Here is a 72,089-nt window from a genome sequence, read left to right on the forward strand (position 1 = left end):
GAAAGAGGTAAAGGAAAGAGAAAAGTATAACTTGGTGAAAACAAGATGGCATGAAATACATAGTTGGTAATTTTAACTGTGAATATGAATGGAATGAACTGCCCTATAAAATGGAAGTGGATAGCAGACTGGATTAAAGGCCAGACTCGTAGAATATGTGTTGGGAAATACAGGAGCCACTACCAGTGGCAGCTGAGGTCTAAGATAAGTCAGATCTATCATGTGAGCAGATGATGATGATACAAGGAGATTGAGAGGCAGCTGCTGTTCTCTGACCTCCCCACTGAGAGGCAGTTGTGTTGTCTGACCTCTCTCCTCTTCCCTCTGCATCCAATTTATTTCATTTCCAGTCCACAAGCAACACCTGTGTCAGTAAAGACTGCTTTGCAACTTCTTCAGATGTTATGATCCACAGCTATAGAGGCTCTGGGAGAATTGGCCTGCCCCTTAACAAAAATATTGTTTACAAGAAACACATTTAAAGTAGAGTGATACATTCAAAGTAAAGGTAAAAGGCTAGAGCAGAATCTATTAAGCTTCAGGTGAAGTAAAAAACAAAAATAAAAACAAGCAAAAATTCCTAGAGGAAAAGTTAAGTGATCTGCAAGAATTAGACAACAAAGCTACACTTGTGGGGAATCTCAAGCTTGCTCTCTCAGAACTAGATAAGAAAGAAGTTAAGGAGGTAAATAAAATTATAGAAAAATTAGGTATGATACATGTTTGGAGAAAGTTGAATTGAGACAGAAAGGAATATTTTTTTTTCTCAGCAGTACATGGGACTGATATAAAAATTGACCATGTATTTGAGCATAAAAATATCAAAATCAAATGCAGAAACACAAAAATAATAAATGCATTTTTTTCAGATCATAATGTAATACATGCAATAGAAGGCCAGAAGAAAATAGAACAAGAATTAATTGGAAACTAAAGAATGAGTGGGTGAAATAAAAAATCATAGGCACAATTGATAATTTCAACCAAGATAATGACAATAATGAGACAATATACCAATATTTATGGTAAAGCAGTTGTTAGGGCTAGTTTTATATCTGTAGATACTTACTTGCATAAAATAGAGAAAGAGAAGATCAATGAATTGGGCATGCAGCTAAAAAAAGCTAGAAAAATAACAAATTAACAATCCCCAATTAAATATCATATTTGAAATTCTGAAAATAAAAGGGGAGGATAATAAAATTGAAATAAGAAAACTACTGAACTAATAAACAAAATTAAGAATTGGTTTAATGAAAAAACAACAAAATAGATAAATCTTTTGTTAATTTAATTAGAAATGGAAAGAAAACTCAAATTGTTAGTATCAAAAATGAAAAGGGAGAACTTTCCTCCAATGAAGAGGAAATTAGGAGTTATTTTGCTCAACTATATGTCATTAAATCAGATAATCTAAATGGAATGGATACATATTTACAAAAATATAGATTATTCAGATTAACATAAAAGGGAATAAATTACTCAAATCATCCCAGTTTAGAAAAAAAAAAAAATGAATGAGCTATTAATCAACTTCCTAAGGACAAATCTCCAGGGCCAGATGGATTTACATGTGAATTCTAACAAACATTTGAAGAATTCCAGTAGTATACAAACTATTTGGAAAAATAGAGAAAGAAGTAGTCCTACCAAATTAATTTGATGACCCAGATATGATATTGATACCTAAACCAGGTAGGATCACAACAAAGAAAGAAAATTATAGACCAATTTCCCTAATGAATATTCATGCAAAAATCCTAAATAAAATATTAGCAAAGAGATAACAGCAAGTTATCCCCGGATAATAAATCCTGATCAAGTAGGATTTATACCAGAAATGCAGTTAGCTCATTATTAGGAAAACTATTAGCATAATTGACTATATCAATAACCAACTTAACAAAAAGTATATGTTTATCTCAATAGATGCAGGAAAAGCATTTGACAAAATCAAACAATTCACAACTTTAGCAAAGTTGAAGGATAAAAATTAATCTCCATTAACCATCAGTATTTTTATATATTACCAACAAAGTCCAGAAGCAAGAGATACAAAGACAAATTCCATTTAAAATAATTGTACATAATATAAAACAATTGGGAGTCTACTTGGCAAGGCAAAGTCAGTAACTATATGAACACAATTACAAGAACACTTTCCACACAAATAAAGTCAGATTTAATCAGTTGGAAAAAATATCAAATGCTCATGGGTAGGGTGAGTTAATATAACAAAAATGACAATACTGCCTAAATTAATCTACTTATTCAGTGCCATACCAATTACACTCCCAAGAAATTATTTTACACAGCTAGAAAAAATAATAGAAGTTCATCTGGAAGAATAAGAGGTCAAGAATTTCAAGGGAATTAATTAAAAAATATAAATGAAGGTGGCTTAGCTATACCAGATCTAAAACTATATTATAAAGCAGTAGTCATCAAAAACATTTGATATTGGCTAAGAAATAGAGTAGTTGATCAGTACAATAGGTTAAGTTCATAGGACAAAATAGTCAAAGTGTATAATAATTTAGTGTTTGACAAACCCAAAGACCCCAGCTTTGGGGATAAGAACTCACTATTTGACAAAAACTGCTGGAAAAATTGGAAATTGGTGTGTCAGAAACTAATCATTGATCCACACTTAACACCCTGTAGCTAGACAAGATGGAAATGGGTTCATGATTTTGACATAAATAGTGATTATTAGCAACTTAGAAGAACATAGGATAGTTTACTTCTCAGATCTGTGGAGAAAGAAGGAATTTGTAACCAAAGAAGTACATTATTGAATACAAAATAGGTACTTTTGAATATATTAACTTAGGAAGTTTTTTGTAAAAATAAAACCAATGCAGACAAGATTAGAAGGGAGCAATAAAATGGAAAAACATTTTTACATTTAAGGGTGCTGATAAAGCTTCATTTCTAAAATATATAGACAATTGACTCAAATTTATAAGATTTCAAGTCATTGGCCAAAGATATGAACAGACAATTTTCAAATGAAGAAATTAAAATCCTTTCTAGTCATATGAAAAGGTGCTCCAAATCACTATCGATCAGAGAAATGCAAATTAAGACAACTCTGAGATGCCACTACATACTTCTCATTGGCTAAGATGACAGGAAAAGATGATGATGAATATTGGAGGGCATGTGGGAAAACTGGGACACTAATACATTGTTGGTAGAATTGTGAATGGATCCAGCCTTTCTAGAGAGCAATTTGGAACTGTGCTCAAAAAGTTATCAAAATTGTCCATACCCTTTGATCCAGCAGTGTTTCTACTAGGTTTATAATCCCAAAGAGATCTTAAAGGAGGGAAAGGGACTCACATGTGCAAAAATGTTTGTGGCAACTTTTTTTTTTTTTTTTTTTTTTTTTTTTTTGTAGTGGCAAGAAACTAGAAACTGAGTGGATGCCTATTAACTGGAGAATGGCTGAATAAATTATGGCATATGAATGTTATGGAATATTATTGTTCTCTATAGGAAATGATCATCAAAATGATTTTAGATAGGCATGGAGAGACTTACATGAGAAGTTTAGAGAGCTGCAAGAAGAAATAGACAGCAAAACTATAATAGTGGGAAGTCTTAACCTTGCATTCTCAGAACTAGATAAATCAAACCACAAAATAAAAAAGAAAGAAGTTAAAGAAGTAAATAGAACACTAGAAAAGTTAGGTATGATAGATCTTTGGAGAAAATTAAACTGAATGGAGACAGAAAGGAGTACAGTTTCTTCTTGGAAGTTTATGGAACATATACAAAAATTGATTATATATATTAGGACATAAGGACCTCAAATTCAAATGCAGAAAAGCAGAAATAGTAAATTCATTCTTTTCAGATCATGATGCAATAAAAAACTACATTCAATAAAAAGCCAGGGGAAAATAGATCAAAAAGTAATTGGAAATTAAATAATCTCATCCTAAAGAATAAATGGGTGAAACAGCAAATCATAGACACAATTACTAATTTAACCCAAGAGAATGACAACAATGAGAAGACATACCAAAATTTGTGGGATGCAGCCAAAGTGGTAATAAGGGGAAATTCTATATCTCTAGAGGCTTACTTGAACACTCACATTTTAGAAAAGAGAAATAGAACCAGCTATTAATCAATTCCCTAAGAAAAAGTCCTCTGGACTAGATGGATTTATATGTGAATTTTACCAAACATTGAAAGAACAATTAACTCCAATGCTATATAAACTATTTGAAAAAGATAGGAAATGAAGGAGTCCTACCAATTTCTTTTTATGACACAGATATGGTACTGATACCTAAACTAGGTAGGATGAAAACAGAGATTATAAACCAATTTCCCTAATGAATATTGATGTAAAAATCTTAAATAAAATATTAGCAAAAAGATTACAGAAAATCATCCCCAGGATAATACACCATCACCATGTAGGACACATACCAGGAATGCAGGGCTAGTTCAATATTAGGAAAACTATTAGCATAAATGATTATATCAATAACTAAATTAATGAAAGCCATATGATCATCCCAATAGATGCAGAAAAAGCATTTGATAAATTTAGCACCCATTCCTATTAAAATATTAGAGAGTATAGAAATAAATGGATTTTTCCTTAAAATAATCAGTAACATCTATTTAAAACCATCACTAAGCATCATATATAATGGGGATAAACTGGAACCATTCCCAATAAGATTAGGAGTGAAACAATGAAAGTCACTATCACCATTACTATTCAATATTGTATTAGAAATGGTAGCATTGGCAATAAAAGATGAAAAAAGAGATTAAAGGAATTAGAGTGGGTAATGAGGAAACTAAATTATCACTCTTTGCAGATGGTATACTTAAAGAAGCTCAGAGAATCTACTTAAAAGCTATTAGAAATACTCCATAACTTTAGGAAAGTTGCAGGATACAAAATAAATCCACCTAAATCATTAGCATTTTTATACATTACTAACAAAATTCAATAGCAAGAGATGCAAAGAGAAAATTCATTAAAAATAACTGTGGATAGTATAAAATATTTGGGAATCTAAATGCCAAAGGAAATTCAGGGACTATATGATCAAAACTACAAAACATTTTCCACACAAAGTTGGATCTAAACAATTGGAAAATATTAAGTGCTCCTGGATGGGTCTACTGAATATAATAGAGATGACAATACTACCTAAGCTAATCTATTTATTTTGTGCTATACCAATCAGACTCCTAAGAAACTATTTTAATGACCTAGAAAAAAATAACAACACAATTCATCTGGAAGAACAAAAGTTCAAGTATATCAAGGGAACTAATGGGAAAAAAAATCAAATGAAGGTGGCCTAGCTATACCTGATCTAAAACTATATTACAAAGTAGCAGTCACCAAAGCATTTGATATTGGCTAAGAAATATATTAGTTGATCAGTGGAATAGGTTAGGGTTAGAGAACAAAATTATCAATAACTATAATAATCTAGTGTTTGACAAACTCAAAGACCCCAGCTTTCGGGATAAGAACTTACTGTTTAACAGAAACTGTTGGAAAAATTGGAAACGAGTATGGCAAAAACTAGCCATCGATCCACATTTAACACTATACATCAAAATAAGGTCAAAATGAGTCCATGATCTAGGTATAAAGAATGAGATTATAAAATAAATTAGTAGAACATAGGTTAGTTTACCTCTCAGACCTGTGGAGAAGGAAGGAATTTATGACCAAAGAAGAACTAGTATCATTATTGATCACAAAATATTAAATTTTGATTATATCAAGTTAAAAAGTTTTTGTACAAACAAACTAATGCAGACAAGATTAGGAGGGAAGCAATAAACTGGGAAAGCATTTTTACAGTCAAAGGTTCTAATAAATGCCTCATTTCCAAAATATATAGAAAATGAACCCAAATTTATAAAAAAAAAAAAATCAAGCCATTCTCCAATTGGTAAATGGTCAAAGGATATGAACAGACAATTTTCAGATGAAGAAATTGAAAGTATTTCTAGTCATATGAAAAGGTGCTCCAAATCATTATTGATCAGAGAAATGCGAATTAAAGACAACTCTGAGATACCACTACACACCTCTCAGATTGGCTAAGATGACAAGAAAAGATAATGATGAATATTGGAGAGCATATGGGAAAACTGGGACACTGATACGTTGTTGGTGGAATTGTGAACAGATCCAACTATTCTGGAGAGCAATTTGGAACTATGCTCAAAAAGTTATCAAATTGTGCATACCCTTTGATCCAGTAGTGTTACTACTAGGCTTATATCCCAAAGAGATCTTAAAGAAGGAAAAGGGGCCCATATGTGCAAAACTGTTTGTGGCAGCCCTTTTTATAGTGGCTAGAAACTGGAAATTGATTTTATTTATTTATTTATTTTATTCATTTTTCCAAGTTATCCCCTCCCTCCCTCCACTCCCTCCCCCCCGATGACAAGTAATCCCATACATTTTACATGTGTTACAATATAACCTAGATACAATATATGTGTGTAAAATACCATTTTCTTGTTGCACATTAATTATTAGCTTCCGAAGGTATAAGTAACCTGGGTAGATAGACAGTAGTGCTAACAATTTACATTCACTTCCCAGTGTTCCTTGTCTGGGTGTAGTTATTTCTGTCCATCATTGATCAACTGGAAGTGAGTTGGATCTTCTTTATGTTGAAGATTTCCACTTCCATCAGAATACATCCTCATACAGTATTGTTGTTGAAGTGTATAGTGATCTTCTGGTTCTGCTCATTTCACTCAGCAACAGTTGATGTAAGTCTCTCCAAGCCTCTCTGTATTCCTCCTGCTGGTAATTTCTTACAGAGCAATAATATTCCATAACCTTCATATACCATAATTTACCCAACCATTCTCCAATTGATGGACATCCATTCAACTTAGAAACTGGAAATTGAATGCATTCCCATCAACTGGAAAATGGCTGAATAAGTTGTGGTATTTAAATGTTATGGAATATTATTGTTCAGTAAGAAATTATCAGCAGGATGATTTCAGAAAGGCCTAGAGAGACTTATATGAACTGATGTTAAGTGAAATGAACAGAACTAGGAGAGATCATTATACACTTCAACAACAATATAATATGATGATCAGTTCTGATAGATGGGTCTCTCTTCAACAATGAGATAATCCAAACCAATTCCAATTGTTCAGTAATGAAGAGAATCAGCTACACCCAGAGAGAGAACTATGGGAAATGAGTGTGGACCACAGCATAGCATTTATATCTTTCTATTATTGTTTGCTTGCATTTTTGCTTTCCTTCTTGGGTTTATTTTAACCTTCTTTCTAGATCTGATTTTTCTTGTGCAGCAAGATAAGTATAAATATATATATATATATACATATATTGTATTTAACATATATTTTAACATATTTAACATGTAATGTACTACCTGCCATTAGGGGAAGGGATGGAGGGAAGGAGGGGAAAAATTGAAACAGAAGGTTTTGTATGGGTCAATGTCGAAAAAATTACCGATGCATATATTTTCTAAATAAAAAGCTATAATAAAAATAAAAATAAACACATGGTAATTTCAAGATTGAGTCATTAGCATATGCTGAGCGATGTGGAGAAAACCCTGGATAGGTTAGGAATCAAGAGATCTTTCTGGTTTCCTTTTACTTTCTGGGCTTTATTTACTTCTTCTCAACAAAGATGTTAATTGCCATGATAATTTCACAGTGTGGGAAATCACCAAATGCTTTTTGAATGCCAATTATGCTTAGTGCTAGGGAAATAAAATATAATCCACTATTCATGGAATAAAATAATTAGTTATGGATGATGCATCATTTAAAATTCTGTCATGGAATCCCTGTTCAAGTTGTCTCTAACAAATCAGTTTAAAATATCTGAACAATATCCAAATTAATAATAATTCTCACCAATTTTGTTATGTTTTTTGTTTAGTTAGAGAACTATCCTATGTTAAGTTCATTTTTTATTTGGTCATATGTAATGGGCAATCCTACAACAAAGTGTTAACGCAATGGAATTGATAAGACAATGGCTATCTAGTTTAGCATGTGAGTTCTCTAGTTCAGTAATCCATTCCTGCTCCCAAAATCAAGGGAAATGAAGGGAATGATAGGAGCAAAGGATATTATGTTCAGGATATAATATCAGATACAGAACAGAATGAACAGTTAAATATACTTTTTAAAAAATCCTCAAATGACAAAACTAAAATTATTTTTTTTTAAATCTTGTATAAAGAACTTTGTTGAAATCTAGAATTTCTGTGGTTACAATTGACCATAGCATAAATGGACTAAGAAATGACCTACAGATTAACTAAAAGAGTTATTTATAGAAACCTATTAGGGAAACCTGTGTTGAAGGGAAATCTTCCAAATTGTAAGCTTTCTGACATAGGAATTATCCATAAAAGTTCTGTGATGAATTTTAGTATTTTCTATTATAAATAGATGTTTTATCTATTGGACTGAATAGACCCATGAGTAAGTGTCTCTTTGATTACAGCTATATAATTCACTGGATGACTTTCCTGATTTTTTGCTTCCAACTTCTTCTCTTAGGAAATTAACCTAAAATCTCTAATCCTTTTATTCTAGTACTCTATAGCTTATTACTTTCAAAAGAACAATTTCTCTCTCAAAATTCTGAATGAGATTTAACAGTAAATGCTTCTCTCAGAACTATAGGTACAGCTGTGACCCAGACAATAGAATGGTCAAGACCTATTAGTTCTCAGCAACTGGTTTTCTCAGGAATAGCTATGCCCCCAGAAAACGATTCGATTCCCTTAAAGGAATAACTTCATCAAATATGTTCGATGATTATTATGTTAAATATAATGGCAGTAATGAATCATTGTTACTATTATTTATTTTTTTTTAATAAGGCAAATAGTTCTCATTTGACATTAATAAGTTAATTGAGAATGTTTTAGTAATAGATAAGTGACTTCTGGGATGCCTTCCAAATGTGAAATATTATGATTCCAAGGTTTTTATTTCACTTCTTATTGAATGTTTATGCTATGTTGTACTATGATCACATTAAATTACTTTATTCCAGTTTAAATTTTCTTCCATTATCCGTTCTGATAAACATAAGACCTATTACTGCTTTTCCTGCCCAATGATTCAGAGTGTGGAGTAGGACCCAGGTGGTAAAAGGCCAAAGAAACAATTCTTGCTCAACTAAAGGGAACTCAGCCCTCTTGAGCCTAGTAGCCAATAGCCAGATTCAATCTTTACTTCAAACTGAGTATAAATTCCAAACGATTATCCATATAGCATTTTGAAAGGTAACAGTTTGATATTTTAGACTGTTAATTATATCATAGGAATTCAAACATGTTGTCTATCCCCAGAGATTGACCTATAGGTAAAAAATAAACCTATCATATGATTTCTTCCACAAGACTGCTTATTCTACTAAATGAAACCCTCCTCAGTTATGTCAGTAGCCTTGTAAAATACAGTGTGACCTCCCTCATGTGTTCCATTAGCCATCTCAGGACTCAGCAAAAGAAGCTGAATTCTGTCTGTAGGATATGCAGAGGACTACAGGAGTGTGAATAGGTTAGTTAAGGGATTAGAACAGCTGATAGAAGTAGTTGTTAGGATGGAGAAGAAGATGGGTTATATTAAAGTATCTCAAGAGCCATCTAGTGGAAGAATGATTTTCTTTATTCTTGTCAAAAGAGGGGAGAATGAGAAGCAAGGTGTAGAAACTATAGAAGCAGTTTTTATCTCCGCATAAGGAAAAAAATAGCTTCACAATGCTAGAATGACTGCATTAGTGCATTATAGGGTCTCCTTAAACAAAATATTCAAGCAGAATTGACCTGATCACTTTCTGTTTTCAGGGAACATAGGCACTTCAGAAGTCCCATCAAATTCTGAGATTTTTTTTTCAATGTCAATGGTTTAATTTTGCCTCAGTTGTCTGAAGAAGACACAACTTAGGGATATTATTTACAGGCAAACTTGGGAACTTGGAATTCCTTGCTAGGATTAGAAATAAAGAAATCCCTTGCCATACTTCTTCCTTGCTAGATCTCAAGGTCTCATAGATACCTCCCTCCTTCCATGATTATTTCCTGATCTATTCCTTGAAGGGCCTATGTCATTGTGGAGCCTGGGGATTCCCTAGTCATTCCTATAAAGCTTAGGGCACTCAGAGCTAACAATCTAGAGGAGTATTGGCTTGAACAATTGCAAACTGTCTATCCCTTGCCATAGTGGTGCCAATGAAGTAGGTAAGTCCTGGGTCCTCAATCCCCCAACCAACCCCTCACCCCCAGAATAATTAACCCCTATCTGGAGATCCTCAGGCTCCTCTTGCCAGATTGACAAAAGAGTCTTGTAGATTACTAGGAATACCTTCCCCTGCCTCATCACTGAATGGCATAATAAAAGTTCAAAAGGCCCTTAATGGTCATTAATTAGTACTTAACAATGCAGCCTTCTCTCCTCCCCCTCCCCCACTGCAGCACCTCTTATCCAACCTGTACTCATAGTGATTGAAGTAACTAGTTCCATTCCTTAGCAACACTAATAGCTACAAGGTTACTCTTATGTTACACCCCCCCCCAAATTCTATAATGTGGACCCAGCTATTTGTAACATCTAGAACCTCACAAATGGTATCCTTCCTTTCACATGAAAGTCCTTCACATATTTGAAGGAAAGTATCATGGACTACTATGGGTTGATTTCTAGATAAAAGTATTTTAGCTCTTCAATATTGTCCTCCCATGACAGTATTTTCACTCACCTCTGCCCCTTATTGCCCTTCTTTGTCAAATTAGTTTGTCACTATCTTTCTTAATCAAATAGAACGAAAAAGAGTACTCCTCAGAGTTCTGACCAGTACCAAGTACAGTGGGGTCATGGACCTCTCTGAATCGGTATCCTATGAATGTGAGTCTAGCCTGCTCTTCGTGCTTAATCTTTCAACAGATCCCTCCCTATTATAAGGTCTCTGTTAGTGTAGTGAGTATCCTATGTATCTAGATGCCAATGACAGAATCGAGCATTTGAACCAATGGATCAAAGGATCCTTCTATTACAATTAATCATCAATAAACAATTATTAATTTTCTACTATGTGCCAGGTACAGTCTCAGGATTATCTTTTATAGTCTTCCACCCTCAGCTTTCATCAACTCAGCTATACTAATTTCCAGTATTCCCATTTGTTTTCCCTTCTACATCTTCATTGTCACCAGCTTAGTTTAAATTGTTCACAGTCACTAATCTAAGCGATTGGAATGGCTTCCTAACAAGTATCTTTGGTGCCATTCAGTCTTTCTTTCACTGCTCTAATTCACACTGTATAAGCTATCACACTGTGCTCCCAAAGGACAGGCTTGCTTATCCTGGCACCTGAAGGAAAAGTCTTAACATTGTGGATAAATTGTTCATTGAGACAGAGATGATACTTCTGCTGTTCCTACTATGAAAAAGGATTTGGGAATTCTAACATGCTATATAAAAGTAACTAATTATGATGTCCCTATGCTATAAAAAACTTCTTCATAGTTATCAGGAAAACTTTTTGTGAATCTTAAAGCATTATAGAAATGTGAATTATATTAAAAAGAGCATTATATTACTCACTCTTTTGCTCAAAAGTTCCCTACTCAGTTCACTACATACACTATCCTTTTTTGGGGGCACTAAGAAAGATTTGAAAATGAACAAGAAATGATCTCTGTCCACATGGTGCTTATATTTTAATGGATGGGAGAAAACAGGAATAGATTTGAGGAGAAAACAGGGAAAGATGTAGTAAGAAGTCACAATTAATGGAAAGAGTAAGTTGGGAGAACATAGGAGGATAAAAATACTTCTGGCTAGAAAGTCATGGGAGGTTTCAGAGGTAAAAGAGCATTTGAACTAAACCTTAAATAAATCATATTTTGACAGGTAATGAAATGGGTGGGCAATGACTGTATTGAACTAGTAAGGATTAGCTGATATAAAAGCCAAGGAAAGGACAAATATAGACTATTTCACAGAATTTAGAAGTCTCCAGTTTGACTAGTATGAAAAATGAAAAGCTGTTTTCCCAGTAAAGAAACCATATAAAAGTTTGGCTCTAATTCTCCAAAGTAAAGTTGTTATTTATGTTCATGTTAACCAGACAGACACAATACTGAAAGAATACCTAAAGGAAAAGAAGTCTGAGTGGTACTAAAAAAAGAAGATGAAACATTATCTACATTCTTTGAGCATAGGAAAATACTTCTGACCCAGACTTAATGAAAAAAAAAATACTGTGGGAGTGAGATTTTGAAGATACAGTGAAATAGCAGTAAAAGAAGTAAAAAATCTACATGTTTAGATGAAGGGAAATATTTTCATTTGAGCACCATATTTATGGAAGGACATTGAAAATATAAAGCATATTCAAATGGGGAAGATATATAGGATAATGAGGGCATTAGTAATCATGATATATTAGCATTCATTAAAGTAAATTGGGATTGTGAGCTTGGCAAAGACTTGGTATTGTTGGAAAGTGTTAAAAAGATTGTGTGTCCTATGTGAGAAGAATTAGATTTGTTCTCTTTGCGTAGAACAGAACTGGAAAAAAAATTGGTGGAAATTTCAGAAAAAAGAGGGAATTTCAGTTCAATTTAAGAAAGACATGGAAAGAATTTTCCAAAACTGGAATTAATTGACATTTTCTTCTATATCACAGCCATTTCTCTGTTATGGCGATCTAAGCAGAAGTTGCATGACAATTTGGGGTTGTTTTGGAGGTGATTCTTGTTCATGAATTGACTAGATTACTTCTAAGGTCCCATAGATTAAAAATATATGCACATATGCATATATGTACATAAAATATATGTGTATATGCATTTATATAGACACAAACATATATACATGCATGCATAATATATATGTCTATATAGATTTGAAACAAGGGCAATGAACACACCAGAAATATAAAAGCTGGGCACTGTAAATAGAGCTGAGTACTAATCTCTTCCTCCAAAAATGCGATGAGCATGATGAAGGAAGATAAGGACAAAAAAAGTGCCTTTGTAGTCCAGAATGTCTTTATTTTTATTTATTGGAGAGAAAACAAAGACTAAAGAAGTAATAAATAACAAGAGAGAAAACTCAAGAGATAACTTAATTTTAATTTTGCTTCTGCTTTCTCAAGGGGATCAGGAGAGGAAAAAAAAAAAAAAAACCAAAAATCAAAAAACAAAAGTAGTAAGGAGACAGTTAAAGAGCCCTTAGTTTTCATTTATGAATTCAACTTCCTTGCCACACTAAAGGAAAATAAAATCAGTTTGATTAAATTGAAGAAGGGAATGATGTCCTATTAGGTTGGGGATCAGTTTTAAAGGACCTTAAATATGAAACAAAGGAATTTATATTTCCTTCTCAAGTGGGAATTCTTAACCTGGGAGCCATGAACTTGTTAAAAAATGTTTTCATAACTGTATTTCAGTGTCAGTGGGTTTATTTAACTTGTTATCCATCACTTAAGTTATTCATAAACTGCTAAAGGTAATAGAGTTCCTCTTAATAAGCTTCTTCAAGCAATACTTGGATGATTCTTTTCAAATTTGTGAAGGAGAGATTCATTTGGGGTTGTGGTTTAGGTTCAATGGTCACTGAGGGCCCTCCCAACTCTAAAATTGTGAAATTATATATGATTCTATCTCTGAGATTCAATAACTATAATTTTTGAACCTTAATTTTGAAATTATTTCTCATATGTTCAAGCGTAAATTTTTTTTAGCTTGGGTTTTTTTGGGGGGTTGGTGGTGGAAGGGGAGGCAGTTGGGATTAAATGACTTGCCTATGCTTCCATAGCTAGTAAGCATCAGATTTGAATTTAGTCCTCCTGATTCCAAGTATGGTGCTCAATCCACTGTATCACCTAATTGCTCCAAGTAAAGCTTTTTAGACATAAATAATCCAACTTGCTTAAGACTTTCTACCCCACCCACCATAGATTATAGAAATTTAGACAAAAGGCATTCATTCTCTCCAACCTTAGAGGGGATTTGAGATAAAAGTCTATTAGAAATAACAAAAAACACAAGATGTGACTTTCTGTGCTTCAGAAAGGATTATGAGAAAAGAAGGAAAAGCATAGAAGGAAAAGAAAAATAAAAGAACTTAGTAATGGGGGAGAGAAGGCAAGAAGGAACAGGGAAAAAAGAAAGATGTTAAATAGGAGAAAGAGAAAAGAAGGGGAATGGGCAAAAGAAAGAGAAGGAAGGAGAGAAGGAAGTGTAGAAAAACTTGTAGTAGGAGAAGAGGATGAAGACAAAGAAGATGAAGAAAAAAAGAAGAATTGAGGTAGGTTAGACAACAATTTCTTAGAGGAAAAAGGTGGGAGAGAAATTTCTTCTCTCTGTTCTTTAATATATATCAGGATATGAGGAAGCTGGAAAATTGTAAGAATAAAGGCAACAGTTGCAAACAAAGCACTAAAATAATAATTTGACATTGTTAACATTTATTATTATCCGTCAGAGTGGCCAAGAAATTAGGGTTAATAGATTAAGGTTAATAAGAACATTTTCTTGGATGCCTTGAGTGATAAATTTACCTTAAAGAAGATAAGGGACAGTTGGCAAGGAGTGAAGGACAGGAAAGATTGAGGAGACCTAACTCACTAGAATAAAAAGTATATGCTAATATAGAGATTTTAGATTATAGAGGTCTTAAATGCTAGACTGAATAATTTTATCAATAGTAACCCACCTTTTCTTTTTATTTCTATGAAATCTGACTATGCACTCTGAAAAAAATTCCCAGCATGGGAAGTTCTGCCAATAGCACAGGATTACCTCCTTTTACCCTAACTGGCCTCCCAGGCCTTGAAGCCTCCCAACATTGGATGTTCCTGCTGCTTGGAGTCCTCTACACTGTCTCCATTGTGGGAAATAGCCTAATTCTCTTCATTGTCAAAGAAGAACAGAGTCTGCACCAGCCTATGTACTATTTCTTGTCCTTGCTTTCTGTCAATGACCTTGGTGTATCCTTGTCCACACTGCCCTCAGTATTAGCCACTTTCTGCTTCCATATCCAGCAGATTGCCTTTGATGCATGTATGACACAGATGTTCTTTATACATCTCTTCTCTTTCATGGAGTCTGGGATCTTACTGGCCATGAGCTTTGATCGTTATGTAGCTATCTGCAACCCACTGAGGTACTCTACCATTCTCACTGACACTCGAATTGTACAAATGAGCCTGTTCATTGGTATACGCAGTTTCTGTGTGGTTTTTCCATTGCCCTTCCTCCTGAAGCGTCTACCCTTCTGCAAAGCCAACATCTTGTCCCATGCTTACTGCCTGCACCCAGACCTAATCCGTTTACCATGTGGGGACATCACTATTAATAATATCTTTGGTCTTTGCATTGTCATATCTACCTTTGCCTTGGATTCTACACTTATCTTCTTCTCTTATATTCTTATTCTTCGCTCTGTGCTGGCTATTGCTTCCCAAGAAGAGAGGCTTAAAACACTCAATACTTGTGTATCTCACATATGCGCAGTACTTATTTTCTATGTGCCCATGGTGGGTGTATCCATGGTGCACCGTTATGGGAGATATGCACCACCATATGTGTTCACACTAATGTCCCTTGTCTACCTCTTTGTCCCTCCCATGCTCAATCCTGTCATCTATTCTATCAAGACAAAAGAGATCCGTAGGAGGATCATCAAGTTATTCTCTATGAATAAACTCTAAAAAGTAGAAGCTGGAAAAAAAATAAAAAAACACTGGACACAGAGAATCATCCCATCTTATTCATTGTGACTTTAAGTATTGGTTTTTATCAAATATGAAAAAAAAACACTAATGGCTATCATTTGTGTAAGCTTTAATATACTGAATGGTTTGGAGAATATGGCTCATGACATTATGTTCTGAGAAGATAGGCTCCTCATAAAAGGTTAAATTCACTGAATTATCTCATTCTTTTCTTGCACTCATTTCTACTAGATTGTCTAGATCCATGGGAGACTCATTAGATTATTTTCTGTGACTAAATTGTGAACAGTAGAAACTGGAGGGAAAATAAAACACCAACTGCATACAATTTCATCCCATCTAGTTCCTTATCCCCTTAAGTATTGGATTTATAATATCTGTACAAAGATTTTGATGTGTACAAAGACTGACATTTTTATGAGTACTAACTAACATAATGTATATCTTGGAGAATATGGGTCACAACATAATTTTTTGAGCAGCCTCTCATATTAGGTTAAGTCTCTGAGTCATAGACTCTTGCATTGATTTCCACTTGATTATATTTTTCTCTGTATAATACTATTATTTTCACACTAGCCCAGGTTATTACAGCAATGTAATGTAATAATAATAATGATAACAATAATGTGAATTATGTCATAGACCAGGTTGTATTTTTTCCATAAAAATAAAGTTCCCAGCAGGGAATTTTCTGAGCAAGAACTTGGTTCCAAAGATTTTTTAGTTATGAATACTATTTTCTATCCAGTTTTTTATCACATGGTATTGTTTTTGCTGTGTACAATATTTGCTTTGTTCTGCTCACTTCACTTTGCATCAGTTTATGTAAGTCTTTTCAGGGTTTTCTAAAATCATCCTGCCTGTAATTTCTAATAGCAAAATAATATTTATTACAATCACACACCACAACTTGTTTAGCCATTCCCTAATTGATTGTCATCCTCTCAATTTTCAATTTTAATCCCCATAATAATATTCCTATATAAATAAATCCTCCCCCACTTTTTAGTCCCCCCACTCTTTTTATCTCTTTCAGATACATATTTAGCAGTTTTGTTATTGGATCAAAGAATATGTTCACTAGTATAAACCTTAGGGCATAGTTCAAAATTAATTTCTAGAATATATATATATATATATATATATATATATATATATATATATATATATATATATATATATATATATATAGTTACACAACTACAAATCTAAGTACATAAAATGGGCATAAACAAAATAATACACATATAGTGAATAGTATTAGACTTGAAGTCTAGAAGACCTGGATTTGACTTCATCTCTGACATTAACAATCCCAAGTGCTCTACCATGGGTGAATTACTATACATTTCTGGAGTGTTCAGAAGGACTATCATGTCTGATGTGAAGACTGGCTGAATGATGTTTTTCAGGGTCATTTTTTGTATTTGGTGTTGACCTGTCACCTAACTCTAACCTGTGGCTCTGTGAAGTTGTTTCCTGTGTGCCACCCTGGTAAAAATATCTTTGTAAACAGGCTAAATGAGGTTGAAGGTGACCAAGATATCTTAAACCTGATGATTAGTTAGGAGGATATCTATCTCAAGCATGTAAAGACTTTCCTAGCAAAATAAACAATTGAGAATAACTTAATTTAATTGGAGAAGGAGGAGATGGAAATAGGCCCTGTGGACAGCTTAGAGTTTTGTCTGACATTGAAGATCCCAAGGTCATTCACTACATCCTAAGCCTTCACTATATTCATCTTGGTTTTTGTTTTGGTCCTGGAATTTAATGACTCTGGAAAAGAAAGAGGCTGACATACAACTCTGGCTCATTAAAATTCAATTTAAAAGCAAGTTAAGAAGACATCCATCTCTGTGATTTGGTTTCTTCATCTATAAAAGAGATAATAATTACCTGGCTGTGTTTTGTGGAGACTAAAATGAAATAAGGAATTTAAATTATTTTGTAAAATTTAAAGTGACCTAAAATGTCTATTATTATTATTCTTGAAATAGTATGTAAATAACTAATAAAACATACAACTAGCCAATATCCAAAATGAATCTTGTACAGCCCTGAGAAAAGCTTGATGAGCTACAAAGTCTGATAGGGAAGTTATGCAGAAGAATGTAGGAACTTTGAACTCTGTGCCTTCAAAGAACTGTGAATCTGTTTTGGCGTCAGGAAGGGAATTGAGAAACAGTTATCAAAAAATTCTGAGGAAGAAAAGGAGACAGACAGGATTTAAAGCCAGGACCCCTAGCCTTCCATTTTTTTCCAGGTATAGATTTTACTCAAGTTAACAAGCATTAATTAAATAAATATTTCCTTTGTTCCAGGCACTGTACTAAGCACTGGGAATGAAAATACAAGTAAAAAAGATATTCTGTATCCTCAAGGAATTTATATTCCATTGGAAAGACAACCCTTAAAATGAAGCAATAATGGGTTAGATTGGAAGAAGTTGTGCATTTGGAGGAAAGATAAAAAAGTCTGAAGAGTTAGGAGTGGAGCCAGGAGATGGAGGAGGACATGGCATCTCAGCTACTTTATTAAAATTTCAGTCAGAGGACTATATCCTGTAAAACTTTTTTTTTTTTTGGCTAAGGCATTTTGGAGTTAAGTGACTTGCCCAGGGTCACACATCTAGGAAGTATTAAGTGTCTGAGCCAGATTTGAACTCAGGTCCTCCTCACTTCAGGGTTGGTGCTCTATCCACTTCACCACCTAGCTGCCCCCTGTTAAAACTTTTAAAGGATACAGGTAGATAGAGCACTGTGCTTGGAAATAATTGGGTTTCTACTTACAGTGGTTCATTTTATATGTTCTCATCATATAAATCTATAATTATGTCTTTCCTAACAAACTTTGGGAGCATATGAAGAATATAGTTAGGATAATTCATTTCATAAAAAAACAATATTTTCCTGCAGATGTCTGTTAGCATTCAGTCATGCTAGTGCTAATGGTTGTATCAGTGAATGTGGTGATTATCTTGACAAATGATAGTGATTATATAGAAAAATAAAGATATCAAGGGAAAAAAACTCTCCAGCACACTAATCACAAAATTAAATCATTTAATGGATGTAATAGAGAAAGGATATAAAATATTTGAGATCCATTCTGAATCCCATGATGCTCAATTCATGTATGTGGCACACCCATCCAATTGAGGATAAGGAGTGCCTACATTTTTAACACAGAAATTTGAAATGTAGTAGTTCCCCTTTTTTGTTCACCATTACAATTATTTTACTAGGCAAAGATATGCCCAATTTGGCAGCATTGGTTAGTCCAAATTATGGGTTAGTCCCCTTATTATAATAGTGGATGATCAATATGTAAAAGATCATAGTTTCAAACTCCATGTTTTTGCTGAATTCATATTAAGACTTTGACTAGAATGTGCTTTGGTTTCTTGGCCAATAGGAGAGTTGGATTTCTTTTTTTTCCTTCTGTATATATATATATATATATATATATATATATATATATATATGTGTGTGTGTGTGTGTGTATATATGTATATATATATGTATACACACACATATATATATGTATAACATACAGAGATATATACATAAACATAAATCATTTGGTTATATTATTTACTACAAATGAAAGAAAACAAACTTTATGAAAATGGAAAAACAGAAATAACTACAGGAAATATACCTAGCTAACTAAATATAATATAGACAAATAATAAAAATATATGTTAGAAGCTAATTGAAGAACAGGATATACCAATATTACCCAAATGACATACTTAATAACATTCATATTATATGTATAACAAGATAAGAAAATTTTATCACTTACTATCATGAGGAAAATAGATCTGTCATCCATTCATTCTAAGGATAGAATCATTGAAGACTTCTTGATTTATAATGGGAGCTAATAAGTTTGTATCTATTCTAAGTATGTATTAACTGATGATTTTCCTGAAATAGTATTCCAGTTTCAGCATTTGCTACACATAGTACCAAAAAGATTGTGGTATTGATGTGGTGATGGTGATTATGATATTGAATGGTGATTGTGAGAATGATAATGAAAGCAATAGTGGAGCAACAGCTCCTCTACTTCTCCTGGAGGTTTTTTCCCTTACCATTCCTGTCTTCTTTCTCTGAAGATCTGAAGCACTAATTTCTTATTTCACTCATGTGATATGTACTTATTCTCCCATGTATGATTAAGTATTCATTTAAATGTGTATCCTACCTCCCTATTAGCCTATAAGCTCAGCCAAAGCAGTCTTGTATAAGTCATTCTTTTCCTAATATGCTACACACAATAAGCATTTATTAATGTTTATGGATTATAATGATGTCAATAGCACTAACGACTTCCAGAGTAGTAGACAACTCCTAAATCCATGTAGGTTACATTCTTAGTCGGTGAAACATGCGAACAATGCTTCGTCTGATCTCCTTTGTCTTGGCGCTATAGATAATGGGGTTGAGAACAGGTGGAACAAAAAGGTAGATATTTGACATGAGCACATGCACATACCGAGGAGCGTGTTTGCCAAAGCGATGCACAGTGGAAACACCAATCATGGGTATGTAGAAGATGAGCACAGCACAGATGTGGGACACACATGTGTTGAGAGCTTTGAGCCTTTCCTCATGGGAGGCAATTAGTAGTACAGAGCGCAGGATCAGAACATAGGAGAGGATAATGAAAAGAAGGTCCAGGCCAAAGGTAGATACAAGCACATACATCCCATAAATGCTGTTGACAGTAATATCAGCACATGCTAACTTCATCATGTCTGGGTGCAAGCAATAAGAATGGGAGAGCACATTGGATCTACAAATGGGAAGCCTCTTGATGAGGAAGGGCAAGGGAAAGAGGGTTATGAAGCTTCGGGCAGTCACAGCCAGACCCATTCCGGCAATGACCTGGTTGGTGAGGACAGAGGCATAGCGCAGTGGATTACAGATAGCTACATAGCGGTCAAAACTCATGGCCAGCAGAATGCCAGACTCCATCATGGAGAATGAGTGAATAAGGAACATCTGAGTGAGGCAGGCATCAAAAGCAATGGCCCGAGCACTGAGACAGAAAGTTCTGATTACAGTGGGAAATGTAGCCAGTGACATGGCCACATCACTGAAGGAAAGCAAGGACAGAAAATAGTACATGGGTGCATGGAGGCTGGATTCCCCCCACACAGCCAGCAGGATCATAGTGTTGCCCCCAAGAGCTACTGTGTACATCATGCAGAGGGGCCCAGCTAGCCACTTCTGAGTATATTCTAGGCCAGGGATCCCTGTCAGGAGGAATACGGTGGGATGTGAAACATTGAACAGTCCCATGGATAGAGACCAGAAAAATCTTCACAGCCAGATCTTTGATAACAGAGAGATCAGAAAAAAAAGCCTTTTAGAAAAGAATCAAGAAATGTGGAAATTAAAGGCTTATATTCAGTGTTATAGAGCTCTAAACAATTTAAGTATTCCTTACCTGAAAAAACCTTAATAGGACTTATTTTACTGCACTTAGTGGTTGGTTACAAGTCCCCTATCCCCCTTCAATTTCCTTCTCTCAGTCCTAGTGTTAATAATCACTTGGCTTTAAATCCTGTGGAAAAAGAAAACTTCAATATAAACATAAAAGAATTATGATATAGAGAAAAATTGTAACAAATAGCATAAAATAACTTTATACATAATGTTAGTTCGACAGATCTCTTGAAAATGTTCTTGATTACTAGGATTGTGAGTTCATAGCTCTCCAGTATTATCTTATTATGTAGTACTAGATAATGGATAAAGAACTGACAGAATGTTGGACACATTCACCAACTGAATACAAATAGTGTTTGTACCTGTCTTGGGGAAGTAATGTCTCTTTTCATTAGATGAGTATATTCTACAAAAGTTCACAAAATCTATTAGCAAGGATTAAAGACCCTGTGCTTTATATCCATATTAACTCCTTATGTTTAGATGGGACATGACTCAGGGGGTAACATGGAATGCTTAATAGAATATCTGGAATAATTTAATTTATTCCCAACTCCAATTCAAATTGATATTCACTACTGATAAATCATAGTTAATTTTTCTCTTTGAGCTTTAACATAACCAACCAATAATCTCACTTCAATACACACACACACACACACACACACACACACACACACACACACACATACACACACATACACACACACACACACACACACACACACACACACACAATTCCTGAAGGACCTTAGCACTGTACACTCTGTCACTGGCAACAAGGAAAGGCTTCTGCCCATCATCCCTCCTACTTCTTACTATTGCCAATACAGTCTTTTCTTCCCAGGAGACCTTAAGCTTAGAATATAGGTGCACTGGGAGCATTATAAACCCAATGATAATAAGGAAATCTCAGGGTTTAGTTAATAACTTAGTGGTTTTTCTGAAAGCAGAGTTAGATTGTGGAGAGTCTTTGTAAAAGGATTTTCCTGGGAATAATGTGAGAATCAAACTGTAAGGAGCACTTCCCAGACTTCTCTAGCATTCTTCCCTAGGTAAACTCTACCATTTATCTTCTATTTGTTATTTTTTGCCCTCAGTATTCCATTTCTTCCATTATGCACCTTTTCCCTAACTTTCTTCTGTTCTAGAATACTCTCCCCTTTACCTCAGGCTTCAGGCTTCCCAAATTTGCTTGAAGACTCAGATTAAATCACACCTTTTAGGACAGATTTTTCCCAGTCTTTTCCTGTCTCAAACCCCTCAGTAGAGTAGATCCCATGGCCATCCCCTTCCCTATGAGATTACTTTCCATTGACATTGTCGATATCTTATGTGTATATGTTTATTTGCATTTTGCCTTTTCTGTTAAAATGTGAATTTCTTGAGGACAGGGAACATATTTTTGTCTTTTTTTTCCCATAATAGCTAGGTGGCACAATGGATAGAATAACAAGCCCTGAGTTAGGAAAACCTGAATTCAAATGTGACCTAAGACACTTACTAGCTATGTAATCCTGGTAAAGCCCTAGACTTATTTTCCTTAGTTTCTTCATCTATAAAATGATTTGGAGAAGGACATGGCAAGCTACTTTAGTATCTTTGCCAAGAAAACCCCAAAAGGAATCACAGTGAGTTAGAGGAGGCACATAATTAACACATCTTTAATGCTTTTAGGCTGACTGCCTAAACAGAGATTAGAGGCTAAAAGAAGACATTTTAACCAGAGTCAAAATATGGCTGTCCCTCTGCTGTGGCTTGAATGTAACACCACTTCTGGGGAAAAAAAGAGCTTGTGGCTTGTCAATCAAGGATCCAAAAGGTACCAGGAAAGTCTTCTAGAAAATCTATTTCTGTTGCAGAGACCTTGATATCTAGCAATGAAGAAGTTAATTTTTCAGCAGGAATGCAGAAGAGTGGACACAAAAAGGAGAAAATCAAAAGAAGTATAGTACATCAAAACTGAAAGTAAAACTTAGGAGCATCTAGGTCAGGGATTCTCCAAATGTCTTATGGAAACCCCTGAAAGCACTCAAGACCATTTTGAAATGTCTAAAAGATCAGAATTACTTTCACAAAAAAAAATTTTTTTTAGTGGTTTTAACTTCTAAAAACAAAACCTTTTGGTTTCTCAATAATTTTTAGAATGCAAAGTGGTCCTGAGACCAAATAAATTTGAAAACTCCTGATCTAGATCAAGTTACTCAATTAAGAGAGGAAGAAAATTATGCCCTCAAGTCATGCAGCCAATTTATATCAGATTCCAGATATGGATTGTGGTTTTCTGATTTCCAGTGCTAATGTTCTCTGTGTCACACCAAGCTGTCCTATCTGAAATGCCATCCTACTAATCCACCCAGGCTCTATCCTTGACTCCTCTTGACTTTTAGTGGAAGTTATCTTAGAAGTGATGAAAGAGACAAAAACCCAGAAGGAAACCTAGGACTTAGGAACCCAGTGAAGAAAAAATCAGAATAAATGAATGATCAGCTAATCAATCAGCAAATGAATTGGCAGACACTTTTTAGTGCTAGAAATATAAAGCCAAAAATAAAGCAGTCCATACTTTTAAGGAAATTATGTGTGTGTGTGTGTGTGTGTGTGTGTGTGTGTATACATATATATATATATATATATATATATGTATATATATGTATATATATATATGTATATGGAATTTCAAAAGAAAAAACTATATCTAAAATTTTAGATAAATAGATACATACAAAGTAATTTCAGGGTAGAGCTATTAAAACTTGAGGATGGGACATTAGAATGGGGTCAGGGAAAGAGGAGAGTAGAAAGAGCCCTGAAATGGTTATGAATCTAGAAATCTGGATTCTTTTTTTTTTCTTTCTGGGCCTCATTTTCCTCCAACAAGATAGCTATCTCATATGGTCCCATACCTTGGAAAAAAGTCAGCAAATATTTATTAAGCACTTATTGTATTTCAGGAACTATGCTGAGTGCTGGGTATATAGTTGAAGATAAAGATAGCCTTTGATTTCTGGAAGCTCTCCAAATAATGACAGAGCATAATTGAAAAAAGATCCAGCCTTCAGGTTCAAGTCTTTGGGTTTGGACCCTGGCTCTGATATATATATATATATATATATATATATATATATATATATATTTTATCTGTGCAACGTTAGATAAGTCACATATCTGGGCTTAAATTTCTTTACCTGTAAAGGTTGGATAACATATATTCTACTTTGATCAGCATTATTTGTGGAATTCCCACTCAGGGTACAATACTTACCTGAGTGGTTGTCATGATATTCCCCTCTTCTTGCATTCTTTTTCTGACATCTTTAAATCCTCAGGTGGAAAGTAACTTTAAAGCAAGGTTTCTCAACTTAAAGTTAATCTTCTGCATTTCTTCTTTTCTTGGAACATTGCTCCCTGTTCCCAGGTCTAGATCTTCTGTTTGTTCTCAATGCTACAAAATTATGTTCCCTATTCCACAGCGTTAGATCTGACCTGAACTCTAGCTTTTATGAAAGAAATCCAAGAGATCAACTATGATCCTAAGAGGCATGTGTGATTTAATGCAAATGTTCCTGAATACTGAGTCAAGAACACATGGATTTAAATTTTGGCTCTGACATAAACTTGCTATTTAGTAAGAGACAAATCACTTATTCTCTCAATCTCAGTTTAGGTATAAAATAAAATATCCCCACTATTTACTTTACAAGTAGAGTGTTATCGTGAAAGTATTTTGTTTTAGAGTATTACAAATGTTTTTTATTAAGTACTTTGGGAGGATGGATTTCATACTCAGTCCCCTTTCTGCTTCTATTTCCTTCACTCTGGAAAATTGATGTCTTCAAAAATCTGAATTATCCTCTAGATTTTTGTCTTTCCCTATTCACCTCTTCAAGCTCTTTCAATTATGTCCCAATTAGAAGGAATAATGGAGTTAATCTAATCCAATCTCTCTGTGTGTGGCTCTCTCTACTTCTGTTTCTCTCTCTGTCTTTTTTTTGTGTCTCTGTCGCTTTCTGTCTCTGTCTCTCTTTCACACACACAATACACATACACATACATATACACAAACACACAAGATAGAAAAGCTCAGAGAAAGAGATTTACCAAAGGTCACACAATTAAGTGGTGACAAAATTGGAATTTCACCAGGTTTCCCAGATTCCAATCCAATGTTCACTCTCTTCTTTGAGATTCTACAATGTCCATCTTCATAATATTGCTCCATCCCTGGGACTTACCCTATGCAATCATAGGACCAGGAGAAAATAGAAGAGACCAAGGATTTCATCCACCCAGGAGGATCCCAGAACTCACTGGACCTTTTTAGGGAAGTACGTAGCTGAAAAAATTTCCTTGTACACAGAACATTCTTTTCCCTGCCTATCACAATGTGAACAGGTTTATCTTTACTACATTTATAGTCTGACCTGAGGCTCCAGGGAAGGGACAGAATGGGAACAGGTGGAAGTCTGATTTCTCATTTATAATGTGATCTGAGACTCTAGGGAAGGGAGAGAATGGGAACAGGTGAAAGTCAGTGATGATGTGAGACTCAGAACTCTCTTGGGATTCATGCTCTCTTCCCTTACAGAAGAAGTGTCCTTGAGGCTAAAAATTCCAAGTGAGAGGGTAGAATATGATGCAGACATTTATGGGACCATTCCTTTCACAACTGAAACTGGTCAGGTGATGATCTTCATCTCAGTTTGAAAGTTTGTGGAATTAATTCATTCTCATTTCAATGATCAAGCACATGCCTTCAGCTCCTTTTCTAATGAAACATCAAAAAAGAAAAAAAGTATAAAGTATAAAATCAATTGCTATTAAAAAACATTTGAAAAGTATAGGTATAAGTTGATTTTTCCTTAAATTAATAAAAAAATCTAAAACCATCAGAATAATCTAGAAGCCTTCCCAGTAATCTCTGCTATAAAATAACTATTCCCTTTCTCGTCAATATTATTCAATATTATATCAGAAGTCCTAGCAGTAGGAATGAGAAGAAAAAAATAAAAGACTAGGCAATGAGATAATAAAGCTATCTCTTTTTGTAAATCATATGATTATATATTGGAAAATCCCAAACACTTAAATAAAACATTAACATAAACCAATTGATAATTTTAGCAAAGTAGTAGGACTTAAAGTAAATTCACTTAGTTCACCAGTATTTCTATATATCACAGACAAAACACTATAAGAATAAATAAGATATATGCCATTTAAGATAATTCTAGACAGTATAAAATACCTAGGAGTATACTGACAAAACAAACCAAGGAACTATATAAATGAAATTGTAAAAACAAAACAAAACAAAAAAAACTTTTTATACAAATGAAATTAGATTAAAATAATTGGAGAAATATCAATTGTTTAAGGGATAGGGCAGGATCAATATAATAAAAATGATAATTTTACCTAAGCTAATTTTTATATTCAATGCCATCCCAATTAAATTACCAGAAAATTTCTGAATTAGAAAAGCAATAATAAATTTAATTTGGGAAAACAAAAGGTAAATAATGCAAAATATAAAAGAAGAAAGTTTAGCAGTATCAGATTTTAAACTATAGTATAAGGTAGTAATTATCAAAACTGTCTGATACTGACTAAGAAACAGAAAGCTAGATCAATGGAACAGAGTAAACATATAATTTGCAGCAGAAAATATCTTAACCTTGCATTTGACAAGTGTTAATAAGATTTTTTGATAAAAATCCATTATTTGGCAAAGATTGTTGGGAAAACTAAAATTCAGCATGGCAGAAGCTGGGCATAGACCAATATTTTATACCATTTACAGAGATAAGGCTAAAATAAATACATGTTTCAAGAACAATTTTGAATGAATAAATTTTGACTGCCAAATTAACTCCAAAGGAAAAGATGCTATCTGCATCCAGAGAAAGAACTGATAAAAAGAAATATTTATATAATCATGTTACATATACACATACTATTGATATATACATAATTTATAACATACATATTAGAGTCTAATGGTAGCCATCTTTAGGGTGGGGGAAAATAAAAAATATTTACATGATAACTTAATTTTATATTTAAGAGGAATACCAAATTATATAATAGATTTGCAGTTTCATGTACATTCATCTTTTTTGTGTTATACTCTATTATAGGAATGCTTTATTCCATAAATAAAAATAAAGTAACTATAGTTTTAAAAGAAGTCTCCATTTTTCTATCATCTTTCTTTTAGTTTTGTCATACTCTTATGAAGGTAATGCAACTGAAAGCCCCAAGATTAACTGGAGAATAACAGACAGATTGTTGCCTCAATTCAAATAAGATACATTGTGGTAGCTAATATATCATGTATTCTTTGGTCTTCTTTTAGGACCAAGAAGAAGTTTCTTTTTGACAATCCTGTGTATGTTTGAATAAAATGATCATATTATCCCAAGTCTTCTCTTCTGAAAGTTAAACACACCCAATTCCTTCCATAAATAACATTAACAAGTGCTCACATTTCTTTAACATTTTGTGGTTTGCAATGTACATTGCATACATCATTTCCACACTTTTTTCCAATAATCTTGTGAGGTAATTTCCCTAGTTATTTTAAGTACATTTTATAGATGAGGAAAATGAGTCTGAGAGAGGTTTAAGGGCTCATAAATTAAGTTCCATGTTCTACTCTGTCTTACTGTGTGTCTTTCATATCAATCTTCATAAGACATCTCTCACTATCCTGGTTACATTTCTCAGAACATGCTCCAGATAGTCACCATTCTCCAAATGCAGCTCTGAGATCTGATTATAATATACCCAGGGCAGAATATAAAAGGATTATCACTTTTATCACTTATCTTGTTCTGGTTGCTACTCTACTAATTCAGCCTAAGGTGTTTTGCTTTGTTTGGAGTGGGGGAAGCTGCTATACCATAGTAAAATGACTCACATTAAATCTATGATTTATGAATTCCCTAGTCTTTTCTCATAAATTATTATTGTCATACCTCCCTGATACTGTACTTTTTGATTTATACCCTTTCATATCCATAATTTAGTTTTAAACCACATCCCATCAAGAATCAGTGATACTAGTAAGATAAAATATAGATCCTTGAGTTAAGATTTCTAGACATTTACTTTCTTTATTGACTATGTTCTCCATGTATGGTTTTATTATTACTTCTCTTCTTGGTTTTTATTATTTGTTAATTACTCCAGTAATTTTACTTTTTTATTTTGAATTTGCCATATAGCATTTATTAAGCAATTAATATGTACTGAGCTAAGCTCTAGAGTATTTGAATGGATTTAGTGATACATTATTGTACTTCCAGAAGTGACTAAGGGTATGAAGATGAAGTAGGAAAAGGGCATATTCATATGAAAAAAAAAAATATTCTCTATCACTATCAGTTAAAGAATGCAAATTAAAGCAACCCTGAGGTACAATAACATATCACTAAATCCACTGAGGTACAACCTTATATCTTTCATATTGGCTAACATGATAGAAAGGGAAAATGAGAACTATTGGAGGGGATATGCAAACATTGGGAAACTAATGCCCTGTTATTCAAGTTGTAAACTGAACCAAGCATTCTGGAAAACAATTTGAAATTATGCCCAAAGGCATATAACACCATGCAAACCCTTTGACCAAGCAATACCACTACTAGATCTATATCCCAAAGAAATCAAAGAAAAAGTAAAAGTACCTATATATACAAAAATATTTAGGGGGTCGGAGCCAAGATGGCGGAGAAGATACATGCGACTGTGTAAGCTCCTTTCTTCCCTCACAACCAACTAGATATAATCAGCCTCAGAAATAGCGCTGGACTGATAGAATCCACAAGGACTGGAAGCACGACTTACCAGCTGAAGAGAATCTGGAGTTTCAACAGGAAAAGTCAGCTCCCAGGGGAGGAAGAAGAAAGGCCAGCACAGACAGGGGGGTAGTGGCACACTGAGCCGATCGCGCTGGGGAGGGCTCTGGGATCAGAGAAGCCACTGAGATAGAGGAATCTGGCACAGGCTGTTAGCTCTTCTCTGCTTATAATACAGCAGTTCAGAAGAGAAATCAAGCCAACTTAAAATTTAAAACCAGATTGGATCTTCCCGGATCCCAGGGGTGACTCAGCAGATCTCAGCACTGTGGGTGTGGCCGACATAGGCAATCCAGGCTTTCACCTGGAGGTAGTTAAGAGATTGAAAAGGGGGTGGTAACTCATAGTGCCTGGCTCGGCTGGAGGCTGTGGAACTCAGCCCCGGGAAGTCCCAGAGAAGGGGAACCTTTGAACTAGGGACCGTGGTTTCTGGCAGACACTTCCAGTTTGAGCTCAGGGGCTTTTCACGTCATCTGCTGCTGACATCCACGCCCCACCGGGACACATAGGCTAGGCTTTGAGTCGCCTTTACTGTTCAGTCTCAAACCTCAGGGAAGCCGCTAGAACACAGCGGTGCTGATCACCTGTGAGGCAATTCCAGGGAGGGGGTGGGGAACTCTCTCCCAGAGCTCTCTCTTAGCTCAGGCTCAGGGGCCGCTGCATCCATCCGGTCTGGGAGGAAGCTGGTAAAGAAATAAATAAATACTTTCCTACCCCAGGGACAGACCCCAAAAGATTTTTTAAGTATGAGTAAAAAGCCAAGAAAAACTATAGATTCCTTCTACACAGAGAAAGAGTGGGTATCCAACCCCAAGGAAGTTAACAGCAGAGAGTCAGCAGATAACAATCTAAAGGGGAACGATTCCTGCTCCCCATCACTTAACTCTCTCCTTGAAGAGACTATTAAAAAGTTAAGAGAGTTTGAAGAAAAATGGGGAAAGGAAAGAGAAGCTATGATAGAGAATAACAACGTTCTGAAATTGGAGTTGGAAAAAACTAAAGAATTCACAGGAGATGCAGGGAAACAAAATTAGTGAATTAGAAAAGGTAAAAAAAATCACAGGAAAGTAGCATTTCTGAATTGGAGAAGATAAAAAAGTCTCAAGAAAATAGGATTTCTGAATTGGAGAAGTTAAAAAGTCTCAAGAAAATAGGATTTCTGAATTGGAAAAAGAAAATAATTCTCAAAAAAATTAGGGAAATGGAAAAAATTCAATAGAGCAAAATAACTCATTTAAAAACGAAATTGGGCATTTACAAAAAGAACTAAAAAGTGTGAATGAAGAAAATAACGCCTTAAAATTCAGGATGGAACAAATAGAAATGAATGATCCATTGAGAACCCAAGAATCAGTCAAACAAAACAAAACAAAACAAAAAAAAAAAAAATGAAAAGCTGGAGAATAACGTGAAATACTTACTGGGAAAATCTATAGACCTGGAAAATAGATCTAGGAGAGATAATCTGCGGATCACTGGACTTCCCGAAAACTATGACCAAAAAAAAGAGCCTAGATTCTATTTTACAGGAAATTATCAAAGAGAACTGTCCAGAGATAATAGAAATAGAGGGGAAAGTAGATGTTGAAAGAATTTATCGAACTCCTTCTGAAATAGACCCTAAAAAAAGAACACCACGGAATATTGTGGCTAAGCTGCAGTACTACCACACAAAGGAGAAAATCTTGCAAGCAGCTAGAAAAAAACAATTTAAATACCAAGGTGCCACAATAAGAGTCACACAAGATCTGGCTGCCTCCACATTAAAAGATAGAAGGGCCTGGAACCTGATATTCCAAAAGGCAAAAGATCAAGGATTGCAACCAAGAATAAACTACCCAGCTAAGTTTAGCATCTTTTTCCATGGAAGAAGATGGTCATTCAATGAAATAGAGGAATTCCATATGTTTCTAAGAAAAAAACCAGACTTAAACAAAAAATTTGATCTACATCCACAAGACTGAAGAGAAATAAAAAAAGGTACACAGAACCCTTGGGACCTATATCTCTGTTGTGGGTATATAGAAAGGATGCATGGATAATTTGATTTTACTGATATAAAAGAAAAAAAGGAGGGGGTGTAGTAAAGGGAAGGGGGTAGTATCAGAAAAAGGGGAGGGAGTGATAAAAAGAGGGAAACTACATCCCAGGAAGAGGCATAGAAAATACACCATATCTGAGGTAATTTAGAGAGGAGGAGAATCATTGTGTAAATCTTACTCTCATCAGAAGAGGCTCAAAGAGTAAATAATTGTCATATTTGTTTGTCAGAGAATTCTCTATCACCTCATTAAAAGGGGGGAGAGGAAAAGGGAAAAGGAAAAGGAGAATAAGTGAAGGAAATTGGAGGGAGGGGGGAGGGATACTAAAAAAAAAAAAAGGAGGGCTGCACGTCACAAGGGTGGTCTATAAATTAAATATTGGGGAAGGGGTTCAGGGGGGTCAAGGGAAAAAGCATAATCTGGGGATAATATGATGGCAGGAAATACAGAATTAGTAATTTTAACTGTAAATGTGAATGGGATGAACGCTCCCATCAAACGGAGACAGATAGCAGACTGGATCAAAAATCAGAACCCTACAATATGCTGTTTACAGGAAATACACTTAAAGCAGGGAGATACATATAGAGTAAAGGTAAAAGGTTGGAGCAGAATCTATTATGCTTCAGGTAAAGCCAAAAAAGCAGGGGTAGCTATCCTTATCTCAGATCAAGCAAATGCATAATTTGATCTAGTTAAAAGAGATAAGGAAGGAAACTATATACTGCTGAAAGGTAGCATAAATAATGAAGCCATATCGATACTAAACATATTCACCAAGTGGTATAGCATCTAACTTTCTAAAGGAAAAGTTAAGAGAGTTGCAAGAAGAAATAGACAGTAAAACTATAATAGTGGGAGATCTCAACCTTGCACTCTCAGATTTAGACAAATCAAACCACAAAACAAATAAGAAAGAAATTAAAAAAGTAAATAGAACATTAGAAAAACTAGGTATGATAGACCTTTGGAGAAAACTGAATGGCAATAGAAAGGAATATACTTTCTTCTCAGCAGTTCATGGATCTTATACAAAAATTGACCATATATTAGGACATAAAGATCTCAAAATTAAATGTAGGAAGGCAGAAATAATAAATGCCTTCTTCTCAGACCACAATGCAATAAAAGCTACATTCAGTAAAAAGTTAGGGGTAAATAGACCAAAAAGTAATTGGAAACTGAATAATCTCATCTTAAAGAATGACTGGGTGAAACAGCAAATTATAGAAACAATTAATAATTTCACCCAAGATAATGACAATGATGAGACATCATACCAAAATCTGTGGGATGCAGCTAAAGCAGTAATAAGGGGAAATTTTATATCTTTAGAGGCTTATTTGAAGAAAATAGAGAAAGAGAAGATTAACAAATTGGGCGTGCAACTTAAAAGGCTAGAAAAAGATCAAATTAAAAATCCCCAACCAAAAATTAAACTTGAAATACAAAAATTAAAAGGAGAAATCAATAATATTGAAAGTAAAAAAAAAAAAAAAACTATTGAATTAATAAATAAAACCAAGAGTTGGTTTTATGAAAAAGCCAATAAAATAGATAAACCTTTGGTAAATCTGATCAGAAAAAAGAAAGAGGAAAATCAAATTGTTAGTCTTAAAAATGAAAAGGGGGATCTTTCCACCAATGAAGAGGAAATTAGAGAAATAATAAGGAGTTACTTTGCCCAACTTTATGCCAATAAATTTGATAACTTAAGTGAAATGGATGACTTCCTCCAAAAATATAGGCTTCCTAGATTAACAGAGGAGGAAATAAATTGCTTAAATAGTCCCATTTCAGAAAAAGAAATAGAACAAGCTATTAATCAACTCCCCAGGAAAAAATCCCCAGGACCAGATGGATTCACATGTGAATTCTACCAAACATTTAAAGAACAATTAGCCCCAATGTTATATAAATTATTTGAAAAAATAGGGGATGAAGGAGTCCTGCCAAACTCCTTTTATGACACAGACATGGTACTGATACCTAAACCAGGTCGATCGAAAACTGAGAAAGAAAATTATAGACCGATTTCCTTACTGAATATTGATGCTAAAATCTTAAATAAGATATTAGCAAAAAGACTTCAGAAAATCATCCCCAGGATAATACACTATGCTCAAGTAGGATTCATACCAGGAATGCAGGGCTGGTTTAATATTAGGAAAACTATTAGTATAATTGACCATATTAATAATCAAATTAATAAAAACCATATGATCATCTCAATAGATGCAGAAAAAGCATTTGACAAAATCCAACATCCATTCCTACTAAAAACTCTTGAGAGTATAGGAATAAATGGATTCTTCCTTAGAATAATCAGGAGCATATATTTAAGACCGTCAGTAAGCATAATATGCAATAGAAATAAACTGCAACCTTTCCCAGTAAGATCAGGAGTGAAACAAGTTTGCCCACTATCACCATTACTATTCAATATAGTACTAGAAACGCTAGCCTCGGCAATAAGAGCAGAGAAAGAGATTCAAGAAATTAGAGTAGGAAATGAGGAAATCAAACTATCACTCTTTGCAGATGACATGATGGTATACTTAGAGTACCCCAAAGACTCTGCTAAAAAGCTATTAGAAATAATTCAGAATTTTAGCAAAGTGGCAGGATACAAAATAAATCCACATAAATCCTCAGCATTCTTATATATCACCAACAAAATGCAACAGCAAGAGATACAAAGAGAAATTCCATTCCAAACAAATGTTGAGAGTATAAAGTATTTGGGAATCCATCTACCAAAGAATAGTCAGGAATTATATGAGAAAAATTACAAAACACTTGCCACAAAAATCAAGTCAGATTTAAATAATTGGAAAGACATTCAGTGCTCTTGGATAGGCCGAGCGAATATAATAAAGATAACAATACTACCCAAACTAATCTATTTATTTAATGCTATACCAATCAGACTCCCAAGAAACTATTTTAATGACCTAGAAAAAATAACAACAAAATTCATATGGAAGAATAAAAGGTCAAGAATTGCAAGGGAACTAATGAAAAAAAAATGTCAGAGGAAGGTGGTCTAAGTGTACCTGATCTAAAGCTATATTATGTAGCAGCAGTCACCAAAACCATTTGGTACTGGCTAAGAAATAGAACGGTAGATGAGTGGAACAGATTAGATACAAAGGACAAAAAAAGTGTACATCTATAGCAATCTAATCTTTTACAAACCCAAAGATACCAACATTAGGGACAAAAATTTATTATTCAGAAAAAACTGTTGGGAAACTGGAAATTAGTATGGCAGAAATTAAATATGGATCCACACTTAACACCATATACCAAGATAAGATCAAAATGGGTCCATGATTTAGGCATAAAGAATGAGATCATAAATAGATTAGAGGAACAGAGAATAGTCTACCTCTCAGACCTGTAGAGGAGGAAGGAATTTATGACCAGAGGAGAACTAGAGATCATTATTGATCACAAAATAGAAGATTTTGATTACATCAAACTAAAAAGTTTCTGTACAAACAATACTAATGCAAACAAGATTAGAAGGGAAGTAACAAATTGGGAAAATATTTTTAAAATAAAGGTTCTGACAAAGGTCTCATTTCCAAAATATATAGAGAACTGACCTTGATTTATAGGAAACCAAACCATTCTCCATTTGATAAATGGTCAAGGGATATGAACAGACAGTTCTCAGATGATGAAATTGAAACTATTTCCACTCATATGAAAGAGTGTTCCAAATCACTACTGATCAGAGAAATGCAAATTAAGACAACTCTGAGATACCACTACACACCTGTCAGATTGGCTAAGATGACAGGAATAAATAATGATGAATGTTGGAGGGGATGTGGGAAAACTGGGACACTGATACATTGTTGGTGGAGTTGTGAAAGAATCCAGCCATTCTGGAGAGCAATTTGTAAGTATGCCCCAAAAGTTATCAAACTGTGCATACCCTTTGACCCAGCATTGCTGTTATTAGGATTATATCCCAAAGAAATACTAAAGAGCGGAAAGGGAACTGTATGTGCCAAAATGTTTGTGGCAGCTCTTTTTGTTGTAGCTAGAAACTGGAAGTTGAATGGATATCCATCAATTGGAGAATGTTTGGGTAAATTATGGTATATGAAGGTTATGGAATATTATTGCTCTGTAAGAAATGACCAGCAGGAGGAATACAGAGAGGCTTGGAGAGACTTACATAAACTGTTGCTGAGTGAAATGAGCAGAACCAGAAGATCACTATACACTTCAACAACAATACTGTATGAGGATGTTTTCTGATGGAAGTGGAAATCTTCAACATAAAGAAGATCCAACTCACTTCCAGTTGATCAATGATGGACAGAAATAACTACACCCAGAGAAGGAACACTGGGAAGTGAATGTAAATTGTTAGCACTACTGTCTATCTACCCAGGTTACTTATACCTCAGAAGCTAATAATTAATGTGCAACAAGAAAATGGTATTTACACACATATATTGTATCTAGGTTATATTGTAATACATGTAAAATGTATGGGATTACCTGTCATCGGGGAGAGGGAGTGGGGGGAGGGAGGGGATAATTTGGAAAAATGAATAAAAAAAGAAGAAATAACTATTGTACTACAAAAAACAACAATGGATAGGGTACGGCTATATTGGATGATGACCAACTGTGGAACACTTAGCTATTCTTATCAACACAATGATCCATAACAATTCTGAAGGACTTATGATGGAAAATTCTATCCAATGGATGGAGTCTGAGTGAGACTGAAGTGTATTCTTTTTCACTTTATTTCTTTTGCTTTTTTTTTTTGGGGGGGGACATTGCTAATATGGAAATGTGTTGAATGATTTCACATTTATAATTAATATTACATTTATTGCTTTCAGAATGGATAGTGGGTTAGGAAGAAAAGAATTTAGAGCTCATTTTTTAAAAAATAAAAGTTAAAAATAAGTATTTTTTTCAGAAAGAGAAGATAAAAGGTAATTCATCTATAGACTTCTTTTTAAAAATATATATCCATACTTTCAAATGGCCTAAAAAATACATACTCTGTTTATCACAGAGACTCCAATAACAAGGACCTCAATAACACAAATTCATCATGTGTATTTTAAGCTTGTGGTATATATAAACTTTAAGAAACATAGTTTTTAGATACTTAATAATTTAATTATGCCAGTGAGTAATAAAAAGATAGTCATTTGGCCTACTTTCCTAAACCAAAGATGAATCATGACAGCTTCTTGATGCTTATATATCCTTGGAAGGGTGGGCATTTTTTTTTCTGAGGTTGGGGTTAAGTGACTTGCCCAGGGTCACACAGCTAGGAAGTGTTAAGTGTCTGACATCAGATTTGAACTCGAGTCCTCCTGAATTCAGGGCTGGTGCTCTATCTACTGAGCCACCTAGCTACCTCAGGGTGGGCATTTGGGCATTCTTGAAAGACGGCAATCAAAAATGATTGGTTAACAATTAATAAAAAGAATGAAAATTAAAATGAGAGGTGGGCCTATTCTAATGAGGGATTAGGAGAACATGACTGAATATATCACTTTTATACTTCCAACCTTGAGCAATCTAGACAAAGGCTCTACCTCCCACCAAAGCCTGAGTAGAACACAATGAACCATAATTCATTCAAAATACATTTTCTTTTTAAAGTTTTTTGTAAGTTTTCAGGTGGAGCAACAATTTTAACCTAGATATGTAAGGCAAATTTTTGAGCAAGGTCAGAGATGTCCTTGAAAGATTGACCTTTGAATGAGGGAAAAGGAAAAAGGAAAAATATCTTGGATATCCCCAACAGCTGGTTATTTAATAATCATTTCTTTCAAGTAATAAGACCTCATTCAGTACTAATTCTGCCTCTTAGAGTTTAACTTTATGTGCCATTTTACTTGATTTAATTATTAATTTGTCAAATTATATATATATATATATATATATATATATATATATATATAACAGTAATATATTCTTTTGCTTTTATGTATAAGCCTATAATTTAGTCTTTTATACATGTGTGTTCATGTTTATATGAATGTTGGGATATATATTAATTGGTGTTATATAAATATGTTCTTTAGATACCATATGCATAAAGGAACCATATACATGCCTGTATATATTTTAGGGTTTCGACTGGATGTGTAAATCTCAGAATGTTTAAAATTGTGTTTGCATGCCTTTGGCCATGAAAGGGTCAACACTGATGCTGGCACCAAATAGGTTGCTCAAGAGATTTGATCCCTAAGGAGTCTTCCTCTATCCCCATATTCTACCTCCAAGGAGCAATAGAAATTTCATAAATATTATGGTTCCCAATAAGGAGAGACCATTCTGCCTGGTCTCCCCATGGAGGAGAGGGAAGCTCCTCTCACAATCCATTGTCTGCATCCTTCAATCCTAAGAATCCCATCCAAGCCTTGAACACAATCCAGACTCAGAGCTTGATCCTGGGCCCTAAAGTCAACCTCCACTCTGAAGGAGTGTGATCTTAATTGTAATCCCAATTCCAATACAAACTTCAATCCTAAATTTTGGAACCTTGTTCTACTATCAGCCTTAATCATGATCCATTTCTACCAAAACAAAACACGCAAAATGAAGCTAGTTGTCAGAATGTGAAATACCAGAGTCTTGATTTGATTCTTCCTAAGCTACTTCAAAACGGTACCACACCTGTGGGGTCAGGGTGGGAGAGGTGAGTGAATGAGAGTCTATATTCCTACTTCATACAAAGGCAGGGAACTTCCTAAGGATTAAGAGTAGGCTAGCAATGTCATATGTGCTTTTAAATTAACTCTCCATGTTATTTGGTCTTGCTTAAATTTTTTATTGATATAAATAACAAAATAATCACCATCATCATTATTATTAATTTATTATAAATAATTTTATTATATATTATATATCATTTTTATTATATTTATTATAAATTATTATTTTTATTATGCACTAAGAGTTAGGTATAAGGTTGTATATTAAGAAAATTACTGTGGTATGAGAACAGCAATCAAGAATAAAACTATTAAAATTATATATATATATATATATATATATAGATATATAAATGTCTATATATGAGGGCTTGGAGGCATTAATATGTCAGTATGTGTTTGCATACCAGTTAATATGATTTTGTGTTCTATAGTTGTATGTATCTATATGTTCATGAATGTTTTCATGATTGCATATGTGTTTGCATGAGAATATTTGTGTAAAATATATACACACACATATATATGTATATGTATAAATGAGAATGCCTGAAATTCTTTTGTGTGCGAGTGAATGGTAGTTTTCTGCTGTGTGTCTTGTTTATATGTACGTATTAAGGATCATAGGAATGTAGAACTTTAGAATAGAATAAACTTTTTTCATAAATTTTTATTTCAATCCTTCTCATTTTAATGATTCCATTAAATTAGAGAAAGATGCCTCAATAGCCTTTTATATGTAAATTCTAGAACTAATTTCTGGGAATTTATAAAGAAAAATAAGGTATGTAGCCCCTAATAAGACAGTCCATGGACACAATTAGCTATGTGATACAGGGCATGGTGATCGGAAATAGTGAAAGAGCATTGAATTTGTCATTGAATCATCTAAGTTTGAGTCTTAAGTTCACCAATTATTTAGTCAGGTAATCTTGGTTAAGTTTAAAACTTCCTAAGAATTGATTTCTTCATATGTAAAATGTCTCAATTTTTTCAGTTTTGTTATATGCATCTAGGCCCTTATTATCAAATTCCTTGACTATTGTAATAGCTTCTTGCATGTTTTCATAATTCCACTATCTGTCCCTATCTTATACATAGTTGTAAGAAAAAAAAATCCTCTAGAAGATATTTCATCTTGGTACTCCTCTGATATAAAATTTTTAGCAGTTTTCTATTATATACTAAGTAAAAGTCAGAAATTACTTTGCCTCTCATTCAAGGCATTCCACAACCTAGGACTGTGCCATGTATCTATCCTCATTTCTGATTACTTTTCATTACAGATTATATATTTGTATACAGACTTTATACTGACCAAACTAAACAATTCTTTATATCCAAATATGCTCTATGCATTCATGCATGATCTTTTTTGCTCAAGTAAAGAATCCGTGTGAATACCTACCTACCTTTTGTTGAATTTTCACCCATTCCTAAAGCTCAGTTCAAATGTTCTTTCCTCTAGGAAACTTTTCCTCATACTGATTTACCTTCCCCCTCAGATATACTTCTTTGTAGTTCTCAAAGTTCTTTATCTTAAGTTCTTAATGTAAAATTTCTTCTTAAATTTGAATTATTATGGAACTAATTGAGTTGATTATGGGATGACAACAGGAAGTTGGGATGCAAACTCAGAGCTCAGGAAAAAAAATCAGGCTAAGAAATTAGGACTTGGGAGTCACTCTGAAAATATATGTAAACAATGAGACCAAGCCAGTGGAAAAGTATAGATTGAAGATATATGATAGAGAAGTAATAATTATTGGAATAAGGTTCTGGATAAAGGAAGAGGAGTTGATGAGATTAAAGAAAAATATCAAAGGCCTTGATAAAAAGTCTCTAAGATGGGAGGGAAGCAAAAGAGCTTGAGAAAAGACATGAAGATTCAGACATGAAGAAAAGGAATTTTGGCTAGATACTGAAAAATTTCCTCAGTCAATAAGAAATGCAGTATTTTTTTTATATTGAGGCAGGATTTGGGGGAAAGATTTGCATAGCCATCATGGGATATAATAAGGCATATATATATAAGAAAAGTAAAAAGTTTAGCGTGCCCAATAGAGGGTAAAGGCTTACTCTGCAATGGGGAGAGGGATTAGTTGATTTGTAATTTTGAACAATATGAAAGGATTGACTTACTTAAGTTCATATGTATAACAGAAAGTATTATAAACTAGTCCTAATGTATTCTTTCAAGGTTCTTGTATTAAAAAGTATCTTTGAGCCTCTTCTCTTCCCTTATCTCTAGAATTTCAAAGAAAGAATCTAGAGAATACTATAGTAGTCTCTTAACAGGAAGAACATAGTATCCCCATAACTATGACAGTTCATTTTGAGCACATGTTGGGAGAGGAGGTGGAACAGCCAGATTAGAGTAAGGTTAGAGATGATTGTCATTTCTGCTCCCTCTCTACTTCCTAAATACCACAGACCATGAAGTTAAGTGTATGAATATAATAATACTATTTGTATACAGGCATGTTATTATTCTTGTGTTCAACTATTTCAATCATATTCAACTCTCTATACCCCATTTGGGGATTTTCTTGGAAAATAATATTGGAGTAGTTTTTTCCATTTCCTTCTCCAGCTCATTTTACAGATGAGGAAAGTAAGACAGAGTTAAGTAACTTGCCCAGGGTCACTCAGCAAGTAAGAGTCTGAGACTAGATTCGAATTCATGAAGATGAGTCTGCCTGATTCCCAGTGCTACCTGATCCCAGTGCTCTGGTCAAACCACTCATATGCAGGCATACCTTGTTTTATTGTGCTTAACTTCATTATACTTCACAAATAATTGCATGTTTTTATTAATTGAAGATAGCAACTTTTCTTCAAGCAAATCTTGATACCATTTTCCCAACATGTGCTCACATCATGCTTCTGTGTCACATTTTGTCAATTCTAACAATATTTCAAGAATTTCCATTATTATTAAATCTTTTATTATGACCTGTGATTGGTGATCTTTAATGTTACTATTATAATTGCTTTGGGTCACCATGAACTATGTCCATATAAGACAAAGTTCTGACTTCTAAATGGCCATTCCTCATTCTTCTCCCTCTCCTTCAACTTCTCTGTTCCCTGATACACTTTGATTTTTTTTTAGCTTATCTCTTTTTTTATTAATCATTTTTTAAAATTAATTTTTATAATTATAACATTCTCTTTGGCAGTACATATGCATAGGTAATTTTTTTTACAACATTATCCCTTGTACTCCCTTCTGTTCCGAGTTTTTCCCCTCCTTCCTTCCACCCCCTCCCCTGGATGGCGGGCATTCCCATACATATTAAATATCTTATAGTATATCTTAAGACAATATATATATGTGCAGAACCTAATTTTGTTGTTGTTGTTGTTGCAAAGGAAGGATTGTATTTACAAGGTAAAAATAATCTGGGAAGAGAAACAAAGCAAAAACAAAAACAGAAAAAACAAAAACAAAAAACAAACAAACAAACAAACAAAAAACAATGCTCACAGTTTACACTCATTTCCCAGTGTTCCTTTTCTGGATGTAGCTGATTCTGTCCATCATTGATTAATTGGAATTGGATTAACTCTTCTCTATGTTGAAGATATCCACTTCCATCAGAATACATCCTCATACAGTATCATTGTTGAAGTGTATAATGATCTTCTGGTTCTGCTCGTTTCACTTAGCATCAGTTGATGTAAGTCTCTCCAAGCCTCTCTGTATTCCTCCTGTTGGTCATTTCTTACAGAACAATAATATTCCATAACATTCATATACCATAATTTACCCAACCATTCTCCAATTGATGGACATCCATTCATCTTCCAGCTTCTAGCTACTTCAAAAAGGGCTGCCACAAACATTTTGGCACATACAGGTCCCTTTCCCTTCTTTAGTATTTCCTTGGGATATAAGCCCAGTAGTAGTATGGCTGGGTCAAAGGGTATCCACATTTTGATAACTTTTTGGGACATAATTCCAGATTACTCTCCAGAATGGTTGGATTCTTTCACAACTCCACCAACAATGCACCAGTGTCCCAGTTTTCCCACAGCCGCTCCAACATTCATCGTTATTTGTTCCTGTCATCTTAGCCAATCTGACAGGTGTGTAATGATATCTCAGAGTTGTCTTAATTTGCATTTCTCTGATCAATAGTGATTTGGAACACTCTTTCATATGAGTGGAAATAGTTTTAATTTCATCATCTGAGAATTGTCTGTTCATATCCCTTGACCATTTATCAATTGGAGAATGGCTTGATTTCTTATAAATTAAAGTCAATTCTCTGTATATTTTGGAGATGAGGCCTTTATCAGAACCTTTAACTGTAAAAATGTTTTTCCAATTTGTTACTTCCCTTCTAATCTTGTTTGCATTAGTTTTGTTTGTGCAGAAACTTTTTAGTTTGATGTAATCAAATTTTTCTATTTTGTGATCAATAATGGTCTCTAGTTCTCCCTTGGACACAAACTCCTTCCTCCTCCGCAAGTTTGAGAGGTAAACCATCCCATGTTCCTCCAATTTATTTATGATTTCCTTCTTTATGCCTAAATCTTGGACCCATTTTGATCTAATCTTAGTATGTGGTGTTAAATGTGGGTCCATGCCTAGTTTCTGCCATACTAATTTCCAGTTTTTCCAGCAGTTTTTGTCAAATATTGAATTCTTATCCCAAAATTTGGGATCTTTGGGTTTGTCAAACACTAGATTGCTATTTTTATTCACTATCTTGCCCTGTGAACCTAACCTATGCCACTGATCAACTAGTCTATTTCTTAGCCAATACCAAATGATTTGGTGACTGTTGCTTTATAATACAGTTCTAGATCAGGTATAGCTAGACCACCTTCACTTAATTTTTTCTTCATTACTTCCCTTGAAATTCTTGACCTTTTGTTGTTCCATATGAATTCTGTTGTTATTTTTTCTAGGTTATTAAAATAGTTTCTTGGAAGTCTGATTGGTATAGCACTAAATAAATAGATTAGTTTAGGGAGTACTGTCATCTTAATTATATTCCCTCGGCCTATCCAAGACCACTGAATGTCTTTCCAATTATTTAAATCTGAGATACACTTTGATATTGAAATTAGGCTGATTAATAGCCATACAATGGTCTTTAGGTATTCAAGTGAAAGTAAGTCAATCCATAAAGCAAATTTCATTGCTCTTTTATTGTAACAAACTGCCACAGCTACCCTAACCATAGCCTTCTGTAGCCATTCCACTCATCAGTCAGCATTCATCAGCATTGAGGCAAGACCCCCTACAAGTAAAAAGATTTCAACCTGTTGAAGGCTTAGATGATAGTTAGCATTTTTTTTAGCAATAAAGTATTTTTAAAATCACAACATATACATTTTGACATAATATACTATTGTATACTTAACAGGTTATAGTATAATATGAATATAACTTTTGTATGTACTAGGAAATTAAAAAATTCTCATGACTTTTATTGTGATATTTGTTTGATGGCAGTGGTCTAAAACCAAATTCATGATATATTTAAGGTGTAGTAGCCTTAAGCTTGCAATGGCTTAAGGTTTACAACTGTTTTACATATATCATCTCATTTTATCCCCACAATTCTGGGAATTGGGTGCTATCATTATCCACATTTAACAGATGAGAAAACTGAGACAGAAGTGAAGTGATTTGCCCACAATCACATAGCTAGTAAGTAAATGAGACTGATTCCAGGCTTAAGGTTTTTTCCCAGACTGATGATCTCGTGTTCCTTTTGTCTCTGGTGACAGGGGCTAGAAGAAAAGGAACCTGAGAAGAGGCCCCAAAGCGCCTGGGTGCTGCCCGACCTTCTCCCTCTATGGGGGGTTTCAATGACTCACATTTCCAGCCAGCTAAGTTCCAGCTGACAGGCATCCCAGGCCTAGAGACAGGAGAAGGTTGGGTAGCTTTTGTCTTCTGCTGGCTCTACTTGATCTCCATTGGGGGCAATCTTGCCATCCTGGGCCTTGTGGCACAAGAGACTGCCCTACACCAGCCCATGTACTATTTCCTGTCCATGCTCTCCCTCAATGATCTAGGTGTTTCCCTGTCTACATTGCCCACTATATTGGGTACATTTTGCTTTAACTACCGTGAGGTTGGTTTCGATGCCTGTCTGGTCCAGATGTTCTTCATTCACACCTTCTCTTTCATGGAATCTGGGATCCTGCTGGCCATGAGTTTTGATCGCTTTGTGGCCATCTGCAATCCTTTACGTTATGCCACCATCCTCACTAACACCCGGATTGTAGTCATGGGCCTAAGCATCCTTGCAAAGAGCTTTGTCACACTCTTCCCTTTCCCCTTTCTAGTGAAGCGGTTGCCTTTCTGCAAAGGCAATGTCTTGCACCATTCCTACTGCCTCCATCCTGACCTCATGAAGGTTGCATGTGGAGATATTCATGTCAACAATATCTATGGACTCTTTGTGGTTATCTTTACTTATGGTGTTGACTCAACCTTTATTCTCTTATCCTATGCACTCATCCTAAAGGCTGTCCTAGCCATTGCCTCTCAGGAACAGAGATTCAAGGCACTTAATACCTGCATTTCCCACATCTGTGCAGTTCTTGCATTTTATGTGCCCATCATTGCTGTCTCTATGATCCACCGCTTCTGGAAGAAAGCTCCACCTGTAGTTCATGTCATGATGTCCAATGTCTACCTCTTTGTGCCTCCCATGCTCAATCCCATCATCTACAGTGTCAAGACTAAGGAGATACGCCGGGGATTTCTCAAGATCTTCCAAAAATCTTAAATCTAGAATTTAGGAAATTGAGATATTGGTGAAAAGAACACATCAAAAAGAGGGTGAGCACATTTATTTGCAAGGATGTTAATTTGGGATAAACAAAAGGCAGTCCTAGACCACATTCAAAAAAGGAGGTTTAGCAAACAATTTATAGCTAGAAGGAACTTTAAGAACTCACATATAATTACTTCATTTCACAAATGGATTTATGATAATGTTAAAATAGATTCTCTGTTTTATCTGAAAAATCTCTAATAAGTTATGAAAGAGGGATATTGTTATTCAGACTCATCCTTGAAAATTAAATGAGGAAAATGCATATGGGTATGGTCTCATTCATAAGAGGGAAATCTGAGGGTCTAGAGAATTCTAGAGAAGACCATTATGAACAGAGAAAAGGAAACATATGAAGATAGGCCTTTTTAAAGTGAGTTTTTACTATGTGAAAAAGGAAAGAGGAGCAAAGATGGAAGCTTTCAAAAAGAAAATCTTGAAGACCAGGGGGGAGATGGAAAGTAGACTTGTTTTTCAATTGTTCAATAAATAAACAAATATTTATTAAGTTTCCTCTTCATGTACCAGATTATGCTAAGCATTGATTTACAAAGACAAAAGTGAAACTTTATTTGTCCCCAAGAACAAATGTACACTAGAAAAATATCATTTTGTATATAAAGTGGATGCTCTCCACATCCTGAGAGAGAGAACTATGGAGACTAAATATGGATCAAAACACAGTATTTTTACTGATTGTTGTTTGTTTGTTGTTTGTTTTTTTTTTTTTTGTTGTTGTTGTTGTGGTTTTTTTTTTGCTTTTTATCTTTTCAATCTGAGTTTTTCTGCACAGCATGACAAATATGGAGAAGAATTGAAGAATTGAATATGTTTATCCTAAATGGCTTGCTGTCTTGAGGAAAGAGGGGAGGGGGGAAAAGAGGGAGAAAAATTAGGAACACAAGATTTTTCAAAGGTGAATGATGAAAACTATCTTTGCATGTATTGGGAAAAATAAACACTATTAAAATTTTAAAAAAAGAAAAGAAAAGATCACTTTGTCAGCTGTATGAGAAATAGATTAGAATCAGGAAAGATTTGAGTAAGAAACAAAATAGATGAGAGGATTTGATCAGGATTTAAAATAGAATGTCATCCATGTGAGTGTTTAGGAGAAGGTGTTTGCAAAAGATTCTATGGAGATAATATTGACAAGATTTCTCATCTGAATAGATATGTAGAGCTGAGAGTGTGGAGTTGAAGATGATATCTTGATTACAAACCTTTGAAAAATGGGGGTGTCCTAGATAGAAAATTTTGGGAAGGGAGAGATAGAGCTCTCTTTGGAGCATTTTGAATTCATGATGCCTCCAAGACATCCAGTTCAAAATGCCCAGTAAGGCACTGGTAATTGAGAACTGAACTTCAAGAAAGAGATTAGAACTGCAAATTTAGTTGTCACTGTAGAAATGATGAAGAAAAAGAAAGAGATAGAGAAAAAGACAAGACAGCTAGAGAGACAGAGTTGGAGAGAGAGAGAGAGAGAGAGAGAGAGAGAGAGAGAGAGAGAGAGAGAGAGAGAGAGAGAGAGAGATATGGAGAGAGAGAGAGAGAGAGATGGAGAGAGAGAGAGAGAGAGAGATGGAGAGAGAGAGAGAGAGAGAGAGAGAGAGAGAGAGAGAGAAGAGAGAGAGAGAGAGAGAGAGAGATGGAGAGAGAAGGAGAGAGAGAGAGAGAGAGAGAGAGAGAGAGAGAGAGAGAGATGGACAGAGAGAGAGAGAGAGAGAGAGAGAGAGAGAGAGAGAGAGAGAGAGAGAGAGAGATGGACAGAGAGAGAGAGATGGAGAGAGAGAGAGAGAGAGATGGAGAGAGAAAGAGAGAGAGAGAGAGAGAGAGAGAGAGAGAGAGAGAGAGAGAGAGATGGAGAGAGAGAGAGATGGGGAGAGAGAGAGAGAGAGAGAGAAGACAAAGGAGAGAGAGGCACACACACAGAGAAAAACAAAGCATCCAGGATGAAACTCTGAGATATACCCACAGTTGGAAAGGAGTGATTTAGATTATGGTCTCATAAGGAAACTAAAAAGAAGTACGCTGAAGGTAAGAATAGAATCAGGAAATAGCAGTATCACAAAAACCCAGAGAGGAGAGAATATCCAGGAGAAGAAAAGTTATATTTTTAAAAAACACTGAGAAAAGGCATCAGACTTAGCAATTAAGAACTGATTAAAAAATTTGAAGAGAAGATTAAATTGAGTGGAGAAATTGGGAGCCAGATTTCAAAGGGTTGAAGAGTGAATGAAAAGGAGAGAAAATGGAAACAATAAATATAGTTTAAATTTTTAAAAGCCTTTAGACCAGTATCAGGTCTTCTTGGATCTCAACTCACCTAGTGGGGATATCACCCATATTTAATATCTTTTCCTGATAGAGTTCATAAAATGATAATAAAAACAGCTCCAGAGAAGTCAGAAAAATTCTGTCATGTCACAGATAGAGGCTTTAAAAGTCAACACTAGAAGGATTACAATTAAACCAAGACAAAAAAACAATTATTACAAGAAATTTTAAGATATATTTTTAATTCACTATAATTTTTGAAATATGTGCAAATATACATTAACTATAAATACAAGCAAAATTATAATTTTACTTTGAAACAAAAAACTTTCAACTTACTATCACTTATATGTGCAGATTAATTTTGTCATTTGGTTCTGCTTGGTCCTTTAATATATTTTTAAATTTCAGACCTTCTTTAAGAACTTCCTAGCATATGTGGAAAGCATAATGAAAAGGGACCTTGACCTTCTTAATTTCCTGGGGTCTCTGTCCCAGAGCCTAGAGGATCTTGAGAAAAACTGCAATCAATTGGGAGAACTCAGATTATGACAAAAATCCCTTATATAATAAAAAATATTCCTTGGTCCCCCAGATTTCATAATACAACCCTTTATTTTAGAGATAATAATAAGAGCTAGCATTTTATACAGAACTTTACAGTTTGTAAAGTTCTTTGCAAATATTTACATCAATTGAGGCTCATAATAACTCTATGAGGTAGATACTATTATTATCCCTATTTTGTAGTTGAAGAAACTGATTCAGAAAAACATTAAGTGACTTGTCCAGGATCATATACTTAGTATCTGAGATTCTAATTAAACTCAGGTGTTCTTGCCCTCAAGTCCAACAGCACCCTATTCACTGTGCCACGTAACTGTCTTTCACGGGCAAACTGAGGTGGAGAAACTGAAGTCAATGGGGTAGGAGATTAATGTTAAAAATAACAAAAAGAAGATTAAAATATTAAAAAAAGTTGTTTTTTCCAGCCTCAGATGGGCTATCATTATTGCATGGTAATTTTATTCATTTCTGATTGATTCTGTGACAACTCATATTGATTATATCAAATCATCTTTCAGGTTTCTAATTTCAGTATGCCACCTCTCTTTCTCAGTAGAAGACCTTTGCCCTATATTTTACTGAGAAGATTGATGTCATCAGTTATCTTCTTATCTCCATACCTTATAACTATATCTTTACCTTGCTTTGCTTTCCTTGTTATTATCTCAGAGAATGAGGTGTTCCATTTCCTTTAAAAATTAACTCTTCCATTTGTGTCTTTAATCTCATTCCCTCACAAGTGCATTGGCTGCATTCCAAGTTCCTTTGTCTTTTGGAATATCAGATTCCAGGCCCTTTGATCCTTTAATGTGGTAATCCTTATTGTGGCTCCCTGGTATTTGAATTGTTTTTTGTTTGTTTGTTTGTTTGTTTTTTTGTTTGTTTGTTTGTTTTCTGGCTGCTTGTGATTTTTTTTTCCTTGGTCCAATAGTTCTGGAATTTAGCCACAATATTCCTTGGAATTTTAATTTCGGGGTCTCCTTCAGTAGGAGATTGAGGAATTCTTTCAATGCCTATTATACCTTCTGATTCTATGACATCTGGGTAGTTCTCCTTGATGATTTCCTGAAAAATAGTGTCTAGGCTTTTTTTTTTTCATCATGGTTTTCAGGGAATCCAATAATCCTTAGATTATCTCTCCTAGATCTATTTTCTAGGTCTATTGTTTTTTTCAAATGGGCATTGAACATTTTTTTTCTATTTTTTTCATTTTTAAAAAAATTTTACTTGAATGATCTGATGTCTTCTCCAGTCATCATTTCCACTTGTTCAGTTCTGATTTTTAATGAATTATTTTCTTAATTTACTTTTTAAATTTCTTTTTGTATTTGTCCAGCTGAGTTTTTAAATGAGTTGTTTTGTTCTATGGATTTTTTTCCATTTCACCAATTTTTTTTTAAAGAGTTATTTTCTTTTTCAAATTCACAAATTCTGTTTTTCAGGGAGTTGTTTTCTTTTTCCACTCTATCTTTTAATGAGTTATATGCCTTATCCAGACCCTCTTGCAAAGTTTTCCTTTCCTTTCCCCATTCTTCTTCTAGCTCGCTTTTAAGATCCTTTTTAATTTCTTCTGTGAGAGCCTTGTGTGGTGAGCACCAGATCATATCCCACTTTGGGGCTTCATCTAAAGACAATCTGCTTTTCGTCTCCTCAGGGTTTGAAATCTGTTTTCTTTCTATCTAGAAGCTATCTATAGTTAGAGCCCGCTTTGCCTTTTTACTCATTTTAACAAACCAACAAACAAAAAGCTGAAGTCTCCTTTTGGGGCAATGAAGAATTACCAAACTTCCTCAACAGATAAGAAGTGGCAGCAAAGTGACAACAGCTGCACTGGGATCAATAACGTGAGTCACTCCAGGTGTTTGATGGATGTAGCCAGGTCCTGTGAGACTCTGTGGCTTTGGGGTACACTCTTTACCCTCTGTGTATATGTTGGAAGTTTTATAACTTCTCTGCTGATCTACTGGCTTACTACCAGGATAGAGTAGAGGACTCTGTGGTAAAGTCCTTCCTGCTGATTTTCCACCTGTGGAGACGACATCCTGCGCCTCTTCTGCTCAGCATGAGCTATCTTCCATGCTCTGCCTGCTTGTGCCTGCGCCCAACTAAAACAGACCTCTTCTGAGGATCTTCAAGATGATCTTCTCTTGGTAATGTGTTGTACTCCAAATATTTGGGGGTTCTGTCAGTCTAGCACTAAATCAGAGGCTGAATTTAGTAAATAGTTTGAGGGTAGTGGAGGATCTCAGAATGAAGCCTGTGTCTTCTCTCCCATTTTGACTCTGCCTCCAAGATGAAATAATTTGACTAACCTCACTTAGATAAGAAGTGACCTTAAAGAGTAGAGCTAGAATTTTTACTAAAATCCTGGGTTCTTTACCCTAATCCATGGTTACTTCATCAGTTTTTTTCCTTCTATTTAATCTTCAATATAGCTCTATTCAATCCTTTCCCCATTGTCTATATGTATGATCAGGACTCTGAAACAAAACAACAACAGCAACAAAAGAAAAACAAACAAAATTAATCTCTCACATCTATCCCCATCCTGTCATACTTCAAAGCTGTAGTAGGTTCAAGATTGTGTCTTGAAAGAAGAGAGTTGTTATTCAATCATTTTCAGTCATGTCAGACTGTCACGCTATCTAGATTTTTCTTGGTGAAGATACCAGAGTAGTTGCCATTTCCTTCTCCAGCTCATTTTACAAATGAAGAATGATGCAGACAAGGTTAAATGATTTGGCTAGGATCACACAGCTACTGTTTAGGGCCATATTTGAATTTAGGAAGGTGAGTCTTTCTAACTCCAGTCCTCTATCCAAACAATCCACTGGGCTATCTAGATGAAGGAAGAGAGGTCTTCAATATTCCAGAGAAAGGCATGAACAAAAACTCTTTGACAATAGAGAAAAGAACAATATAAGACATATTGTTGAAATGCTCTGGGGGAATGATCATACTACACCACCTTATCCCAACCTTGCCTATTAGCCGTTGGAAGTGGCTCTCAAGATGAATCAATTGGCAAGACAAAGTATACAGCTTCAGAATCATCTTTACAGTAATCAGACTTTTGAGAACTGCATTTTGAGTTGTCTAACTATCTTTGGAGGATTTTTAAAGTTAAAAACCTATCTGATGATATCACTGAGCTCTTTTCTGTCCAGAAATCCTTCTATGAAATTCTATTTCTGATCATTTGAACAACTGCTTTTTTTTGCTGACCCCTTCAGATTATCCAACTTGGATTAAGTCATGCAGGATACTAGAACAGAGAAGCTGTGATCTTGACTATTCCATATTCCCTGCTACCTGGGGTCTACCATCTCCTTCCCTTCCCTTTCCTGTGAAGTCTGGGTTAGCCCCCTGGAGGCCTCAGAATCAGCAAGCATCAGGATAAGCAAAAGTCCTTGGTCTTCAGGGGTAGAAGTAAAGGGGATGGACAAGACTGCCACAAGCTTTCCACAACCTCCCTTCTCTTAGTCCACCTCCAAAGTGACTCTGGCTCATCTCACTCCACCCTCTAATCCCTCTTAACCCCAAGCACTGAGCTAGCATTAACTGTGAGAAGAAAAATTCCAAACATGATAATAGAGTTATTGTTCAATGGGTTAGGGTTAGCCTTAAGTGCTTGATTGTCTGATTCAAGTGCACCTATTCAGAATTTCAGCCGGTACACTTTACCCCATCTAATTCTCTCCCATTCACAGACTTCATCCATTGCACTTTCTTCTCTTATTTTCCTGCTTGACTATTACTACTCAGCCATCTCTCTACCTTCAATTATTGATGAGGAGATAGTAAGGGCTTGCCAGTTCTCCCATCCATACCCTTCTCTACCTTACTCCATATAACCTTACATACACATCCCAGAAACAAATAAGGATTACAGCCCTAGTGGAATAACATCTTTTCACTGCCATTTCCAAGTGAATGAATGGAAAAGAAGAAATGGCAAACAGATATCCTCCTGCAACACATTATTAGCAAAAGAAAAGAATAAAAATTGATAAATAGAAGAAAAGGAAAAAGAACTTATTCTTGGAGAACCTTCTGAGGATAAACAGAGAATAAGGGACATCTGGGGAGAACCTGAGGGAAAGATTGGAAGAAGAATGGAAGTTCCCTCGGGTACTAATAGCTATAATATCCTTTTCTCATTCATAAGCTTTCTAGGTCTGGGCCTATAGGCCTGATACTTGTGGAACAGGGGAGTTGCTTTATCTATTCTATTTTTTCCCTCATCCTTTCTTAGATTGAGTTCTTACTCTGATCCTAATTTTGGAGAGATGATGATAGGGACTGGAAGTAGACAAATTGCATTCCTGCACATATGTGTGTATATGTGGGAATATATACAAATATATGTATGTATGTGTATATATATATGTATATGTTTAATGATATATGAGTATATACTTTTAAGATATTATTTGTATATGTCGTAAGTGTATCTGTATGACATGTGGACATGGATGTCTTTGGGGCTCTCTGCCTTTTCTTCTCCAAGGGGACTAAGCTTCATGTCATTGTTTGCTGAGTTAAACACATCCCCAAATAGACTCAGGTGTCTGTGTCCCTAGAGATCTGTCTCAGGGGGAAGGTTTTCATAATACCATATGAATTTGTTGCCTTTAGTTTCCCAGTCAAGGCTCCCACAGCAAGCAGCCACTTTAGACCCTGACCTGTAACTTGTCCATCTATCAATCTCTTCTTCTGAAGGTGGTGAGTGTCTCTATGTCTATCAGCATCATAATAGTAATGGCATGTTATAAGACCGCATGCTTATTTATTTATAAGTTTGTATGTGTCCAAAATATTTATGTAGGCATATTGCATGCATGTCTCTTTGTGAGCACATGTGAATTGGAGAGCATGTTTGTGAGTTTGTCTGTGAGGAATAGGCCATATAAATGTCATTTATTAGGAGGATATGGATCAATAGATATCTTTTCAACTTTCCAGGATGGTAGCTTATTGTTTTTCATATTATACCAGAGCCACAGTGGTAAAGAGTAGAGGAAACTGTAGAGTGATAGAAAAATCTCTCTTCTGGAAATTTAGGAGAACAAAGTTCTAGAATTGTAAAATACAGACCTCAAAGTAGCAATTGGTAGCATCTAATCTGATCCAATCATTATTTTTCAGTATAGGCTTTGTCACTGATTTCTCCCTCTGTCTGTCTGTCTCTCTCTCTCACTCACTCACACACACACGTGTATTTTGCTAATAAGAAGAAAACAGATATCAAAGTACAAGGAGGATATTTATTGGGCAGGGATTAGATGAAGTGTAAACACTATAATAATTGACAAGTTTATGAGTTTTTGGAGAAAAAGAAACAAAGCTCAAGCTGAAAGGAAACTTAGGGGTGATGTAATCCCACTGCTCATTTTATAATTAAGGAAACTGAAGTCTATAAAAGTAAAGACTATTTTACTTTTTGTCTAAGTATCTTAAATCTTGTCTAAAATCACTTAGTAAATCATAAAGGAAGAATTTGAATCCAAGACTTTGGCATTCAAATCCAACTAAGAATTCTTTGCAGTACAACATAATAACATTTCTAAAGTTAAAATATTTTGGGAATTTGCTCCTTAACAAACATTCTACCTTTTCTAGAAAGGAAAATTCTCTTTAAACAGTGAGTTTTTCTCACCTTGAACTACCTATATCAGTTGCTGACAGACTCCTAAAGAAGCCAGCAGTACTAGAAGAGAGTCAGTAGAGATAAGTATGGTGATAGATAGCAGAGATAGTGACTGAAAAGGGAGCCAGAAATGGTGCTTTTCAGATTATGTATGTGTGCATTGGAATGTGTATACATATGTATGCATATGTGTGTTGGAAAGTATTTGGGATTACATAAAACATAGCTTCTGATTCATATTCTATTCTAATTATATCTGCTACTTTCTCCTGGGCAGACTAGGATTGCCTCTCCTCAGAATACCCTAAGATCCAAAGCCCTGTGTCTTGCATGTATCCTATAACATATTTTCCTCACTATACCCATTCCATTGTAGTTCATAACTTCATATTATTTCACCAAAGAGTCCAAGAAACTTATTGTGCAAACTTTACTAAGGGTTTGACTTCTTTCTTTCTTATTCTCATTCATAATTTCCTCTCATTTGAATCTCCAGTCCAAAACTGAGCTAGTCTCCTTTGTACTCTTGGATACTAAATACAAAGCCAATAATTTTCTCTGGGACTTCAGATTCATTCTTTTATACTACAAACATTTCTTTTTTTCCTTGGTTACTCAGTATTTAAGGTCAATTTACCTGAGCAGCAACTATCTCTAAAGGTGCCTCTCTACTTTTGAATATTGCTATACAGTCTCTACTCATCATGTTATCCCCATTTTCTTTCTGAATCCATGGTTTCTTTACAACTCCCAAAGCTCTTCACAATGTCACCGATCTCTTCCAACAAGCTTCAGTATCACTATATTAATTGAGCTTACCTAATACTGATGTGTCAGCTAGTCTTCTTAGACAAACATTTACATAATTAGAACAAATTACATTTGGGTGACTTAGGTCTTGGGAGGCTGGGTTTATTTCCCAAAGTCTGACATAGAAGCAAAATAAAAGAAAATATTCTGATGCACAATAAAATTCAGAGACAACAAATATCAATCCTACCTCTGCTTCTGGCCCCAAATTATGATGTAAGCTTTGGTAAACTTTATTCTCTCTGTGGGCCTCATATTCCCCTATTTTTATAAAATGAAGGACCGGGGTTCAATTATTTCTAAGGTCCCTTTAACTCTTAACATTCCAAGTTCTACTTTAGGTTCCTTCTAGCTCTGACATTCCATATTTTGGGCTGAATAATTATTTCTAGCCTAGATATTTTATGATTGTATGATTTCGGGACAATGAGAACATCTGTTGTAAAAAGAACTGCTAAAGCTCTCCCTAAAGAAGAGACAACATGGCAAAATGAGCAAAGGAGAGAAGAAAATGGAGTCTGGAAGTCCTGGTCTCATCCCCAACACCTGCTGCCTGTGTGACTCTGGGCAAGTCAATTGACCTCTCAATGCTCCTAGGCAACTCTGAAACTGAAAAATTTTGGAACAGTTGTGGATCTGTAGTAATAGAAAGATTTTTGAAAGAAGGAACTGCCTTTTGCCTTTCTTTGTTATCCCCAATGCTGGGCACAGTACCCAAGTAAGTCTTAATAAATGCTTATTGACTAGTTATGCTGATGAAATTCAAGGATTAGAACAAAAACAAATAAAATTCTCCCAAGTCATTGGAAATAAGAGCAACAATAACTAATAATAATAATAATAACAATAAATGATAATATAATAACTATTGATATTTATACAGTGTTTTACAATTTATGGTGATTTATATATATATTATTCCATTTCAATCATTACAATCTCACAATAACTCTATGCTGTATTATGCATGTTTTAATCCTCGTTTTACAAATTAAGAAATTGTAACTTAGTAAGGTTAAATGATTAACTTAAGGTCACACTTAGGCTAGTAAATCTCAGAGACAGGATTTGGATCTAGGTCTTCCTGATTTCCAGGATTCCTTTCCCTGTCAGATCATGTATTATGTATGGATTGATATGTGATTGGAATGTGAATCATGATCTGTATTGGAAGCTAATTTTGGGGTATTCTTTCCAACAACAGGCAGAGCTGATCCATGGGAGTCCTGGATAATGTCACTCTTTTCCCTTCACCCTTTTTCCTGACGGGCATTCCAGGTCTAGAAGCACAGCATGGCTGGCTGTCCATCCCCTTCTTTGCCATGTATGTGGTGGCGATCGTGGGCAACACTCTGATCCTGGCAGCAGTGCGAGTGGATTCCTCTCTACATGAGCCCATGTACCTGTTCCTATCCATGTTGGCCATCACAGAAGTGGGTGTTTCTATCTCCACATTGCCCACTGTGATGGGCATCCTCTGGTTTGATGCCCGTGAGATAAGCTTGGGAGGCTGCCTGGCTCAGATGTTCTTTATCCACACTTTCTCCTGCATGGAGTCTGGTGTCCTTCTAGCTATGAGTTATGATCGTTATGTGGCCATCTACAACCCACTGCGATACACGACCATTCTGACCCTGCCCCGAATTATCAGCATGGGCTTGGGCATCACATTGAAGAGTGTGGCATTCATGGCCCCATTGCCATTCCTACTGCAACGCCTTCCCTTCTGCCGGGCCAATGTCCTTTCCCATTCCTACTGCCTCCACTCAGACCTGATCCAGCTACCCTGCGCTGATACCACCATCAACAGCATCTTGGGCTTGTCCATTGTCCTGGCTTCCTTTGGACTTGATTCCTTGCTCATTGTCTTCTCCTATACCTTAATCCTTCGCACTGTATTGGGCATTGCCTCAAAGGATGGGAGGCTGAAGGCGCTGAATACTTGTGCCTCACACATCTGTGCTGTGCTCCTGTACTATGTGCCTATGATAGGAGTGTCTGTGATGCACAGGGCTGCCAAGCATGCCTCGCCCATTGCCCACACTCTCATGTCTAGTGCCTACCTCTTTGTGCCCCCTGTGCTAAATCCCATCATCTATAGCGTCAAGACCAAACCCATCCGCAAAGGAATTCTTTCCCTCTTCTCCTGCAAGAGGGGCCTGCCCTAAGGACTTTTCTTGGCTAGAGGCAGAGACATTCAGTCAATCAGCTGGCATGGGTATAACTCTTTGCTAAACAGGAAAAAAATGTGCTAGTACACTAGAATGTATTCGATTATAAATTGGCTTGTACAGGTTACAATTTGTTTCATGGACTAATCTTGATTTTTCAATCAGATTGGGAGTCTCCTAATGTATGTAGTGAGGGGGCCAGGGTCAAGGTTTCTTCCTTCCTAGTACAGGTTATTTTCCACCTGTAAAAACTTCTTAATTCACTGACATGCAACAGAGTCCTATTCATTTGGAATTAGGTTGGGGGAAAAGGGAGGGAAAAACAGTGTTTTCAAAAATTTTAACCTAATGGTTAATGGCTTCTAGATGCATATGTGTTGAAGTGAGGGGAGGAATCAGGTGTTCTAAACTCTCCTTTCAGAAATGAAGATGAGCATACTCAAGAGGCCCAATCTTTGGTCTGACTCTTTGGATTGCCTGGGTCTGAGAATCTCTAGAATTCCTAGAAGGAAATGGTGGAAGGAAGAACATTAACTTTCTGACCTCAGGACTAGCATCCTATTCACAGCCTATATTCACTTTTTCAAAACAAACAAACAAACAAACAATCCAAAAAAGTGAATATAGGCTGTGAATAGGATGCTAGTTCTGAGGTCAGAAAGTTAATGTTGTTTGGTCATTTCAGCTTTATCTGATTCTTTATGACCCCATTTGAAGTCCTTTTATCAATACTAAGCTGTTTTCCATTTCCTTTTCCACACCATTTTACTGATGAAAACAGAGGCAAACAGGATTAAGTGACTTGCTTCCAACCACACAGCTAGTAAGTGATTGAGGCTGGATTTGAACTTACAAAGATGAATCTTCCTGGAATCAAGAAGACCTGAATTCAAATCTGGCCTCAGGTACTCATTAGTTATATGAGTTGGGTAGTCACTTCACCTGTCTCCCTCATTTATGAAATGAGGATAGTAACAGAACCCATAATCTATGGTTGAGAAGATCAAATGAGATATGTGTAAAGCACATAGCACCTCTTATATAAAATGTGTTTAATAAATGTTTATTTCCTTTTTGCCATGGTTTCAAGGTCCCCGTAAATACTGAACACTATCCTCTACTGAATGCTTTCTAGCTTTTCAACATCCCTGTGAAATTGTGGTAATTCTCCTAATTGTGGCTAGGTTAGGACACAGTAGAGAGAACTGTCACTATTCATATTCTGGATGTTGGTCTCTCAACACAGCCTAAAAAGAGCTTTAACTTTTTTTTGCCATAGATAGAACATGTCACACTATGGACACATTTTGAACTTGGAAGACCAACATGTTTTTTATACAGAAAGATATATCTGACCTAACAGGACTCACATAGTGTTTCATTTACACTACTTTGATACCAATGCATTTAACCATGAAATATTGGTTATGAGAATATACCTATTGATTGTATGCTATTTTTGTGGGAGAGAATAATATCTATAATAACTTGTTTAAACTTTGTATCTCCTTCAGCATTAAGCATAATATTTTGTACACAGTAGATACTTAATAGGCAAGTTAAAGGCTTTTGAAAAAAAATCAACCATTCCAAGTATAAGATGGAAAGGTTCGAATAAACATGGATTCTTCTTAAAAAAAAAAACATGAGGATTTCAGTGGAGTGCAGCATAAGACATACAATATGGTGGCCAAAAAGGAATTCAATTTTAGCCTTCATTAAAATAAGAATAGTGTCTAGGATGGTGGCACTATTTTGCCCTGATGGCACCTCTTGTAGACCATATATAATTCTGGTTATCGTATTTGAGGAAATGCATTTATAAATGGGAAAACCAGAGGTGGGCAATCAGGAGAGTAAAGGACTTTAAATTTGTTTCATGAGGGTTGGTTGTAAAGTCTTAAAGAAGCTAATTTGATCTTAGTGGAATGAAAACTGTTTAATCATTAGACTTGTAAAAAAGTAAAATAAACTTGCTTGGAAAACACTGAGCTTCCCAAGATATCAGAATGTCTAGATAATCACCTATTAGTTATGATGTAGAAGAGATTCTTTTTCAGACTGAGCTAGATAGACTACTTGAACTAGTGTTCAGAGACCCTTTATAACTGTGTGATTCTGTTGTTGATTAATTAGTAGCTTGCTGCAATTATCAGGTTTTTATATTTTTGTCCATACAATTTGATCTTTCTAGAATGACATCCCTACCACCTTCTTCTCTTGAAAGTTACCCAGCTTTCAAAAATCAGCTGAAATAACAACCCTCCAAGGGATTTTTTTCCTGAAAATCAGAGATGCATTAATTATTGTCTCCTTTCCCATTTTACCTTTCTTGGAGTTTTAATAACACTTTGTAAATAGGCAGGATATGCTATAATACAGGAATTCTTAATCTTGTGTGTCATGGACCCTTCTAAGAATGTTTATAAATTTATAAAATAAATAATTGAACAACAAAGGAAATCAATTATATTGGAATGAATATTTATTTTTTTTCCCCATCCACATTCATGGATTTTAGGAAATATATATCTACAACCCCTAAGAGCCAAGAATCCCTCGATAGTACAAGTAATATTAAATATGAGTTTGGAAAGCACTAGGTGAGAATTCTTCTTCTGGAAGGCACTTCCTGACTGTGTGACCATGTGCAAATCTCCTAACTTTTCTGGGCCTCCTCTATGAAGTAGGATTACTAATAACTATGGCACCTACTTTGAAAATTTGTTATAATTGTTGCTAAGTATCCTGTAAACTTTAAGGTGCTATATCAAGTTGATGACTATTTTGCCTTTACAATGATATTATCTTCATTTTTTTCTATATTTTAAGTTGTTTGTGTGCTTGCCCCATATTTCTGATTGGGAGTTTCTTGGGATCTATGAACTTATCTCTTCTAAATTTTATATTTTCTACTTCCTCATAGTTTATCCCTCATCTATCACCTCCACCTACCATGGCCCTTTGCATTTAATAAGCGTCCAATAAATGTTGGCTAAATCACAATAATAAAAAATAAATAACAGTCTTTATATAACTTATTAAGGTTTGCGAAGCACTTAGTATCTCATTCAGTTACAACAATCATGTGAGGTAAAGGCTATTATTATCCCCATTTTACAAATAAACAAAAGATCAGAGGAATTATGTGATTTGTCCAGAGTTGCACAGTTTAAGACAGGATTCAGACTCACATTTTCTAATCTGTGCTATCTAGGAGCCAAATTCCCTGGGGATTTGAAGTAGAAGCAGGGATAAGATTCTTTCAGAAAAACAGAAACAATCAACTTTAAAAAGTCTTATAAGCTTTACATAATTCACATAATGATGACATTTGTTTTGTTGTCGTTCCTTTTTGTCCAAGTGAAAGAGATGACAAAACTGATCAAATACATTAATCAATGTTAATGTCATAAAATCAAAATTAAATAAAATTGTTTCTTTTTATAAATAGTCTGTGATGCAAACAAACAAACAACAACAACAACAACAAAAAACAGTTTATGATCTAAATGTTTGTGGAAGAATGTATTCTCAGATGGATCTGTTTTGATATTTGTTTTGAAAACTCTGTTTTGAAAAAAGTTCATAATTTTAAAAAAGCATTCAAATTTCCAGTAGAGAATGAATTTTGACATGTAAGAGATAGTAAAGCATTTATTAGAGACAGGAGAATGACCTGGAAATGAGAAACTACAATGATAGCACTATTTTTCCTGCTGAATTACCTATCAACCTCCTCCTCCCCCTATTACCTTAACAACACAATTAAAGAGAATATAAAGCCTGAAGCCTACTTTTTGACTTCAGAAAAGGACAAGATGTTACCTATAGATTAGGAAATATTCAAAATGATGGTTGAATTTAAGTAGAATTGAATCCTAATATAGCAAACTTGATAGTCCCTCACCTAAACCTGCTGTTTGTTTGGAGGATGATTTAACCAGATAGAAGGTCTCCAGTGAGCCCAGAGCTTCAACTGCTGCAACCTGGGAAAAGCTACCGATCCAGGACTCTTTGCTCATTGGGTTGATAACAGTTTTTTTTCCCTCTCAGAGTTAGCTGGTGTAAATGCATGGGTTTGGAGGACAAATTACTGTTTTTTTAAAATTTGTTTGTTTTGTTTTTGTTTTTGTTTGTTTGTTTGTTTCCCTCTCCAGCATCTAGTGCTTTGTATAAGAGTTTATTAAATATTTAGTAAAATGTTTAAATTTAAAAAAAAACAATCAAACATATTTTGAGGCATTTGTAGATAATGGTTCATGTAAAAATAAATAAATCCTAACAGAAATGTAATATTCAGAATGAGTCCCCTTGTTCTTTAAGCCTTATACTCTTTGATTTGGAAGAAACCTTAGAAGTTATTGGGTTGAATTCACATCTAAAGAGGATGCTCTCTACAGCAGGGGTTTGTCTCATTTTGGCAGTTGGATAAAGCCTCAGAATATACACATTCATACACAAAAATACACACAAATAACACACACATATACACACATGTATTTAAATCCATAAAATAAAATGCATCGGAAGTTTTTATTGAGATGGTTATCAATTTTTAAAAAGTAAGTTCACAAATCTCAACTTTAGAATCCCTCTTCTATCATATATCCACTCTCTCCCAAATGTCTCTTAAATCTTTCATTATCTGTGGTTTACCTGGAAAGAGTATACCCTTTCCCAAGGTGCACCTTAGAGACACTACTAAGTGGACCTCCTATGATTTTCATCCTTCTCTGGCCACCATTCTCTGTTATGTGTCAACCACTCCTACTAAAATTAAGGTTCCTAAGGTCAGACTTTCTTTTATATTTCTATCTCCAACCTATAGTGGATGGTGTACTTGGAACTTAGTAGCTACTCAATAAATGAATTTTTAAATGCTTATTCATTCATTGATTCACTCTGTGCCCTTCAATGAAAGGAAACCCTCCTCAATCAACATTTTCACTTCTATACCTGCTCAATATTAGAGTGTTTCTCTTTATTTTGAGCTGGGATCTTTCTTTCTGAAACTTCCTTTCATTGTTATTTCCGGGGTTTATAAGACTAGTTTGTTTTTTCTTACACCAGACATTCAATTTCTTGAGAATAGCAGTGCTGCTTCTCACAGTCCAGTAAATGTCCCCTGGGTTTGCTTAGTCTCCAGGACCTTCACCATCTTAAGTACCCTCCCAGAGAACTGGCCAGTTTATCTTTGCCTTTCCTTAAATGTGGACATACTGTTCCAAATTTATTCTGATCAAGGCAGAATACTGCTCGACTATCACTTTCTTACTTTTGAAGTAATGTTTTTCTTAATGAGGCTTCATTCCTCTCCAGGCTCCACTCCTGACTAATAACTTACCAATATAGTGATCTAAGATAATACGGAAGGACTAATGATGAAGCATACTATCCAACTCCAGAAAAGAACTAATATTGTTTGAATGCAGACTGAGGTTTGCTATTTTTCACTTTCTTTTTTTTTTTTTTTTTTGAGTCTTCTTATGCAAAGTGACTAATATGGAAATATTTTACATGATTGCATATGTATAATCTCTGATTGCTTACTGACTGTCCCTATTTCAGCTTTCTTTTATGTGTAATATTTCCTTATTAGAATATAAGCTTCTTTACATAAGAATGTACTTAGAGGATATTGTCTTTATTTCTGCTTGTATGTGTATTCTAAGGGCATCTAAATAGCATAATGGATAGAGTGCAGGGACTGGAGTCAGGAACAATTCTTGTCCTGAATTAAAATCTAGCCTCAGACATTTTGTAGTGGTTTGATCCTAGGCAAGTCTATTTTCCTCAATTTCCTCATCTGAAAAATAAGCTGGAAAAGAAAATAGCAAATCACTCAAGTATCTTTGCAAAGAAAATCCCAAATGGGAAATGAAGAGTCAGACATGACTGAAAACAACTGAATAACTGCACAAATATTTGGAGCATTTAATGCAATACCTAACACATAATAAATGCTTAATAAATTCTTGTTAACTGATTTTTTTTAAACTATCACATATCTACACATATTGAACTTGTATTTCACCAAAGAGCTTTGGGTTTAATTTTCATTTTATCCCATCTTTATAATTTTTAGCAATGTTTTATGTTTTTGTCTGTTTTGCAAAACTGTTACTAGGGTGGGGCAACAGGAATATTGCCTCAGGATGATGAAGTTAAAGGCACAGACAGCATGTTTTTTATCAAATAGAAACAACCTCTAACTCAAATAAGAACTGCCACATTGTACTTCTTTCTTCCAATATCACACACACACACACATATATGTATAAACATACACACACACATACACAAATAAAAACACTTTTCAGAAGATAGTAAGGTACAGCAATAATGGGTTGAAAGACCATTAAAGGGAAGAAATATGGATCTCTTCTACCAACTGTCAGTGCCCTGGAGCAAAATCCTAGTCAATCTGTTGTAATTATATCTCTCTATATGGAGTCTTAACACAATTTATCACAGAGTTAATAATTATCACTCTCATTATGAAAATTTGTTTTCTTCTTAGGGGATTTCATGCTAAACTTTCATTTCAAAACCAAAACTTTTACTTACATAGTTTCACAAATTCAATGGCCTTTTTCCTTCCCTTTCTTCTTTGTGTCATATTTACCTATTCTAATTCCACTAATACAAATTATAAAAACAACCCTCTGATTCCTTCAATTGAACAAATTTGCTAGGTACCAGCTAGATGTGAGATATTATTTTTGGTTCTGGGGAAGATGCCAGGTATATTTCCTTATGTTTCCCATAAGTTTTAGGACATTGTGTACATTTCTAGTATTCCAACCTCTCAGATAGCTTAAGTGAGAAAGAATTGATTGTGTCTGAATATTGATTGAAGCATACTTTTCTTTAAATTTCTTTTTTTTTCTTTTTTTTTTTTTTTTGTGGAGGAGAGATCTATGCTTTCACAACATGACTTTTATGGAAATGTTTTGCATAACTTCACATGTGTTTTCTTAATGGGGAAGGAGGGTAGGAAAGTAGGAAGGGAGAGAATCTGGAACTCAAAGTTTTAAAAACAAATTGAAAATTGTTTTATATCTGGGAAAATAAATATTAAATAAATGAAAAAATAAATGCAAACTTTCTATAATTACATAAATATTAGTCTATTGTTCTAAAATTATCTGTTTTATATATAAGTCAATTGATCAATCAAAAAGCTTTTAAAAATATCTACTATGTGCCAGGCACTGTGATAGGAATTGAGAATACAAAAGACAAAAATTAAGTAGAGCCTTCCCTTAAGGAACTTAAATTTTATCAGGAGAAAAATGCACACATATAAATATATATAGCTTATCGGGATTTGCACTAGATCTATGCTTTCATTGATTCAGAGAAGTTGTGGATGAGGAATCTCCCTTTACCAAGGAAAGAATCAGCATTAAATAATTTAGGAATTAGAAGGGATTTCAATGATCAGCAAATAAGAATCATATAAAAAATAAATCTTAATACCGACCAAATAATTGTATAGACTTTGTTATCATCCTCTTTGAGATTTCTTGTCTTATAAAGATATCTGGAGCCCACGGATTACAAAATTACTCCATTTCACAGGCAAGGCTTACATACACATTTCTTGAGCTTCAAGGCCTATTTCTTATCCACTGCACTATAAGGCTTCTCATAAATGAGTATATGTCAAGAAATACAAATTTATAATGGATTTGGATTGTATCTTATTTCCTTCTACATAAATTTTATAGTATACTAGCATGTTAATGCTCATTTTATGACTGGTTTATGATTTGTACATTTTTTTGTTTTTATCATAATAGTTAACATTTAAAATTTATTTGAATCCAGTCTTTGGTAAAGTTTATATCTTTACAATGTTTCTGTGGGACAGTGTGACTCATCAAGAATTCATTTTATGGCACAGTTTCAGAATATTATTCCTTTAAAAAGTAGATTTTAATTTGGAAAAGTAGTTCTTTAGAGAAAACAAACATATAAACGACTAGAATTGTGTGCTGTAATCTGTGACTCAGTGAACCACACTACAGAAGTTTGTCCAATCAAATTAGATAACAGACCTATCATCTTGCTTTCCTTGTCCTCACAGTAGAACCCTATCCAAATAGAAAGTATAGAAAATATGAAGAGAAAAGCTTCTTATGCTTCTTCATCAAACCCAGATTCACGGCATATAACATTGGGAATTGGTATTTCATCTCAGCTCTCCCCGAACAGAGCTTGATACTGAGAAAATTCTGATGAGCCTCCAGCGGATCTCTTTGGTCTTAATGGAGTAGATGACAGGATTGAGCATAGGAGGAACAAAGAGGTAGATGAAAGACATGACTGTATTTAGAAATGGAGGGGCATTCTTCCCAAAGCGATGGGCCATGGACACACCCACCATGGGTACATAAAAGATGAGAACAGCACAAATATGGGAAACACATGTGTTGAGTGTCTTAAGTCTCTCTTCCCGAGAGGCAATTGCCAATACAGAATGGAGAATGAGTATGTAGGAAAGAAGAATGAGGGCAGAGTCCAGGCCAAAAGCAGAAACCACAATGCAAAGTCCATAAATGCTGTTTGGAGTGCTATCCCCACAGGGTAGGTGGATCAAATCCGGGTGTAGGCAATAAGCATGGGACAGGGTGTTGTCTTTGCAGAAGGGCAGACGCTTCAGGAGGAAAGGAAGTGGAAAAACCATAAAGAAGCTTCGGAGTAAAATTGCCAAATTCATTTGGATAACTCGTGTATCAGTGAGGATGGTAGAATACCGTAGTGGGTTACATATGGCTATGTAGCGGTCAAAGCTCATTGCCAAAAGGATTCCTGACTCTGTCCAAGAGAAGAAATGGATAAAGAACATCTGGGCCATACAAGCCTCAAAGGCAATCTCTCTAGCATGGAAACAGAAGGTGGCCATTACAGTGGGCAGTGTGGACAATGACACACCCAGATCATTGACTGACAATACAGCAAGGAAGTAGTACATAGGCTGATGAAGACTTTCTTCCTCCTTAACAATGAAGAGGATCAGACAATTACCCACAATAGAAACAGAATAGAAGGCACCAAATAGCAGGAATATCCACTGCTGAGAGATTTCAAGTCCTTTGAAGCCAGTTAGTACAAAAGGGGGTAAACGAGAGTCATTGGTGAAGAAACTTTCCATGTTGGGATTTTTGATCTGACTAACTACATTTCAAGGAAATGAAAGAAAGAGGTATATCATTATCAAATACTTAATCCAGGTCATACACCAAAGTTTATCTTCCCCTATTCCCTAATGCATACATTATGCTCCAGTTATGTGGGTCATTCATGGTTCCCTATCCTTAATCCCTTTCATTTGTATTATGCATCTAGAATATCCACCCTTTCCTTCTATCCTCATATAAGACTTGCTTTTAGACCTCTCTTAAAATGCATCTCTTCTAAGAAACCATCCTATTACAACTCCAACAGGATATCCTCCCTTCCTGTCTAATATCAGGATTAAAAGTCAAAATAATATTAATCATCATTGCTCTTATTATTAGGATATATATGTGTATGTATGTATGCATACATAAGTGTGTGTATGTTGAAAGATTTAGCAATTCATAGACATCTCCTGCCTAAGAACAGAAACATCAGTAACAGACATATCCTCTGATGTTCAGACAAAAACTTATCAAATGTCAATAATAACATAAGGTGAAATAAATATACTAATGTAAGATGTTAAATATTTACTTGAGAGATAAAAGTGAGGATATCTAGATGGTATTCATGACAACAAAATGGCTATACTTTATCCAAGACTTAGGAAACATTATGCTTAAAGTTATTTCATTGTACCCTGATTTTCTGAATCCTGCCACCCCCCAATTATCTTTTATTGCTATTTAATTTACCCTGAAATTGATTTCTATATCAACCATATAGATAGATAGATATACACACATACATTCATATATATGATGTGTTTGTATATATCCTTATGTTTATCTTTATACTTACACTTTTATCTTTATTCTCTAATGTCCAACAATCAAAGCTGCAAGAAGAGGAGACTCTCCATCATGCTACATAATTTTGCATATAGTCCCTGGATAATCCAGTGTACCTTCAAGAATAAACACTTGTAAACAAAGACATAATCTTGTTTTTTGGTTTTACATAGTGGAAAATAATAGGAAATATAACCCATAAAAAACAAGGTATAAAATCTACAATATACATTTGCTTGGAAGAATCTAGATTTGAGTAAGAGAAGTTTAACAGAAATTGAAGAGCAAAAAAAGCTGCACACATGTGTATACATATATCTGCTACATCAATATGATGAGGATGAAACTAAGGTTAAAAGGAAAAGATGGTTCAATGCTTCCTTCTCCTCCTAAGTACTAAAGGCTGGGTTCCTTTAGCGAATGAATTGGCTATTCAATGTTGTGTTAAAACAAAGTAAAGGGATGGGCAGGCATTTGGCCTCCAGGGAGAAAGGCCAGACTGCCTGAAAAGGGGGTGCCACAGCAAAGACAGCCAGGACAAAGCAAGGAAAAACCAAATGCAAGGAATAGAATTTTGGAGATTCATTTTATATGCAATCAGGGTCATAAAACAAAGTTTGTCCTTTGGATATAGAGATGTTATCAAAGAGGTTCTGGAGAGATTTGTAAATAAGACAAGAATTTCTCTTAAGGATGTAAAATTCTATTAATCATTTGTGTCTCAAGTTATCTCCTTTAACCTCTTCTAAGACAGGAATTTCCTGTTAATCATTTACATCTGGGGCTATCTCTTTTAACCTCATCAAATATATGTGTTTATACATATATTTATGTGTGAATATGTATGTGTGTTTGTGTGTCTCTGTGTTTGTGTATGTAGAAAGGTCAGAAATTCACAGGTGTCTCCCAGGAATATCTAAAAACAGGTACATTAATAAGAAAAATATACTCTGATGTTTATACAAAAATTCAGAAAATATTAGTGATAAAACAAGATGAAATAGAGACACTAATGTAAGATGCTGATTTTTAACTTGATAGGAATAGTATTTGTGACTGCAAAATTACTATATTAATAAAAACAGATTAAATTAGTTTGACTTCAATTTCAACAATATTGTTGAATTTTTTTTATTTAAGGGAAGGTTAGTGAACACAAAAGAAAAGAAGTGATGATCACAGAGAATCAACAGAACTTCATAATGAACATATCTTCTCAGACTACCTTCATTTTGTTTGTTGACTGAGTTACTAGGCTGGTGGCTGGGGAAAATGATAGTTATATAATATGCCTAATTTTTACAATTATTTTACAAATTTTCTCATACTAGTCTAAGAAGATGGGCCAAATTTTAAAATATGAAATTAATAGAGATAAAAGCAAATGTTTCTGCTCAAGGTAAAAAAAAAATCAACTTCATTATCTTATCTAAACAACAGTGTTAGAAACAACAGCAACAATTTATGGGTTAGTGTATCAAGTTAGTGTATCAAGTGTATCAAGTTGAATATGAAACAAGGGAGTGATAGTTCTCTGTTCTCTTTCACCATATTTATTGAATTATAAGGATACAGAAAAACTCAGTGAAAATAGCTTATTGTATTTTATCCCAAAGGGCATAAGTGAAAGCAATAATGTGGAAAGTGGAAAGTTAAGTAGATATGAATTTAATTAAAAAAAAAAGACTTTTTGGCAATGAAAACTATTGAAAATGAAATAAGCTCCTTTAAAAAATAATAAGTAGCATCTTTCTTATTCTGCATTATGAAAAAAAATAGTGTAAGGAATTCCCTTTTCCAAAGTAGATTGGCTACTTTTGTGATATTCAGTGTCTTTGTGAGTTGCCTTGAAACACTGAGAGATTAAAAGATTTGCCCAGCCTCTATTAGCCAAAATAAGTCAGACGTACTTAAGTGCCTATGGTAAGCCAGAAACTGTAATGGGCCCAAAGAATACAAATATAGAAAATGACTATCTTTACCTGAAAGAAGTTTCCATTCTAATAGGGAGACAACAGGGATATAAAATGAGTCCCAGAACTCTTTGGGTACTTTTAAACTATTTGTTTATTAGGTTGATCTTAAGTTACTAAAATTTAAAAATGAACCCAGATTTTGGGGAATCCCATCTATATAGAACTAAAGTGATTATAGAAAGAATAAATACATTAGGGAAATTATTTTGACTGACTTGTGAATGGAATGGAGATGATTTGAGAAAGAATGAGCCTCCAAAAGAAATAGAACTAGAAAAGTGACAATAGAAGTGACAAAAAGTTCTCTGTGTGGGGAAATATTGCAGAAAAAGATTGAACATAATATGGCAACTGATTGGCTAGTGTGGAGTATAGGGAGAGAACAGAAATAGTTAAGTCTCTAATTTGGATTCTGAGTGATTGAGAAGAATGATACAATAAGCAGAAATAGTGGAGTCAAGTTGAAGGAAAACTCACTCTAGGGTGAATAAGATGGGGTGATAAAAGGTAAATCTGGATTGCAGACTTTTACTGGGTCTTGTTAACATGGGCCTTGAAATAACTATGATACTATTGTGTCAGAGTTGAACAATAACTAACTAATCAGAAAGATTTCAGAATCCCAGAGTTGCTTAACATACTACTGATCTTTGCAAATGAACTTTAGCTGAATTTGGAGATGCTTGTAGCTGCCAGAAATCAAACAGCTCAAGGAAATCGGTTGAAGACTCACGACTTTGCTTGAGACTGTCTAAACATCCTGGCTAGGATATCTTTTCCCTTAAAAACTAGAAACTATACTATCTCATCCTTTTCTACTTTCCTTTTGAGCAGCTAAGAACTCTTCTTCTCTGCTCCCTTGTAGTTCTTCTCTCCCTTACAACTTCTTAGACAATAAAGGCTTTTAATTGGTGTATCTGACATCATTTCAGGTCCCTTTGTGGGCATAGGTTCTTTTGTAACAGTCTCAAATATCTGTAAAAGTGGCCTCTGATTTTAGGGAAATTTCTTGGTTTGAGATTATTCTTCTAAGGAAGGAAGCATCCAAAGTGTATTCAGACCCATCCATCTAGCATTCTATATTCTTGGGCAGATATTACTAGTGAAGGAAGCATTAAGTACTTACCTTTAGTGCTGTGGCTTAGAGGGCAAAGGAAGAAGTATTAGGTAAAAATAGCATTGCTGCCAGTTATTGCCAACCCTCTACATAAATTATGTAGAATCCCAGTACTAAGAGCTTTATAAGGTGAATAATAGGGTTGTCTCCAGGGCCTATAATAATTTAGGTCCTCAGAGGCCCTGAGGTCTATTCACTTTACCAAGAATGAGTAGAAAGCTGAAAGGAAGATGGAAGGTAGAGAGGGATTTGTGGATTCTTGGAGTCTAATCTGACAAGGTCAGTTTGGCCAAGATTCCTGTCTATCCAGTTTAATTACCAGCTATCTCTGACCAAATTAACAATGCAAAATGTTAATCATTAGTACAAGTGGTGTTTGGCTCTGAGCTTTTTCTCTTTTGGAGGTTATATCCTGCACCATGCCAAATTCTGTCCTGACTGAAACAGCTAAAGAGACTTGATTAAGGATGACTTTGTGACCAGATTAGAAATGAGAAGACCCAAGTTTAGGTTGCTAAGAGTTAAAGCTCATTTCCAGTCAGAATTCACCAGTCAGAATGTGTCCTAGGTTAGGAGTTTTAATAGTATCTGGGATAATCTTTAACAGGAATTAGGGATTAAGTCAAACTTTAAGATCAGGTCCAATAAATGACCAGAAATGGGGATCATTTTGTAGCCCATACCGGAGGTCATTCTGTGGAAGATTTTTAAGAGTCAGTATTGGTCATGGACAAACTATCTTTAGCACTGTTCAGGGATTTGAACCTGAATTAGGTTTCAAGGCATGATGATGACTGAATTTAGAAGGCAATTTATGATTGGGGTCAGGATTTAACCTGGGGATAGCATCTGAGTTCCATCTGAATGTTTATTAGTACAGTAATATTCAAACTTTTTAAAATCCTACATCTCTATCAATAAAAAATATGTGAACATTGTCCCAGAGTTTGGACTAAGAAAGACAAAAAATAGATTTTATCCATGATTTTATTCCTCCTAAACAAGTGAACATGTACTCATGGAAGCACAGATAGAACTGAGTTCAAAGTGGACATAAGTAGCAAGGATTAATAAAGCAAAAATCATAGAGTTGGGGGGTATAATCACTTTATCAGGTCATCTCTGGCCTGGGTTGTTTTTTAGGAATTGGGAGTTGATACGAATTAGTCTGAGTTGATTATCTAGCATAGTGGGAGAAGCTCTGGAGGGAATTTCTTTTTTTTTTTTTTTAATTTTTTTATTATATATTTTTTATAATATTATCCCTTGTATTCATTTTTCCAAATTATCCCCCCCCTCCCTCTACTCCCTCCCCTCGATGACAGGCAGTCCCATACATTTTACATGTGTTACAATATAACCTAGATACAATACATGTGTGTAAATACCATTTTCTTGTTGCACAATAAGCATTAGATTCCGAAGGTACATGTAACCTGGGCAGACAGATATTAGTGCTAACAATTTACATTCACTTCCCAGTGTTTCTTCTCTGGGTGTAGCTACCTCTGTCCATCATTGATCAACTGGAAGTGAGTTGGTTCTTCTTTATGTTGAAGATTTCCACTACCATCAGAATATATCCTCATACAGTATTGTTGTTGAAGTGTATAGTGATCTGGTCCTGCTTATTTCACTCAGCATCAGTTGATGTAAGTCTCTCCAAGCCTCTCTGTATTCCTCCTGCTGGTCATTTCTTACAGAGCAATAACATTCTATAACCTTCATATACCATAATTTACCCAACCATTCTCCAACTGATGGACATCCATTCATCTTCCAGTTTCTAGCCACAACAAAAAGAGCTGCCACAAACATTTTGGCACATATATGTCTCTTTCCGCTCTTTAGTATTTCTTTGGGATATAAGCCCAGTAGTAGCACTGCTGGCTCAAAGGGTATGCACAGTTTGATAACTTTTTGGGCATAGTTCCAAATTGCTCTCCAGAATGGCTGGATTCTTTCACAACTCCACCAGCAATGTATTAGTGTCCCAGTTTTCCCACATCCTGGAGGGAATTTCTGATATGCCCAGCAAAGAATGTTCAAATTCTGATCCTGATATCAGTTTGGATAGTAAAGGAGCTTGAAGGATTAGTAAAGTCATTCCATTTTCACAATATGCACTCACTATATATGTGTATATGTGTATATTTATAAATTATACACATGCACTACTATACTAATGATTACTTGCATTAAACATTTTATACAAAAACTGAAATTTTAAAATGGTGAGATAAACATCAAAAAATAATATTTGCTTTGAGTTAATAGGAAGCCTCTAGAATTTATTTGAGCAGGGACTGGCATGGTCAGATATATACTTTATGAAAATGATTCTAATAGCTGTGTGCAGTATGATTTGGAGAAGGGAATGATAAGAGTGGGAATGCAATTCCAAAAATTTTGTTATAGCCCCGGTGACAGGTGATGAGATTGTGGATATAACTCTGAAGAGAAGGGCAGATGCAGAAAATTTGGGGAAGATAAAAACTAGAAGATGTGACATCACATTAGATTTAAATGAAAATAAATGTTTTACTATAATACTAAGAACCAGTTATTAATTTGTGATCTATCCTTCTTCTTCTTATTTTGTCAAGATTACTCTCCTGAAAAGACCAATCAGTCTATGAAGGTCATGACCAACTCATTAATCATTCCTAGTTTACAAGGCATCTGCTTCTTAACCAGTTTGGACTATATCCCACTCAAAAGGAATCTGGGCTTTTGTCTCCTTTGTAAGTAAAAGGCAAACTGAATCAGTCACTTTTCTTGGTACCTTTAATGGAGTTTGGGGTGAAGGGGCTCACTCATGAAAGAGAAACCAAGCCAAAAAGATTATGTTGGGGCCATCAGATTGCTAGAAGGAACTAGAGCC

The 72,089-nt window shown here is 34.8% G+C and overlaps 5 protein-coding genes across 6 annotated transcripts; 3 read left to right on the plus strand and 2 right to left on the minus strand.

Moving 5' to 3' along the window:
• Positions 1-14,803: 14,803 nt before the first annotated feature.
• Positions 14,804-15,745, plus strand: LOC141559921 (olfactory receptor 51I1-like). The gene has a single exon (XM_074297577.1). The coding sequence runs from the start codon at positions 14,804-14,806 to the stop codon at positions 15,743-15,745; it is 942 nt and encodes a 313-aa protein (XP_074153678.1).
• Positions 15,746-20,148: 4,403 nt separating this feature from the next.
• LOC141559920 (olfactory receptor 51I2-like) lies at positions 20,149-29,975 on the minus strand. 2 transcript variants are annotated; one of them, XM_074297574.1, is made up of 2 exons: positions 29,927-29,975; positions 20,149-21,050 (listed from the first exon to the last, which is right to left on the minus strand). In XM_074297574.1, the coding sequence occupies exons 1-2, from the start codon at positions 29,973-29,975 to the stop codon at positions 20,149-20,151; spliced, it is 951 nt and encodes a 316-aa protein (XP_074153675.1). The 2 variants fall into 2 exon arrangements, with proteins under 2 accessions (XP_074153675.1, XP_074153676.1); XM_074297575.1 differs by lacking the exon at positions 29,927-29,975 and having other exon boundaries at positions 20,149-21,087.
• A 10,565-nt stretch (positions 29,976-40,540) lies between these two features.
• On the plus strand, positions 40,541-45,077 carry LOC141559922 (olfactory receptor 51I1-like). The gene is made up of 2 exons (XM_074297578.1): positions 40,541-40,560; positions 43,676-45,077. The coding sequence occupies exons 1-2, from the start codon at positions 40,541-40,543 to the stop codon at positions 44,604-44,606; spliced, it is 951 nt and encodes a 316-aa protein (XP_074153679.1). The 3' UTR covers positions 44,607-45,077.
• Positions 45,078-55,155: 10,078 nt separating this feature from the next.
• LOC141559923 (olfactory receptor 51I2-like) lies at positions 55,156-56,209 on the plus strand. The gene has a single exon (XM_074297579.1). The coding sequence runs from the start codon at positions 55,176-55,178 to the stop codon at positions 56,124-56,126; it is 951 nt and encodes a 316-aa protein (XP_074153680.1). The 5' UTR covers positions 55,156-55,175; the 3' UTR covers positions 56,127-56,209.
• Positions 56,210-64,329: 8,120 nt separating this feature from the next.
• Positions 64,330-65,292, minus strand: LOC141562488 (olfactory receptor 51I2-like). The gene has a single exon (XM_074302517.1). It carries the CDS (start codon positions 65,290-65,292, stop codon positions 64,330-64,332), a length of 963 nt encoding a protein of 320 aa, XP_074158618.1.
• Positions 65,293-72,089: the final 6,797 nt, after the last annotated feature.

The sequence above is a fragment of the Sminthopsis crassicaudata genome, chromosome 3, assembly GCF_048593235.1.
Source record: "Sminthopsis crassicaudata isolate SCR6 chromosome 3, ASM4859323v1, whole genome shotgun sequence".
Classification (NCBI taxonomy): domain Eukaryota; kingdom Metazoa; phylum Chordata; class Mammalia; order Dasyuromorphia; family Dasyuridae; genus Sminthopsis; species Sminthopsis crassicaudata.

What these genes read in the sequence shown, in the direction of transcription:
- LOC141559921 (XM_074297577.1), top strand. Translation starts at nt 14,804, where the DNA reads ATGGGAAGTTCTGCCAATAGCACAGGATTACCTCCTTTTACCCTAACT.
- LOC141559920 (XM_074297574.1), bottom strand. Translation starts at nt 29,975, where the DNA reads ATGGGGAGCAGGAATCGTTCCCCTTTAGATTGTTATCTGCTGACTCTC. An exon ending in TTGTTATCTGCTGACTCTCT is followed by an intron (nt 21,051 to 29,926) that starts GCTGTTAACTTC and finishes CCACCGTATTCC; the next exon opens with TCCTGACAGGGATCCCTGGC.
- LOC141559922 (XM_074297578.1), top strand. Translation starts at nt 40,541, where the DNA reads ATGAGTCTGCCTGATTCCCA. An exon ending in ATGAGTCTGCCTGATTCCCA is followed by an intron (nt 40,561 to 43,675) that starts GTGCTACCTGAT and finishes CTCTATGGGGGG; the next exon opens with TTTCAATGACTCACATTTCC.
- LOC141559923 (XM_074297579.1), top strand. Translation starts at nt 55,176, where the DNA reads ATGGGAGTCCTGGATAATGTCACTCTTTTCCCTTCACCCTTTTTCCTG.
- LOC141562488 (XM_074302517.1), bottom strand. Translation starts at nt 65,292, where the DNA reads ATGGAAAGTTTCTTCACCAATGACTCTCGTTTACCCCCTTTTGTACTA.